Source organism: Tetrao urogallus, assembly GCF_951394365.1.
Source record: "Tetrao urogallus genome assembly, chromosome: 5".
In the NCBI taxonomy this organism is placed as follows: domain Eukaryota; kingdom Metazoa; phylum Chordata; class Aves; order Galliformes; family Phasianidae; genus Tetrao; species Tetrao urogallus.
This window is the reverse complement of record NC_136818.1, coordinates 49833469-49902514: the sequence shown is the minus strand read 5'-3', so window position 1 is coordinate 49902514 and position 69046 is coordinate 49833469. Positions and strand designations below refer to the sequence as shown.

General features: G+C 36.8%; 3 protein-coding genes across 3 annotated transcripts in view; 1 reads left to right on the top strand and 2 right to left on the bottom strand.

The window, feature by feature from the left end:
• The window catches only part of RBP4 (retinol binding protein 4), a gene marked incomplete at its 3' end in the record, with an annotated part of 3175 nt that extends 811 nt beyond the window's left edge, over positions 1 to 2364 (bottom strand). The window contains exons 1-3 of the mRNA XM_079535918.1: positions 2236 to 2364; positions 1489 to 1625; positions 1216 to 1322 (exon numbers count right to left, since the gene is read on the bottom strand). Of these exons, the coding sequence (XP_079392044.1) occupies positions 1216 to 1322; positions 1489 to 1625; positions 2236 to 2355 (364 nt within the window). The 5' untranslated portion in view covers positions 2356 to 2364. The remainder of the gene's footprint in view (positions 1 to 1215; positions 1323 to 1488; positions 1626 to 2235) is intronic.
• An 11263-nt stretch (positions 2365 to 13627) lies between these two features.
• PDE6C (phosphodiesterase 6C) lies at positions 13628 to 41209 on the top strand (the record flags this gene model as incomplete). Its single annotated transcript, XM_079536569.1, has 22 exons — positions 13628 to 14107; positions 22592 to 22744; positions 22860 to 22949; positions 23193 to 23333; positions 23899 to 23973; positions 24062 to 24126; positions 24239 to 24305; positions 25136 to 25183; positions 25387 to 25536; positions 26347 to 26490; positions 26568 to 26636; positions 29207 to 29353; positions 29672 to 29779; positions 29865 to 29974; positions 32521 to 32608; positions 34209 to 34309; positions 35412 to 35519; positions 35814 to 35877; positions 37219 to 37293; positions 37438 to 37521; positions 38389 to 38542; positions 41145 to 41209. The coding sequence occupies 22 exons, from the start codon at positions 13628 to 13630 to the stop codon at positions 41207 to 41209; spliced, it is 2586 nt and encodes an 861-aa protein (XP_079392695.1).
• Positions 41210 to 44303: 3094 nt separating this feature from the next.
• LOC306946949 (protein FRA10AC1) lies at positions 44304 to 66672 on the bottom strand (the record flags this gene model as incomplete). The annotated part of the gene is made up of 14 exons (XM_079536094.1): positions 44304 to 44346; positions 44782 to 44866; positions 46114 to 46152; positions 46765 to 46889; positions 47884 to 47926; positions 48916 to 49029; positions 50776 to 50821; positions 56420 to 56504; positions 56987 to 57070; positions 57710 to 57786; positions 60014 to 60059; positions 60145 to 60237; positions 62529 to 62605; positions 66640 to 66672. 14 exons carry the CDS (start codon positions 66670 to 66672, stop codon positions 44304 to 44306), a joined length of 990 nt encoding a protein of 329 aa, XP_079392220.1.
• Positions 66673 to 69046: the final 2374 nt, after the last annotated feature.

Here is a 69046-nt window from a genome sequence, read left to right as displayed (position 1 = left end):
TTCATCTTAAAAATAAGCATATGTTAGGGGCTATGATGAAGGGGAGAAGGAAGGATTGGCACTACTGCTTCTCCTCTAACTTTGGTACACAACAAGAGCGGCATGAGAAAAAGGTAGTAAACATCCTGTAAATCTATGCCTGAAAATTATTATAAAATAAGGCACCAAACACAAAAACAGAACCATATATGAACTACCATGAATATTAAAGTTATTTTAACCTCCTTTCCCCCCCCCCCCAAAAAAAAGGTATGATCAAAATAGTTAATAAAAAAAAGAAAAAAGTGCTCTTTGTTATACTAGTTGTGCTTCAAAATAGTCATAAATATTCCCTCCTATATAAATATACAACTTAAGTTATATATTTAAGGTGAAAGATTAATACAATTGCCATTTGAATGTAGTTCTTTTTCCCATTTCTCCTGTGGGTGGGGACCACAGTTTTTAAGAAGATAGAGTCCAAGGTCAGTCAGCTATCTGAAGTATCCATGAAAACATGATTCATCAGCACACTTTGAGGTAATTCAGCAACAATTCAAGAGCAGTTGGCAACAAAAGCATTCTTTTTAACTGAGTTTATGGAGAGAACGGAGCTTCAATCACTTCCAAATTCCATCTGCTGCTCTTGGAAACAATCCATATAAATGTCTTGAGCTGCAAGTAACTGAATGTCTACTTCATCAAAAAACTAATTTTGCATAGAGTGTGAAAGATGACAGGAAAATATGAATGTATATTTACTGTATGATATTTGTAAAAAGAGATAAATGTCTGCATTTGCTGATAATAGATTATGCAAAAGAATAGTCGTAAAATCCTCTTCCCTACTAGACCAAGTCTGACATTAGGCTTTTCATAGAGAGCAGGAGCATCCAGTAAATGAATTCTGAAATAAAATAAGGCATAATATACTACAAAAATAATACATTTATCTTTTATTTCTTCGGAATAGTCACTTTAGATTATATAATTGGGTAGCAATCAAAATAAATACAAAGATATACAAAGGCCTGGTCTTCTCTTTCTTAAAGAGAACCAGCCAGATGTCTCATAAAAAAATAGTGATCACCTTGTTCTCATTAAGACTTTGCTATTTTACAGTCATTGCACGGTTTAAGTGTTCAAGAAATCCAATGCTGCTCTTTTTCCCAGCATCAATATTCAACATAATCAGGCTCCCAATTAGCTCCACATCTTCTAGAGTTAATTACTCACTTCCTTTCTGCAGAAAAGAGGCAACACCCCAGTACTTCATCTTGAACTTGGCAGGATCCTCTGTGTCAGTGAAAGAGCCAATCATATCAGCACAGACATCCCAGTTACTGCAGTCAGGGAGAAAGAAAATATCATGTTCAAACCTGACAGCAGACTTGGTGAGACTGTGACTAGCACAAGGAGAGCAGGCTGGATTTGATTAAGATCAAGCAAAGCAGAAGGGTAGTGAAATAGAATATTCTATTTGCAATAGAGTGATTGCAAATAGCTTACTTGAAGAGTCTGACTCTGCCCTTTGCAGTGGCACTCATCTGTCCGTTCTCATCTACAGTGAACTGGGCAACCACATTGTCCTGCAGAAACAGCCCCTCAGGATCTTTTTTTGCCATGGCGTACCAGGTGCCACTGTACTGCAAGGAAAAGAAAAAGCCTGCAGTTAGACCTACAAGCACGGAAAATACTAGAAACAGACACTGCAAACTGGGGTAGGATGACAGAGGGGATGAAACATAGATCTTTGACACTGTGCCTTGAAGTTTATCTGTAAAATAAATCTAGTTGTACCAACAGCGTAAGACCACCAGTATGTCCTAGGGCAAACAGAAGAAAGACTGTTTTTCTGGCATCTTTTTTCTGTTTGTAGTTTTCTTGTACTGAGAAAAAAATTGATGGAAAGAGGATAGCTATTGGCAGATCTTGACAGATCTACATATAAATATGTCTTCCTTTATAATCATTCTGAAAATATCATGCATTTTTTGCAGAAAAAAAATTGAGTTACTCCACTCCTTTTCTATTTACATCACAAAAGTTGAGAGCAGTCTGCTAACCTCAGTTTTTGCAGTATTCTTGTATCAGTTGTTTCAGTATCCAGTACTGTGAAGGTACAGGCATCAATATGCGCTTCCACTCTTTTAGAGATTGCAGTCAGAGTGAAAACATAAACACACAATGCCAGATTTCGTAGCCCAGGAAGGACTACTAGGCAAGATATCAAAGACTTTGAAGAGAAAGATTTACCCTGTTCTTGTCAAAGTTTTCCTTGACTTTGAAGTTGCTCACACGGCAGTCCCTCTCTGCCATGCTGCTGCCCAGGAAGGCTAGCGCCAGCAGCAGCAGAGATCTCCTTGTGTAGGCCATTCTGTCCCTGCAGCAACAGCAAAGAGGCAAACAACATCAGAAATGGCCTCCATCAACTCTCAGGGAAGAGAGGAGAGCTGCCCCAACAAGTCCCCAGGACATTGTGCAGCTTTCCTGTTGCACCTGCAGGAAAGGTCCCCAGTTGCCCCCAGCCCACTCCAGCAGATCCCTTACAGACAGCACCCCTACCTGCAGCCTCAGGAGAGCTCTGTCTTGGTGGCAGTGGCCAGGACGTTCAGACAGGGAATGCTTTATGTAGTCCTGAGGCTTTCGCAACCCCCTGAGGAACAAAGCCAGCGTTGGAGGGGGAGCAGGGAGGCAGGTTGATGAAGGCTGCAGTCTGGGCCCCATTCACAATAGCCCCTTGCATAACATCCATGGGCTCCAGTGGTCTTTGACCCTTATCTTTAGCCAAGCATCTCTAGGATCAAAAGCGGCTCTGTTTTGACCTAACTCAAAAGGCAGAGCTCTCACTGTGGGGGTAGGGGTGTGCACATATGTGGCGAGGACAAAGGGAAGGAAAACCACCCCATCTTCTCACAGCAGGAGAGCCAGTTGCCTCCACCTTCTCTGCTATTGTACACACTGCTGTCCAAAGTCCTTCTTACCCAATATGCTCAACCCAGTCACAAGGTGCAGGCTTGTTTCCTCTATCTCCTCCCCAAATTCCTTTCCTCTCTTTCACTGATAAACATAGGAAAACATCATACTTGCAAGTTTCTGCTAACATCTTTGAAATCCTGCTCATTCCAGATTCACTTCAGATCCCCACAATGGGCTCCCTCATGTAACCAAAGGACAACCCAAAGCCACCTCATGCCCAGCTCTTCAGGACAGGAGCTGGAGCCCTGCAAAATATCTGGAAACCAGAACACTCTTATGTGGAGCCTTGAAGGTGATGGGACGTGTGTATTCTGCAAATATGTGAATGCATGTACACACATTTGGCCCTCTTGACAACAACTGTAAATCAGAGCTTCCAGAATTTCTATTTTGTTTTTGGCAAACTTGGTTGTATAAACCATTATATTTTTTCTCCAGTCCAAGCAAATTTTGCTGCCTCTCAGTCAATATTTGTACTATAGTTTCAACATCTGTAGGAAGCATTAGAGAAAACCTGTTAATTATTTTCTAGATATGTAACCAGAGCAGGAGAGGAATTATCGTTACCAAGAGAACTTATTACCTACTTTTTTCACCTCCAGTTTTGAAAGAATAAAGGCAGAATTCTACTAATTGAGGGTCTGTGTTCATTATTTTAAGAATTAATCAAAAATATAATTCAAATATGGAGACATCAATGAAGCATACAAATATTTCAATAGTAGCATCTATATAGAAATAAAGCAGTTTATTCAGCATAGTTCCCAAAAATGCTCCTTAAGCTTCTATTTGTCTTGCACATTCAAAAAATATCAAACTTTTTACTGTAACTGCCCTTACCAATTTTTTTCACATGTAATGAAAACAGTGGCACAGACTGCTTGGTTTATCTGTTATTCTTTCTTTTCCGCTTTGTACTGGAATTTTGTTGCACAGATAGCAATGCATTTCTGTTCACTTCCTCAAACATCAAATGTCTTTGGCTGCTCCAAAATTACTTTGAAGCCTTTAATTCCCTAAATATCAACAGACTCTTTATTATATGTAATATTACACTTCTTTTTGAACTAAAGACCAGATTTAACACAGGAAACATGGAAAAGTCAGTTGATATTGTCTTAAAACTTTCAAGAGTAGTCTTTCAAAAGGCCAATATTTCCATTTTTAAACTGAGATTTCAAGTTTGCTACTTTCCACTCAGACTGAGGAGCAACAGAAACCTACACCTTGAATGCAGCTTTCAAAACCTCACCCCAGCATCTATCAATGGCGATGCCATCTATCTAGAGAGATTTTTACAAAGCTTTCACAAAACATACAGTAGTTTTAATACATGCATTAATCCCATTTAGAAGATCAAAATCAATATAGATTTTCTTCTTTCAGTGTCACAGAACTGATAGTAAAAAAAAATAATTGATCACATTTAAATTTTCTTTCAAACCAAAGAAAAAAATTTTTCTTAATTCCCTGCCGATTTGGGAAATGTTCTTATTTCTCTTAATTTTGTTCTCTTCAAAACCTGTACACAGCGTTATATTCCCAAAAAGGTTCCTTCAGGATTACATCTATACCCAAAAAGCTTTGTCAATAACACAATTAGTCATGAAAAATCTATGGTAAATGTTTTCAAAGGACTCTATTGTCCCATACCCAAAAGAATTAAAATTGGAAGAAATTTGGCTGCATCTGAAAAATCTAGGTCACTAGTCTTATGATACTTACTGCATGTTGTTGGAAACAGACAGGACACCAACCCAAATTTCACCAAAATAAAAATTAGCTTCTGCCAGTAATTTTTAATAAGATCAATTCATGTGTGTGAGAGACATCACAGTCTCTTAAATTAGTCTGAGGTCTTCGACAAAAGTAAATCAGAAGCATAGTGTTTTGTGTTAGGCATGGCACAGCATTTTTTTTTAATCTGTGTACCTCCAGTGACCTCTGTAATATTTGGCAACTCATCTTGTAATTGTAATTATAACTTAGCTATACTTCCATCTCTGCCCGGTTGAGACTGCTTATATTAATGAAGTCTTTTTGGAGCTACAGCTAAAGCACTTAGCTGGTTCAACGAGACAAGAGTTTTAGGCAATAAGGCTCCTCTGCTAAGTCAATTATACCCCAATCAGGAGAGTAATGCAGGAAGGATGGAAGGTTGCTCGCAGACTAACATCATTATGGCAATTCAAGGGTGAATTTTTTCTCAGTCCTAACAGAGGTAGCTATGCCAGCACAACTATGTAAACAGCTTAAACCTTGCCTTGGTTAATAATCATGTGGATCAACTTGGGAAATGAGTTTGGTTTAGAAATGATGCCAGCAAGCGATCCTCATCCACATCTGTGGAAGCCTGATACAGGTCTTGCAGATTTGTACTTCTCATGTAAACAGAAAGGAACAGAATTTGGGCAAGAATTTCAATTGATTCTGAAATCAACGTGCATAGATCAAATCAGTGACGCCAAATGATTGCTGGGTTCTGTGAAATCAGAGACAATTAAATTTAAAAAATTAAAATATCAGTAACTCATAAACATGAGAATAGCCTCTAATGTAAAGTATATTGTGCTAAGCTGCCAGGCTTGATAAACATCATATATGACTTCCCATTCTGATGTTTGAAACTGGCAGCATATTTTGAATATTTCAGGAAGATTTTTAAAATCAGGTGTGTACTTATTGGAACTGTACTCTATTGAAGAGGGAAGAAACCTTCTACCTTTGAATTTTCCAAGAGGCCAGCAAAGGGGTTAGCTTGTGACAGTGATTTTGCAGCTAAAGTTTTTTTTCTACATTAATAGGCTGTGAATTTCTGTAACATTTTCCATTAGGAATAGCAACAGAAAATGCACAGAAAAGCTGAGATTTTCAACAGAAATGGCAGAAAAAAGCTTTTATTGTAGGAGCTATCTTAGTTTAATCTATGACTGCATAATAAAAAGTAGTATGAGTCAAATTATTATTTAAAACATTTTTTCAACTCCGCAACGCTGAAGCTTTTAATGTTTAGAGAACTAGAATTTTAGTTGTGGTCACAAGGATAAATCGGTTTTAAGGAAAAAGCCAACTCAGTCAACTGGTAGTAAGCAACGGAGTAGCCATTTCCAACCAGACTGTGCACCAGTTGCTTCCTGCTGTCTTCCTATGGTTGTTTATTTATAGAGCACAATCCACAAACATGGGTATCCAACAATTTGCAGGGGAATGAATAAGCGCTCTATGCAGTGAATTCAAGTGCAGACACAGCATTGTGGAACTAAGCTTACATAAACAAATGACAACAAATGGTGTGAGCTGAGCCAAGGAGCTCAGTGTACTTTGTAGGGACAGCTATGTACACTGTCACCATCACAGTTTTTCCCCTTGGTGGCAGTCTGAGTACAGAGGTCAAGGACAGAATCAAATTGAAAATACTGGTCTTTGTACTATAATAGACTGTGTGCTACATGTTTTTGTAATTTAGTGATGTGATACTCTGCTTGAAGGAGTATATTTACACTGGACTCTTTATAAACAGTATTTAAGCAAACCTAGTTCAAAGTAGTAGCTTTATTCTCCTCACCAAACCTTTGCAGGGATTGTGATTCTGAAATATATTTTTTAAAAATATTTTTCTAGATGTAGTACTAAGATGAAAATAAACTTGAAACAAAGATGCCCAGATATCTCTGCCAGCATGCTGGCCAAGTGATGTGGGAAGGGATGACACCAATAATCCAGAGAGGTGGGTGGACTGATGGTAAGAAAGTGCCATAGGATGGATTGGAGAGCCTCGAAATCAGATACAAGATTAAAATCAAAGTGTATGCTCAGAAATAAAGGAATGCCTACAGGACACTGTTGTGGAGGAGCTCTCAGATCTCTGTGAAATCAGCATGACTGAGCACCTCTCTTACCTACTTGTACACTGACGCATGCAGCACATGGAGCAGGCAGAAGGAATGAGGAATGTTGCAAGGTTGCTCACACAGCTGGAGTGATGGCTGCAAGCTCTGAAGGAAGGCCAGGCCATTGTGGCAAGGAGGGTGACTTATTATTCACGTGAGGAAGCAGTGGGGATGGATGTAGCTCTGTCCTGGAACAGATGATGAGCCAGCTGAAAGCCTCTGTATTAGGTTTAGAGGGCAGGCCAACATGAGTTACATGCTGGGTGTCTACCACAGACATTTTCTTCCAACTGCTGTAAGAAGGCTCACTTTTGTTGGCACTGGTCCTCACTGAGAAGGATCACTGATCAATGACTGATTTCTGTTGGAAGGATAACACAGCAAGGCACAAGCAATCCAGGGCAGGGGGGCTGAAGTGTGTTGACTATCATCTCCTGACACACATGACTAAAGAAACAATGAGAGTAAACACTCTGCTGGACCTGATCATTACAAATAAGGAAGAATTGGTTGTTGATGTGAAGTCTGGGGGCAGCTCTGGCAGTGAACATGAGGTGCTGGAGTCTAGGTCCCTGTGAATGCAGAACAGATAGCAGGATAAGAACCCTGGGTATCAGGAGGACAGACTTAAGCCTACTCAGAAATTTACTTGGAAGGAGACAAAATCAAGTTAATATCACACAGCAACAAGGGAAGATGCTGCCATTTTAGAACTGTCTTTTGTATGATCCTGTTGTTAGCAATCTTCAGAGACACCACAAAAACAAATTTAAAAAAATTCAAAAATCTGTATCCTTGCTTATTTAGATGCGAATCCATGTTAGACATGGATTCATGAATACACTGTGTTATGATACAAGACTAGTGGAATTTTTGGAGAGAAGAATCTAGAGATTAAATTAAGTAGGTCCTATTTGGTTTGAATTGGAATTACAAAATCATAGAAGATGTCTGCTCAATAAGGCTTAATTGCTAAGGACACTGCTCTGTCTGAGGCAAATGAACCCTCCTAGACTTAATGAACGCTGTCCTGCAGTGACGATGTAAATGCAAGCCCTGTTCACGTGTCTTTAAAGAGCTTAGAGGAGAGCACAGATATAAAGAGAAGGGTATTAATCCCCAGTGCGCTGGCCAGCTTTCAGGCTGGGGAACTACATGCCAGCAGCTATGTTTTCCTTGTCATTTTGATTACTCTTAACTTTCTGCTCCAAATATTTTACAGTGTAAATACATGCCTGGTGCCAGCAGTAGGTACATCTAGCTTTGGAAGCAGGTGCCTGTCAACAGTAGCAAACCAGGATATTTAATAGTTTTTAGCATATAGTTGCAGCCATGCTTGCTTGTGAAAGCATTGTGGAATTATCAGAGGGATAGAGGAAGATGTCTTCTCAGAGGGAAAGGGAAATATTTGGCTGCTGTTTGTGACCGTTCAATAAAGAGTGTAAAACACCAAAAGCTCCCATACAAGTTAAATCTGGGTTTGAGCAGGTTTACTGTCATTAAGCTACACATGGCTTATCTATGACGCAGACCACAGGGATGGCACATGGTGGGTAAACCCTGTATTTGGTGTTTCTTTCTGATGAGTGGAAAAGCAGCTGTTCAGGGAATGGAGCTGGTAATTAGCATGCAAAGTGTGGGAAACCTCTCAATCAGGTCTCTAATTTTATTTTTATTATTTTTATCATTTATTATTAATCTTTAAATTAATGTGAGCACTGTGCTCTACAAATGTTACACATAGGAAGTAATTGTGGCATAGCACCATAACCTACAGTGTAATTATAATGATTGAATTCTTTTCAGGAGCTTTAGGATGATACTGACTATAATAAACAATTTGTGTTTATACAGGAGATAATAACCAAAAGCAACTCACAGTCAACATTAAATACCAAAAAAAAAATAATAATAAAATGATAATTAAGGATCAACTGTTCCCCAATTATCCAGTTTGTTTTCCTGCCTTCAGTTAAATTCTATAATGGACAACCAGGAAAGCATTCACTGGGAGGTTATTGTCCAGAGTACTGAATAACAAAAAATGATTCAGAGAACTGCCTTCAGATAACATTTTCTGGGCAATAGAGAGAAATGGTTTATCAATTAAATACCTCTCTTTTTAATACATCATAGTAGCTCTGTTTTCTTGTAAGACTTCTTCACAGTGAAAGCTTTGCAATTGTTTATCCAATAGCTGCCTACCTTTGATGCTATTTTGAGCAAATCAGTATCTGTGGTATTTGTGCCTGTAAGAGCAGTAAGAAAAAAAAGTGAGATTTTCTCATACTGCCTTTAAAATTATTATATCACCTCATAGCTCTTCAGGATTGAGATTTATTATATGTTCAAATACTTCTTAGATAAATGAACATACAACTTACATGCTAAGAGAGGAAAGGAAAGCATTAAATAGGAAAAATGAATATAATTCCTCTGCAAAATATTTTAACTCCTTTTTGATATAGTCTTTAGTCGTCAGCTGTCAGAATTGTTTGTTCTTGCAAAACTCTCAGACACCCCATAGAACTTTAACAATGATGTACTGATGATACAAAAAATAATTGAATGAATACCTTTGAGAACACTTCTGTATGCATAACAGTTTCCTAAGCCTTCCCCACAAGTAGGCCAATTATCTGCTGCAGCATTGCTGTAACTGTACACAAACTGATTCCATTTCACAGGTGAGAAACAAATTTAAAATTGGTCAGGTAATCTGAGATCACCGAGGAAAAAGTGCAAAAGTGGATGAAATGAAGATCAAAAGGCTGTCCTTTGCTTAGTCCATACATTCAAATTCAAGCCAAGCTAGCAGGGAACCCACCATGGTCAAATCTAGAGGGCATCCAGCAGACCAAGCTAACTCCTTCATGCTAGACTGGACTCCATGAACTCCCCTGAGAGGCTGCAAATCCCTGTTGACTATTTTTGTAATGAAACATGAAAGCTAATTCTTGATTGCTTTAAGGCATCGTGAAAACCTGCAGTCAATACAGAAAAAGCAGATAATTTACTATTTTTACTGTTTGAATTTTTAATATTACTTTTTCACTTAGAGAATTATTTTAAAGGAAACATAAAAATTGATATTGTTTTGTACCAGATCAGTGATACCAAACCATTTTAGTGCCAAAAACTGTCTTCGTTAGGGGCACACAGTACTGACTGTAAATACCTATAGGATAGGTAGCTATTGGATAAATAACCCAGTCATTTAGAAACAATATTTCTGAACTATATTTTCTCCTGTATGCCAATAGTGGCACAAAATCATCCACACAGAAATCCATGCAACTGAAATAAGCACATCTGATCTGTATTTCTTCTGAAACTGAATTAACCATAGTAACTGCTATAAAGACAGATAGATACACTGAGATGCAAACACTGAGCTGGAAACCTTATAAATACCTTAGACTTTTACGTGCTACTTGCTTCTATTTAAATAACATGTCTCCCAGTTATCCTTCTTAGGAGTTTCCATGTATCACAAGGGCTCAGCAATGGTCTACAACTAAGAACTATTCCATAAATAGTTTTGATTTCTGTAGTGAATGTGAACATCAAAGGAAAATGTATGCACCACATATATTAAAATCACAACGTACATATGCTTTCAGTATTCTCTACAACTAAAACAATTTGCAAAAATACAACACCATTATGTTTTTAAACTGAAACCACCTCAGCATGGACGAAGATAAAGGCCAAACGTATATTAGCTTTGCCTTGAAAAGTTCAGTGAAAATGATAATGCAAGATTAGCTGCCAACGTTAAACATCTATGCATAAAACAGACCCTAAATTAAAATGCATTTCCTTAAAAGCTTGTATTATTGACCTTAGTGCAAGAAATCATACCAAACATATTTTCAAAATAATCTTAAATACAAGTGTGAACCTGCATTACTAAAAACCTAATATTCAATATTGTGGAATATGAGAATAGAGAAGCTGGAACAGAAAACAAATGCCTTATTCCTGCACAGTCTTAATATTCAGGATTAATCAATACGTACATAGAGTTCAGTATGAAACATATCATGACTCAATTTAACAATTACTGAAAAAAGCCAACTTAGCCCTCTTCCAAACATAAACTTCATTAAGAACTTCTACCAGATTCTAATACTTCTTTACATGACATTTCACAACCACTTAACAGAATAAGAGTGCAATTCTAAGAGTGAGTCTTAATTAAGAGGAAAAAATAAAGAGATGATTATTTAAGAAAGATTACATAATTCTGGTACATCTGAAATACTTTTTTTACAAAGGAAGTTTATCAGCTCATATACAGAAAAGGCTAATTAAAATACAGGCTTCGCTTGTCAACTCAAAGTACAAATAGAGTAATTTATCATCAGTTGTGATTTAGATGTAGTGGAATCACGATAAGCAGTCTAATGTGTTCTATATTTTAAAAGATGAGCACACACGATAATGAAATTGCTAGATAGCTTACTAAAGGTTGACTTTTACAGAACCAGAAAAGAAATCAATACAAATGTTTTTAAAACTATAATACTTATGTGTTTGTGTTATTGTGCGTACACACCATTTCATAACACAAAGAAACCATATTTGTGCCCTGGTTAAGCTGAAACAAAGAAACAAAATTCAGAAATCTTCTAGTTAACAAAAGGATGACAAAAAAATCCACGTGGCTTGAGGCAGAACCAGAAGATAACATGAATCTGCACTTTTAAGGATCTAAGTGAAACAACACATACAATGCACAATGCATTTTTAATCAAATGTATAATTATGTAACTCCTTAAAAATCTCCAGTTTCTAGAGTACTGTGAAGGTACCCATACTGAAACTATGCCTGATGCAGCTAATAGACCAACTATTGTGAGATACATTGTCAATCGGAAGATGAATTATGAAGGAGTTTCTAATGAAGACTACTATTGTTGTGAAATATTTGTGACATGCCATTGTATGCACAAAAATGGTAATATCACAGATAACATTAAGATAAAGTTGTATCTTGATAATTACTCCTCTCAAATTAAGAATTGCCAAAAAACATATGATCTATTTTTCTTTTACCAAGAATCTCTTTTTGCTCTTCTTGATCAACGTAGATACCAGAAAAAAACAAACAAACAAAAAAGATAAACCAAGATGAATTATATTGCAGCTCTGCTGGTATCTGTATCTGCTCCAGCGGATGTTAGCCCTTAAAATCAACTACAATTTTCAACATTCCTTTCCATTTACAAAATGGTTTATGCTGAAAGGTACCTCTATCCAAGCATTCTGTTTAATTTGAATATGTCCAAGGAGGGAGACTCCAAATCCTCACCGGGCAACCTGCCACATCAATTCATAGACTCAGAAACACCAAGGTTGGAAAAGACCTCCAGGCTCATCTAGTCCAACCATTCACCTACCATCAATATTCCCCTGCAAAACCATGTCTCCTAGTACCACATCTAAACATTTCTTGGACACCTCCAGGGACAGTTACTCAACCACCTCCCTGAGCAGCCTGTTCCAGCACCTGACTGCTCTTTCAGAGAAGAAATTTTTCCTAATATCCAACCTGAGCCTTCCCTGGTGATTGTTACCTCCACAGTGAAAGAAGTGTTTCCAAATATACTGACGGAACATTGGTTTTTGTCCTGTCACTGGGCCCCACTAGAAAGAGCCTGCCTGCATCTTCTTTGCACCTCCCCTTTACAGAAAATCCACATGAGCAATTACAAACTCCCAATGGTAGGAAACTTCAAACATACCATAAAACTACAACCAATCTCAAGGTTCCCTATCCACACAGTACCTGTCAGTTATTACCATTTTTTCTGCCAATTAAGAGAGCAGAGATCACCCATTTTTTCTGAAGAAAGAACAAAAGAAACCGCATTGCTTGAAGAACCCTATTTAGTCATTTGTGCTTATAGACAAAGAATTTTGTTGGATTCTGAACTCAATCTTGTATTCAAGCCATTTTCTGATTTCACAATTTCATTTAGATTAATAATTTTTGAAAAAAAAACCCAAACATTTACATAGAAATCATATCTGTTTGTGCTTAAGCATATCCTCATTCCTTTATTTCATCTTTACCCATGTAAATGACATGGCCAAGCTCAGACTGTTTAAAGTCGTTAGGATTTCATGCATTTTATGCACATATAACTTGGTAGTTATTCACTTTTAGTAATATAAATTCAATCATCTCTTGACTTAATGAAGGAAAAACAAATTTTACAATTAAAAAAAATGTGTAACATTCTGTTTTTCTCTCTTTAAGCACCTCTCACAAATACACGTGTACATGTCTGTGCACATGTACAATGTAGGATAAGTATCTAAGTGGAGTTCCTGGAATTAAGTTTCAATGGAAAATGTTGGGTGTATAGTTGAATTTACCCACTGCAAGTGAATGAGAAAACTTACAAGACTACATCTACACCTCAGTCAGTTGGATAAGGTCTAAGAATTCATTGGTTAGTTTCAAATACTAAAATGACTCCTTTGGGATTTATGAGCTAAGAATGCTTAGGGGTTTAGTGTCCTGACATCTCTTTAATTAGCAGTCTCCAAGATCTCACACTAAGAAGACACTAAGCCAGTGCCTTCTGTCATATCTCAAGAGTTTCAGAAGGCTTGGAAGTCACAGAGGAAGGTGAATGTACTATGCCTTTGTACAGTATGTACGAAGTACTGTTTTCTTACTAGTACCAAGTTAGTACTTCTTGCTACCACTTCTGCTTTGATGGTGATGAAGTTCTGAAAGAAATCCTAAGAACAATCCAGCAAACATGGGTGAGGTAAATAAAGATGCTGTTGAAAAATACTTGGAGAACAATCCCCAGTTTGCCAAGGAATATTTTGACCGCAAAATGAGGGCAGAAGTGCTGGGAAGTATCTTTCAAGTGAGCCCTGGAGATGTGAAGGAAGGAGTAAGCTTCAAAGACATGTCTCGCCTGGAGGAGTGTAACATACTTTTTGAGCTGCTGACAGAAATCCAGGATGAAGCAGGCTCTATGGAAAAGATTGTGCACAAAACCCTGCAGAGGCTGTCACAGCTGCTGGCAGCCGATCGGTGTAGCATGTTTATTTGTCGTTCCCGAAATGGTATTCCAGAAGTAGCTACCAGGCTTCTCAATGTCACTCCAACTTCCAAATTTGAGGAGAATTTGGTGAATCCAGACAACGAGACTGTTTTCCCTTTGGACATCGGGATAGCGGGATGGGTTGCTCATACCAAGAAGTTTTTTAATATACCTGATGTGAAAAAGGTGAGTGATTTTCCCTGGGGGATGGGTTTCTGTGCATTTGCTTACTCAGCTTTCTTTCTGCAAAGGGCTTGAGGGTTTGGAGTCATTCTTTAGAGACATCCCCAAGACAGCAATCCAGATATAAGCAAGAGAAAAGCAACAGAAGATAATGCTTAAAACCCAGTATCACATCATGTAGCCTAGTGAAGTAGTTCTAGTATCCTCGCACAATAATCAAAACCTGATTTACTGTAATAACGAAGGAGAATATCAGATATATATTAGAGTATATCAGATATATATCAGAATATATTAATAGACCAGTAAGTACTTGTGTTTCTTTTGAACAAGGCAGGGGACTCCTATTGTTTTCTCCAGTATAGGTTTGCTAGGTCCCTTATCATTTGATAGTGCTATACACTCGTCTCTGAATATAATGTATTTGTAGCTTTCTTAATTAGAGTGCTTCCTTACAGTGTAAATGAACCCAGATGAAGATGGTGTCAACATACGTCTGGCTTCATGACTCTCTATGAATTTAAAGTAGTTTCAAATTATGAGTATGTCCAGATCCAGCATGTGTTCAGCACCATCTGTGGAAGAAGAGCTGCTCCGCTGTTTTCAAAGTTCTTGTTGAATTTGCACATAATTACCTAGTTTATTTAATGTGCAGATAGGAGTTATAACAAATGTTACATGGAAATTATATTGAATAATCAGACAGAAATGCATGAATAAGAATTGCTTTATAAATGGCTTTGAAATACATAGGGAAAGACAAAAATGCTTTGATTGTTGTAGATTTCTTTAAAGGCAACCAACCTTCTGGCATAACATGGCAGCAGCTTCACCTCTTTTTAGTCTTCTGTGGAAAAGCTCAGTGTAATCAAATGGTGGTAAAGATGACTATATCAGAAAAATATCTGGTTTTCCATATTTCCTATAATGACAATTTAAAATTCTAGAGGATTTTAGAGACCAAAACCACCTCAGTGTCTGAATGCCTACATAAACTGCAATTTTCTATTTTTTTGCAGGAGGTAAACAAAAAGTAACACATTTTGTCATGTTAAAAGTTGGCAGGCATAAAGGAAGGAAGTACTACTCTTAAAGATCAAAAACAATCAATAATCTGCATGTGTGTGAAAAGAACATTCCATTATATAGTAAACTAAGATATAAGTAGGAAGCATGAAAATAAACAGAAAAATGATTGATTTGAGAAAGCAAATCAGTTGACTTTTAACCACTGGGTGGCTTTCTTTGGTGGCTTCTGCTCTGACAAGAAGCATATGACTGCCTTTTACCACCACATTAGGAGATTGGAAGATAATCCTTCTAAATTCATAAGGCTGATTACATGAGAAAAGATCAGGAGGATCAAGAAAGATGTACCTTTTATCAGACACTGCATAGCTCCTAAATATCATTATGTGAGGGGCACCCAGAGAAGGGCTACTCAAATATTTCTGTGCTTTCAGTACGACTTGTTCAAAATTTTGTGAGAAATATAATGGAAACAAGAGAATCTCTTTGTCTATCTTTGTCTATCTAGCACTGCTAAATATTCATTTTGCATGCATAAATTAATTAATGCTTCATCTATTATTCAACCACTGTGAAGCCATCTTCAGCATTCATTTACTCTCTCAGGATTACTGACAGAGTGGCCATTAGGCCACACTTAAAAAATACAACCAAACCATAGAGCCATTAATCCACATTTAGTAACTGAATGCCACTGAAGCGTTAACATTTTACAAGGTAATTACGAAACTCAAAGGGATTTTTCTGGAACCAATATTTGTTATGTAAAAATTAACATGAAGGTCTTATTACTATCAGCATTTTCATTCAATTAGAAAAAATATCCAGTGTCCAAATCCACACACTGCACAGGCAAAGCTCCTACTAATGTCATCAGAATCTTTATCTTTGTAAAAATCACAGAAGTGCAAATTTAGCCAGTAAGATTTAAGGAATACAGTCAGTCCATGGCAAAAGAAAGTCAGCCACTGAAGCCTTTATCATTTTGAAACAAGCATTAATTTTCAAATCACTTTGATTGCACCTCTGTTAAACTAGATTGTCTACTACCTAAATCCTGAGCAAAAAAAAAAGACAAGTGGAGTTAAATCTGAGAGAAATTTTGCCTCAATGTCTTGTTAGAATACAAAACGCACAACAAATACAAAACGCAGAATGAATGATGGCTACGGTGCTGTAAGGATGTCATGCCTAACCACTTTCTATTTCTGACACAATCCATATCCAAACAGCATAACAGCATTGCCTTTTTTTTTTTTTCTTTTTTTTTTCCCCTTTAAGTCTTAAGCTCCTGATAACACTGTCAAACCCACAGCGAGACACTGTGGTGCTTTAATCACCACCACTTTATAAGAGGAGGGAACAGAACAAAAGATCACAACTGCAATCAATCTTTGAAAAAACATGGGACTTCACTTTTAGCGCCTGGTAGCCAGTTCTTGAGAGATTACCTCCTTCAGCTTGGAAAAGTACCAACAAACGTGAGGAAGTTCCTCATCCTGACTAATGCTACAGAAAAGAAAAGCAGGAGGAAAAGATACAGACCTTTCATAATTAACTTAGTAGCAAGAACAGACTCCCCCCCACAAGATTAAAGACTTGTTGACAGCAAGAGCTAATAGTATTTAATCCAGGATTTAACAGCAGTGAGAAATAGGAGGCGGGCAGGACCACTGCTGTGATGATTGGCCTCACATTGTTCCCAAGGCCTAGCAGAATAGAGTATGCTACTTAAACATTCCAAAATAAAATAACAAGCTGCATAAAATCTGATAGGCCCATTAGTATCCTATAAAAATTATCTGATAACACTGACAAAACGATAAAGATTTTATGTTACATCTTTTCCTAGGATATCATTTCCAGATAGAACTAAGATGTAAGACAAGAACTGAGGAATTAAAATCCCACATTCTCAGCCTGTAAAAAGCCAACATATATAGTACATATATTTGCTTTTATCCACTGTGTATTTGAATTATGAATGAATAAACAACAGAGCACTGAGAAATTCAATGCTTCCATCTCAGATTGAACAGCCAGCGCACTGATCATTGTGGCACCTAATTTAACCACAGGGAACCTGCAGAACAATCTTAAAAACATCTTCAAGTGATAAGTTTCTGCATCAACTCTTGGTAAATTGAGCTAGCTTCCATTTGCATGATTCTTTTCTTCTGGAGCTCTATTTCTCTTCAGTTAAAAAGTGGGAGATGTTTTCATATTGAGACTTTCTGAAGTGACAGGATTTTCAGAGTCATGGGAATGCATCAAACTCTGGAGCATGGAATGAAGAAGAAACACTCCATCCCCTTTCTAGAATTTACACAGCATTGTAAAAATAACTTAAAGATTATCTGAAGACAGAAGAGAGGAAGTGGAAGCATGATGTAGCAGCTCAGTGCTATGAACACTCACACTGCAGTGAGGAGGTCTGGACACCAAGCCGTTGTCCAGCTGCTGGGCATACAGTCATTCTGTTAAAGTACAGCAGTAGTCCTGGGACCTGGCATTGATCTTAGACTGCATCCTAGGGCAAGAACAGATCGATGGAATTGTGCTCATCCACGTCAGAAATACAAAGCACTGGGGAAGCCCAGGAGAGTGCAAGATGGTAAATGACACAACTCACTGACCTGACAATGGTAGTGGGAAGGGATTAGGGAGGAAGAAGGAAGAGTGGGAGTCACTTTGTGATTAAGCTGGGTAGCAGGCCTGCCATTTTGTAATGAGATGTCTCAGTTCTCATCCCCTAGGAATGTGGTCTTGAAGAAGAAACCCAAATATTCAACATATTGATGAAACACAGTAAGTTTAATAAGGTTTAATAAGCCAGTTAGATTGTTAAAACAACTTTGAAGGGAAATTCTTGAGAAACAAACTCAAAATTCTTAGGATTAGAAGAAATTAGAAGAGCATCTTATTTCTGTCCATCTTTAGTCAGTGCTTCAGAAGTATTGCCTTCCTGAATGCTTCCCAGCATAAACTAAACATAAGGAAAAAACAGAGGGATAGATTTTTACCTGCCTAGAACTTGCACTGTGTCTACATGTTAATATTTGCACCTCTATTTCACCTTTGCCATCTTGATACTAAAAACATTGTCATAAACTCATAATTAAAATAGCAAATATTAAATGGGAAAATGGAAATCTGTTACAATCTATTATAAAGATAAAGTTTCATTCAAGAAAATATTTTAATACAGGAACCAATTTCTACTAATCATGTTTTCCGGCTTGGGGGGAGGGATGGAATTCATATCTTTCCTTCTTTCCCTGAATTAACTTGTGTTCAAAGAGGAAAGCTGCCAAAATGAAAACATAAAAATTAAATACTAAAGTGAAAAATTCCTCTTTAGGCTTATTTTCTTGTTTAATGTGAACAAAATTGCTCAAAGAAATGTAATAAAAACTCATTTTCATAAAGAAGCAAGACATCTGCTACTTTTGGCAATAAAAAGCAGGAATGTCAGTGACATGACTGAAAATGTTTAATCCTCAAATGCTCATAAATCCTTATCTATTTTTATTTGCTTTCATTTTCAAAACTCTTGAGATCTTTAAGATATCAAATTCAATTTGTTCTGTAACACTAGCAAGTTACACGTTAAACTATAGCTGTCCTACATCCCTGATAAAAAATTTTTGAATATGGCCCAGTGAATGACCAAATAATTTAACTAATTGTTTTTTTGTCTTGAATCAGACTGATGATATTGTCCTATCTGATGGTAGACACCTTTTATATTCCATTTATAATTAAGTGCATCATTATAAAACAAACACATTTGTTTTATCTTAATTTGAAATTAAGATAAGCAGAAATGTGAGGTGCAGCAATATAACACACCAATTCCCTACAACTCAGCAGTAAAAATGTTTTTTAAGGAATTTGAGCCCATGGAAGAGAATCAGTGGAAGAACAAAATATCAGGAACAGGAAAAAATACAGCAAGCCTACCACAAAGAAAAGCAGAAACGTAAAGATGGTGCAAAGAAAAGCGTAATAAAGATGACAGTGTGACACTGGCTCCTAATGACAGAAGTTCCTGTAATTTTTCTGCTCCACTACTTGTCTAGTGGTCGGTGACCCTGCCCACAGCACGGTGATCGAAACTAGGTGATCTTTGAGGTCCTTTTCAACCCAGGCCACTCTGTGATTCTGTGATATTGCTCCAGACCCATTCCTTGTCATCCATGTATTTTGCCACTCTGAAGTCACCTATGCAACCCAGAACCTCCAGTCCACAATGAGCATAGTAACAAATTAGTCATAACTGCATGGGCTCCCAGAAGGATGGAGGAAAATAGGCATTGGCTGTCTTGGCACTACCACCTCAGCTGTAGGATTAAGTCTTTCCATTTCTCCTCCACTGTGGTGTTAGAGGCAATTTGCCAAACTTAAAATGGGGAAGTGGCTGCACAGTAAGTTATTGATGCATCACTGAGGCTACACAGTAAGACAGAAACTGGAAGAGTTTTTTGAATGGGAGTTGATGTGCAAACCAAGGTGTAAATGTTGCCTGTGAAACACAAACAACATTACATCATATTGCTTCCAAGCAGGGCTCCAGTCAAGGAAGCAAAGTTCATGAAAAAGTCTCATTTCCTAATAGGCAAATCACACGTGTAATGAAGATGTTGAAGATGGACCAGATAATAAGCAATCAAAAGGGAAAAAGTACACTGAAAATGTGAAAAACCTCATTTATCGGCAACTTTGAACTGCTGTTCCTCTTGCCTCAGATGAACAAACATAATCAGCCTTCACCCTGACTGACCAAATAGGGAAGAAGGATCCATATTCCTTTATGCTTTCAACTGATTTTCTTCTCAAATGTCTCCCTTTCTCTTTCTTTCCAAATTAACAAGGATCACACCCATTACTTAGAATAATTTTGTATGTTTCTGATCAAATTTACACTCACTAATTTATGCTGTGGAGTTTGATATGGAGGTTCCCAGTAGTGTCAAGCTCAGTTGACTCAGGCTGCATTTTGTCATTCAGAAATGCTTAAGACAGTGCAGTGTTATGGAACAGAGTGTTGCAAATCCTAAGATAATGTTGTGAACTGAGAGATGCAGTTCCATCATTAAATACCATATGATGGTTGAACAAACATTAGAACAATGGTCTTCATTATGCTTTTAAATTTGGCACAGAATAAAGCCTGTGAAAAATTCTGGAGAACTCTTTTTTTTTTTTTTTATATAGTTTGCTTAAGGAACCAGCCAGTGAGGCAGAATTCATCAGGAAAGAAATAGCAAAAGGGTACATAGATGAACATCTCTCTCCTAAGAAAGAAATCAAGATCTGCAGGGAGAACCATGAACTAAAAGAGAGACAAGATGGTTTCTTCTTCTAGATGGTCCATCAATAATAACTTTCCAGAACCAATACAGTAACACTGATTTTTGAAAACAAAACAGTGTGATCTATGTAATTGAAAATTATTATCTAAATTATTATTATCTGAAAACTAACTTTCTTTTTGTAATACCCCTGCTTCCCAGAGAAGTGACTTTTTTCTCCATTGGACCTTATTACCGACACAAACTTACAGCTGTGTAGCTACAGTTCACAGTCAGCTGTGTCTCAGCAGGCAAGCTTATTAGTAAACACCATCTAAGGAAAATAAAAAATATTTTTAGAAATAACTGGTTTTCCCTTTCACAGATGTATAATCACACTCTTCACAGCAGTGAATTACTTTTTTGTAAATTCCACTGCTACCATTTAAATAGAACATAAAGAAATAAAAGTTATCTAAAGTTACCTAAATCAAGCAAACATAGAGCATCGTGTTTGTAACTCATTGGAAAAGGTTTATCATAATAATGTAGCATATGTAAGTTGTAGTATATGTAAGTTACAATGAGATAAAGCTGGTGTCCTGGTGTAGAGAATGAAGAAAAATGAATTAGTCATTTCAAGTAAACTGGCTAGAATAACGGTCAGCTGTCAGACCCCTTTCCAATCATCTTTTTAATCATCTGTAACAGAAAGATAAACACAGAGAGGGGTCCTGATTTTCCTCTCATGTAAGTGGTCCTAGATTAGTGCAAGTCCAGGATGCGTTGCACAGCTTAGCAGGTATCTACAGGGTACTGTGGTACAGTCAGAGGCTACGTATCTTAGCTTCAACAGGAGATAGTAGAAAACACTTGCAAACGTAGAGAATTATGAACAAACCTCCTTTCCCCCATCTTTTTTAGTCTGTTTTATGATTTAGCTGAAAGCTGAAAGTTCACAACAGCACTCAAAGATGGCTCCACTTATAAGGTCAGGCTCAAATAAATTGTCTACCTTATAATCGGAGCAGAAAGTAGGAGTAGCAATAGGAGCAGAAAGACATTATTTTGGCTCTGATGCTAAAAGATTATTTGATTATGAACAGGATTTTCCAGACATTATGAAAAGTGATTTTCTTCAAAGCCAAAGGAGCTTATGTTCGCAAGAGACAATATGTTAAAATCTTGACTGGGAACAAACTACTACCAATTATGAGCAAAATTTTCAATATTGAAAGGTCCAAATCAATACACAAAATTTTGCTTGCATACAAAAATCATATGATTCAAATCTTTGTATATGCTGTGAAAGAGTCATCAGAGTATTATGAGGTATTTTTACCTATCTGCACTGAACTATCCAGGCACAGTTCAGGTTGCTTATGGTTACAGATCTTTTTGTTTATTGACATAGACTTGCATCCTTTAAAATTTTCCTGCCATCTCTAAAAATCTTGTGACCATAGTGCTTCTTCCCAAGCACCACTTCTTGTACCTTCAGTTAAAGAAATTAAGACTCAGCTGCTATGTCCAGATGATTCCACTCACTTCGTGTATACAGGTCCCTTTTAAATATTAAGAGATCAGGAATTCAGTTAAGTGTGACATCCCCATAGCTTTCTCCTAGAAAAAGAGAAAGCAACAACACATGGCTAAGTCAGGTGTGCACCCGCTGGGGATGCCTCCCTGACAGATGCATTTTCAGCCACAAAGACTGTAAAGAGTTTCACACATAGTTTTTAATACCATGCGATGGGATAGTATCATTCATTTTATCTACAGAAATAAATGAATAATAATAAATATTAATGCAGTTATGAAGTAAACCTCTTACATGCACACCACATACATTAGACTATTAGGTACCCACAAATTCATATTATTCTCCGCTTTATTTGAGCTTTTAATTCCTCAAATCTGTCTTGAACTTGGTTGCGGTATCCACATTCACAACCAATTCTTAAAAATGTATTTACATGCAACCTTGTGACACTGTATTAAATAATGATAATCATTTGGGCAGTATCAGCTTACTGCACCGTGAAATTGTGCTTACATCATTGCAAATATAAATTATGAAATAAAATAACCATTTATTTTTGGTATAATAATTGACTAATAAGTAAAGTATTTAAACTGTGTTTTCGATATTTTTTTCTTCCAGAATAACCATTTTTCAGACTTTCTGGACAAAAAAACTGGTTATACAACTGTCAATATGTTGGCAATCCCAATCATGCAGGGTAAAGAGGTGCTTGCTGTTGTCATGGCTCTCAACAAATTAAACGCCAGTGAGTTCTCAAAAGAGGATGAAGAGGTAATAATCTCCTATTATACAACAGCACAGTCACTAGTTCACCAGACAGTTTGAATGAATCTACCTCTTGATTTGAAAATGTCTTATTCTTGGCTTTCTGTTTTGTCATTTTTAGGTCTTCAAAAAATACCTCAATTTTATATCTTTGGTCCTAAGAAACCATCATACCTCATATCTCTACAACATTGAATCCCGAAGAAGTCAGGTATAGAAGAATTTGTAAATGATGATACTTTGTTTTTGCATGAAACCATTATTCTCACTGTCCAACAGTCTCACATGCTTATTAGAGTAAGAAAAGCATCTTATTTATTTATTTCTCTGATAACAGTAATTCAACTTATTGCTTTATTTTGGGATGCCTGTCATTCCTATGCGTATGGTTTGTTTGTTCCATTCAAATGCATTTTACTGTTGACTCACTCTCTTTCTCTTTTGTTGTAAATAGATGCTGTTGTGGTCTGCCAACAAAGTGTTTGAAGAGCTAACAGACATAGAACGTCAGTTTCACAAAGCACTGTATACTATTCGAATGTATTTAAACTGTGAAAGATATTCTGTTGGTCTGCTGGACATGACTAAAGAGAAGGTAACATTCATTTTGCTTACCTGCCAGAAAAGTGTTACTCCTAACTGTAAGTTATAAAATCTGTCCTTCTAACTCACTGGTTCTGCCTATTTCTAGTGTCTGCATATTTCTAGATCGCCCCAAGACATAAAGATACAATCCTTTCTAACCCTTTGAGATAATTTATACAAAATCTAATCGAGTTACAACAATCAGATGCAAAATAAGAATGGGAAAGCACGCAACCATGATAAACATTATAAAATCATTTTTTGAATTTATCATACAATCCTGAGTAAAGAAAGAAGAGAGAAATGTAGTCTGATTACTGCTTTAAAAAATTGCTATTTACTAATACAACTGAAGTGTACAAGTGAAGAGACAAGCTTCATATTAGTCTGAAATTTACTGGTTACCATTTCTTGCCTGGAATATACTTTGTGGTTTGTTTGTTTGTTTTCCTGAAATGTGTCCATAAAACTCTTGTGGAGAGAGAAAAATAAGACTGTTATCCATAAATCTCATGTTATCTCTGAACACTGAACAGATTTTTAATTTTGCTAACATCTGTGTATTATTTTGTCAGGAGTTCTATGATGAATGGCCCATTCGGCTGGGGGAGGCAGAGCCTTACAAAGGTCCCAAGACACCTGATGGAAGAGTGAGGATATTAATTTTTCTTTTAACGAATCTTAACTTTGACATTGAGGTTGTACAGGTAACTTAGATGTTCTTCTCTTTTTGTTTAGGAAGTCAACTTTTATAAGATTATTGACTACATCTTGCATGGGAAAGAAGAAATCAAAGTCATTCCGTGAGTATTCCTGGGCAGCCTGTTAATGTGTGGCAATTAGATTTATTGCTGAGATAGAATACTAGCATGTCTGTATCTGCAAAAATCATCTAATTTCATTCTCTCTCTAAAGGTCACCTCCAGCAGATCACTGGTGTCTTATCAGTGGATTGCCAACATATGTTGCAGAAAATGGATTTGTAAGTTCATACCAAAAGTAAAAACTACATGTCTTAATATGTGAAGTTCTTCTGATTGAACAAAAAAAAAGAAAAAATACTTCCCATACCCAAATTATCTAAAAATACTGCACCGCTTCCAAAGTTATGTGAGTCAGTAGCCTGTATGGAGACAAACCCAAAGCACTAATATCCAAAATACCAAGAAAATTTCCCTCCAATTATGGTAACATTAGAGGAATAAATTTGCATGGTGCATGTTTCTTTCCAAATGTGTGAACTATTACTCACAGTAAGTGTCTAAATATACACCATTAAAAGTTTTTTCTTTCCTTTTCTCATGTCTTCTACGTAGCAGTAAGTTGGAAAACGTGGGCTGGGCCAAATCAGCCAGAAAGTTTGTGCAGCTCCATACTGGTACAACACTGGTTTAGCATGGCACACAGCGTAGCCAAGATATGCAATTCAAAGTCATTGTGAATGACAGCTATTACTAACTCTATGTCATTTTTAATAGCAATAAATACCTAGCCTTTTGAGGTAGTATTCAATTTACTTCTGCAATTCCCCAGGTCACTGAAAACTGGCACAGAAGTTTTCTTAACATTTATGCTTGTGCATTGTGAGGTTCCATACATGAGGCACTTTGGTGTAAATGCTCCAAAATGATATGTAAGAATACCCACAACTAAATTAATAGGAACAGTTTTACTCTTTGTAGCTAGCTAGGATGCTCACTGCTTTTAGCTTAAAATATATATCCTTTAAAAAAAAAAAAAAAAAAAGACAGGCCAAGTCATGAGGCATGCTATATTTTCTTTGAATAATGTCTCCTTTTTTTTATATTGCAGATTTGTAACATGATGAATGCACCAGCTGATGAATATTTCACATTTCAGGTAATTCAACTAATATATATAGTTATAAACATAGTGGAAAAATGTGCTATATCCTTCCACAAATTAGTTATATGATTGAGTACATGAAAATTTTCTCCTTTCTTTGTGATTCATGGGACTAGTGTTACAGAACCTATATTAATAGCTGTATTACTACTTTCAAAGAAACATGCAACATTTCTTCCTCTCTGCCTTTTCTATAGAAAGGACCCGTGGATGAGACAGGATGGGTTATCAAAAATGTCCTTTCATTGCCTATTGTCAACAAAAAAGAAGAAATCGTGGGAGTTGCAACATTCTACAACAGGAAAGATGGAAAACCTTTTGATGAGTACGATGAACAGATAATTGAAGTAAGTATAATAGGATTACAGACCCTAAGGAGCCATATGATGCTAACTTAGCAATTTTTTAGCAGGCTATATTAACATCTGACCAAAAGACTATCTTCCTCACCACAGTTTCTTAAGAATGAGAGATTTTTTTTCTCTGTTTATAAAACTGAAAAATTATGAGATCATTTACATTCCAATAATGAACCAAAGTCAGATATTTTTAAGTCATTTGAGTCTTTAATGATGGTCAACGTTCATAATTAATGTGAGTGGGTTAAAAATGGGATGGAATGGAACAGTTCAGATGCAAGGAACTTTTGAAGATCTTCCAGTCAAACTGCCTGACCACCGCAAGGCTAGCCAAAAGTTGAAGCATAATATTAAGGACAATGTCCAAATGCCAAATATTAGCAGGCATGGCATGCTGCTTACCAACGGACATGCCTGCAATCATGAACTCTATGAGAGATCATGTACTTTGGAAAGATATGATATTACACATTGTGTTCAAGTCCCCCAAGCTAACCTAAACTTTATAATCCTCAAACTCCTGCATATAAGATGGGAATATGGGCAATTATAATATATAAGATAGGAATATGGGCACGAGTTGAAACAAACAACATCCTTAAAAGCTGCAAAGGTCAAATGGCACCGGTTGATGGGAAGGTAAAGTCTTGTAACAGGTCAAATTGAGTGTTGATTTTCAAAGAGCAGGACCAGAATGTAAATTTTAAGAATTTAATTTAAGAATTAAATTTAAGTTTAAATTGACAGTTCAATTTTATTGTCATGCTGTCACCTAACCTTTGCTTTGTTTTGTTCCAGACTCTTACACAGTTCCTGGGGTGGTCTGTTTTAAATACTGACACTTATGATAAAATGAACAAGCTTGAAAATAGAAAAGACATTGCTCAGGAAATGCTTATGTACCAGACAAAGGCTACTCCTACTGAAGTTGAATCTATACTGGTGAGTTTCTATCCACAAAATTGAAGTAGGAAATTTGCTATACAAAACCTGAAAGTATTGTTCATTTTCATTTTCAGAAATACAAAGAGAAATTAAATGTAAAGAGTATAGAAGAATGTGATGAAAAAGATCTTATCAGGATTTTGGTAAGTCAATAAATGAAAATTTGACTTCCAGAAGAATGTTGATATCAAATAGCAATGGCTCTTATTCAAAAAGCTGTATATAGATAAATTCTGCTTAATACCACTGATACTAGCTATCAATTCCACAACTAGATGGAGCTAATTTAATAGTATATCTTCGACTTCTTCAGTTTCTTCATGTACAGACTCCACTGTTACCTACAAGGAAGCACTGTCTCCGATATATGTTTTAATAGACCTGGATAGCCAGAGTTATATAGAAAGATTTATACCAATTAACATTTAAAGTGGTGAATGCTACATGAACAGTGCTACACATTTATTTCATTCTGAAAATAACAGAAGGTATAATGATGCAAGGTCACTTCCATTTTGAGTAAGAGAACACATACAGGAGTTTCCAATAGAACTAATCTACTTTCCCATGAACTATCCTGCGTCTCTCTAAGTGAAGTCCAAATGCAGCAGTAAGATACTCTGCAGCGCTGAAACAAATTTGACCTACGCAATCTCTCCTTCTGCTAAAACAAAAACGAGCCATTTTCCTTCTAGACTGTGTACACATCTGCCTTGGTACTTCAGCCCAGAAGGGAATGCCTTCTTGAAGCAAAACACCTTTTGTGCCCACTTACTGCACTTTGTTTTTCCTTGCAGAACAGTCCTGAAGCATACATGGTCTAACTGAAATAAAACCAAAACGTGTGCTTCAGGAAAGTAATGAAGTTCTACTGTAAATGTATCAATACAGAACCAGACCAAAAAAGAAATATCAGATACATGCAAGACGGTTGACTTCTACTACCGGCCACACATATTTCCTCCTACTATACCATATTTGCTAACGTAGTCATAGCCATAGGGAACAGGTCTCATGAAGCTACTGCTAGTTAAGGTATATGCCAGAGTGCAATGGTGTTGAAGTTTCACTGGCTCCCACAGAAAAGATGTTCATGCAGCTTGTATGTAGTGAAACCAAAAACACATCAATGCTTCACAAACTTGCTAAAGTAAACATCAATAAACTTTACCAAATCTTTCTACTTGTATAGCAACAAGTAATTAGGATAATGCAGGCTTCCAAAGGTAATAATATTGTATGAATTTTTAAATTCCAGAAAGCAAGTAGAATGAGTTCTTTCAACAGAGTGGTGTCACAAATCAAAAGGTCTAGTATATTCTGTACTGCCAAGGCTACATGCAAGTGCTTTATCCTATTATAAGGCCTGGAATCCCAGATTGCTAATGAGATAAAGCAGGTGTTTCTAGATCTGATGATTCACAAAGTAATGGGTCTTAAAACACCACTGTTACATGTTTCCTTGCCCTTGACCTCAGATCAGAGTAAATTTAAAGAGAAATTCAACAAAGGGAGAAATAAATACAGTTCTATAGTTGCTCAGCCTCATTTGTTGAAATACATTGTCCAGGGGCAAACAGATTTTGTTATAACTTTCCTTATCTGTGTAAGGGAGATCATTTATTGACTATGTGATGGAAGAAAATCACTGTGATCATATAATCTATTTTTGGGTTGTATCAGACTTCCCTGAATTAATTTTTTAATTTTTTAAGGCATTTATTTTCAAATATTCTGCTGTTCTCCTTAGGTTTTTGGGATATATAAATGAAAACTGCTACAGAACAGTTTGCCAATACCGCTATCACCAGTGAGGCTATTTAATGTGAATCTATAAAATGTATACAAAATAGGCACTTTGAAATTTAGTACAAGCTTCTCAACCTTTTGATCCCTTGACTTTTAGAATTCTTTTCGAAAGCTCTTCGCTTCATGAGAGAGCTGACATAAGCTCTGTATCTGCCCTTCAGGGAGAGAAATATCCCTGCATGTCGTCTAGCCAGTTTCCCCTAGAATGTGTAGGATAAGATTATGAACTTACACTGTCCACTACTTCTGAAATGAGCTTTCATTTTCATCAAGGAGCACAATTATTCAGAACAGGCTGTTGTAAATTACAGAAGACAACTGTAATTTACCACCAACCACAGCAGTAAAAAAGGGCTCTAAGGGATATGAAGTAAACAATAACAAATTTGAATTCTACAAGCTTTGTACATTTTCGCCTTGAATTTTCAGTTTGAGATCATTCAAAAGCAAAGCAGTCAAGAATCTACTGCAGGCAGACAAAATGTAAGATTATTCACAATTTAGACTATTAATTGTGAAGAGAAGTGCTTGTTGAATAATTTTGGTTGTGAAAGAGAACTGCAACTCTGAGACCAGGCTAAAGCAGAGAAATTACAAGATTTTATACCAGGAAGGAAGAACCCCAAGACCTGAGATTTCCTCATTGAGGAAATGCTGAGATGGTCCCAACCAATTGTGTTGAAATCAAGAGCAGGAAGAAAAACCATCTAGGCAACATTCTTACCCATCCTCTTGGAAGAGAAGACTAGTATCACCATTGTGCTTCAAAATGTAATACATATTAGGTTTTGAAGATACAGTAAGCATATTGTCCTTATGCAGTGTTCCCAATGAAGTAAGAAAACAGTTTGTTCAACTTTGTACTTGCCATAAAAATCCTTCTGCTTTCGACTCTTCCTAACAGAAAGAAGAACTACCCGATCCCAAAGACTTAGAACTATATGAATTTCGCTTCAGTGACTTTCCCGTTACAGAACACGGCTTGATAACTTGTGGAATACGACTGTTCTTTGAGATAAATGTTGTTGAAAAGTTCAAAGTCCCAGCAGAGGTTTGATTTATTTTGTCATTTGTATTTCTTTTAACATAGCAGACTGATTGTAGGTTCTTTAATACAGGAGTAAGCTATACTAAAGCATGAGAGGTATGAATAACAACATTCTTAATATTTGCACAATTGTTATAAAGACTTAAATTGATCCTGAACTTGCTTGACCTCTTAAGGAATTAAATCAATATGTATTTACATAATGCATAGTTTAATTATTTTCATTTTAAAAAAAGCATATTATTCCAGTAATTTTACGGAACATTCCATTAATTTCATTTCAGTGAACAGCACAGTCTCAATCACTTTTATTCATACTAGGTCCTTACAAGATGGATGTACACAGTCAGGAAGGGTTATCGAGATATCACTTACCACAACTGGCGACATGGATTCAACGTGGGACAAACAATGTTTACTTTGCTGATGGTAATGTCGCCAATATCAACCTTACATTCATTACTTAGCTTTCCTTTCAAGGAAGGTGCACAGTAAGAATTGTTTTCCTTTACAGACAGGTAGAATAAAGAAATACTACACTGATCTAGAAGCCTTTGCCATGGTTGCTGCTGCTTTCTGCCATGACATTGATCACAGAGGGACCAATAACTTATATCAAATGAAGTAAGTAAAATTAACAGATTTGGTAAATGCAAATATATGGCTATGCAGTACTTTGAGTGGCAAAAGGAAGAACATGTTAACACATGCAAAAATATACTGTAGGTATTCCATGAACATCTAGCATGAAGGGACTTGAAAGGCTGAGGGAGCTGGGCTTGTTTAGCTTGGAGAAGAGAAGGCGCTGGTGAGACATCATTGTGGCCTTCCCATACTTGAAGGAAGCTTGAAAGTAGGAGGGAGACCAACTCTTTACATGATCTGATTATGATAGTACAAGGGGAATGGCTTTAAACTTAAAAGAGGGGAAATTTAGGTTAGATATTAGGCAGAATTTTTTTTTACTCAGAGGCACTGGCACAGGCTGCCCAGAGAAGCTGTGGATGCCCCATCCGTGGAGGCACATAAATCCAGGTCAGATCAGATCCTGGGCAGCCAGATCTAGTGAGTGGCAACCCTGCCCATGGCAGGAGAGTTGGAATTAGATAATCCTCAAGGTCCCCTCCAACCTAAGCCATTGACTGATATTCATCATACAGAAGATTTCTGCCTCTGAGAATTTGTCATGGCAACTGAAACAATGAGAAACCTCAAAAGCAGAATCTTAGAAGGATCTGCTGGAGCTGCAATTCATTTTTAAGTTAGTTGGTTGTTTTAACTATCACAAGAAGCAAAAAGGAATTTTTAGGATTTTAAAAAGAAAGCATCATCAATCTCTATAGACGATCTAAGCATATGGCAGATGAACTTCTATTACTTATCTGACTGCCTTAGTCAGGAAGTTCCAAAATTAAACTTCAGTGCTCTGTCTTGTTACACTAGTGATAAGTCAAAATTAGCTTCAATAAAAAGAGTAGAAAGTACTTAACTGGAGTTTTTTATTTACCTTTCAAGATAGAGTAAAGGCATTTTTCTGGAGAGAGATTCAGGATCTGGAATATTCGAAGGCCAGCTTAAAGACAGGAATTTAGGTGCATTCTTTTCTCAGTGTTCTACTGGCTGATTCACCTCGTTTTTTTGCTCCCTCCAGTGAGTTCACTGATTGACAAAGGTCCTTTTTTGAGATACAATCTCCTCACATTATGTACAATGCAAAACTACGAGCTTGGTTTCCGCCACAGGGGTCACATACCAGCAAGTTATATACCACAAGGTTAAGCTTTGCAATTCACGTTCCTTTGTGTTCTAAATGTACAAAAAGGCTTGCTTGTGATCTTTCTCTAGTTCTTAGTAAATTATCATAATGAAACAATATAAATCCATATTATTTTAAATTTACCTGTTTATTACAGCTTTACAAATCATGGTGAGGCCCACTGTTGAAGAGTGAGCAACCTACTGTTTAGTTTTTTCAGTGATTTGGTAGTTCTTCTGTGTGCTAGCCACTAGAGAACACAGGATTCTCAGAATATTGTGTGGGCCAGGAGATTCAAACCATAATTTTCTGAGAGTACTATTTCCACTAAATGCATCTCCAGAATGATTCATCCTCCTCCTCTGTCCCTGGACACACTCAGCCCAGGAAAGGAGTTTCAGACGACATGCTGGAGCAGTGACGTTAGGGGATCTTCTGATTATTCTCTGGGATTCTCCAAGTGACGTAGGAGAGAGAGTATGACAGATGCTGATTCTTATTCAGCTGACTGCCTCTCATCCAAATAAGTTTAAGGGGTTTTTAAATCTTCCTAGTATGGTCTTCCCTAGCTGAAAGCCCTCTACTTGAGGTCATACACAGTAAAGCTATTTATAAAACCCATCTGCTTTAGCACTACAGCCTGGAACTTGACCTCATCTACAAAGGCAGAAATCACAGGTAGCCTATACCAATGCACCTTGGTTTATCTCAGGAAACAATTTTTTAGCCAAGAGAAGGAGGAAAATACACTTCTCGGTGTGGAGAACAACCTGGAGCATAGATAGGATATTTCTCCCTTCCTCCCACTGCTGTAGTCTGAACCAGAATTACCTTGAAGATTAGCCCAAGGTCAGAGGGATTCTTTGAGCTCTGTGATAAGACTAAAGACATCTGAGCAGTCAGGACTTGCACAGTTCATAAATCAGTGATTCTGGGGGAAGGGAGGAGCCAAAGCGATAAAGGAATTAAATTCCATTATATTATTACTTTAGATTCAACTTACATTAAGTTAAAATCACGGGGGACATGCTCCACAGTAATTACAGATAAAAGTCACACCACACAATAAATACTAAACAACGGCTTAAGATTATTTTTAAAATACGCAGAAATCATGTAGATCAAACAAACAGTAGAATGGAATATACAAGATAAATACAAGATAAATAGAGAGATTTTCAAAGTACAGCTGATTTTCAGCAGGCACTGAAATCTCTTAAATCTGTCTTTACCATCACAGGAGCGAAGACAGAAAAAACATACTTCTTGCTCTGCCTCATATTAGTGCTTAAGATATATTTTAAGCTACTGAATAAACAGATCAATAGCAGAAGTATTTTAATCCCCCAAATCTGAATTCTGAATCACAGATATTGCCTCAAAATACCGTAAACAATTATGTATTTTTTAACAGATCAGCTGCTCCACTAGCAAAGCTTCATGGCTCTTCCATTTTAGAAAGACATCACCTGGAGTACAGTAAAACCCTACTGCAAGATGAGGTATGTTTGCATGAATCTTCTGCTTACAGCAATCAACACAAAAGATCCAAATAAACCACAAATTATTTACAGGTCTTATTCATTTCTCTAATTCCAGATTAAGAAATTGTGCTCAAATTCAGAAGTTTAAACCAAATTCTCACTCACTGCCCACTTGTAGAGAAAAGCAGCTTGTCCTGTAGGCCTCACTCGCATGCCTCTCACAAACAGCTGAAGTTGGTGTAGAAAACACAAGGTACTGCAATTAAACAGCTGCAGGTTAGGTCTGAGTTTAGTTCCTCTGGCTTTTTGCTGCCACATTTCAGAGTTCTGCTCCGCTCTGTGGGTGGGCACAGGTGTTCCCACAGGGCTATGGTGGCACCATCTTGCTTCCCTCATGCTCAACAAAATGTCGGCCCTGCAGAGTCCTGTACCTCCTGCATAGGACAGCCATTCCTCCCTCAGCAGAGCCTGGCTCTGTCCTAGCTACGGGCAAAAAGTCTATTTAAAACTACTTACTAGATATTTTTTTTTTCAGGGAAATAATAAAAATATATAATTGTGTACACCTGAAATCTCAAGGATCTTCCATCCCACTTGTTTGCAGCAAGCAGTATGGAAGGCACTCACTTCTGCATCTGAGAAAAACATCTGAGAACACAAAACAGATCTGTTACTTTAAAAAAAAAAACAAAACCTTTATTGATGGAGATGGGGCACTTTTTCAATTGTGAGATGCTGGGGAGCAACCATTGATTTTTGGTGGTCAGTATTTTGAGGGTGCTGAACACCCTCAAAACCACGACGCCCCTGCTCACCTGAGTTAAGAAAAGAAGGAAAACCGGGGTGCGGTGCTTACATTCCCTTTGCTTGGGAAAAAGGACACTGCACTTTACAGAAGCAGGGCCCTAATAACCCACAGGCAATTGTGCTAAGCCAGCCTAACAGGAAGAAGAGGTCTGGAAAAACTCTCAGGTCCATGGATGTGACTGGCAAAGAAACAAGGAAAAGCAGCCATTTCTTGATGAATTATATAGAATATATGTGATTTTATTTGATTTTAATTTAAACTTAACAATAGCAGACCAAGTCAATATGAATTTAGTTATTTGTGCAGCCTCTGGAGGCAGGAATTTGGATCTCCCTACACAGTATTTAGCCATTTATTCTGATCCCGTCCAACCTTAATGATTCCATGCAGTCCCAATGCAATTCCTTCTAGTTCTCTCTCCCAGCTTCTATGCCAGCTGATCCTGCTTTTCTTTTTCCAAAAGCATTTTTCACTTTTCCATCTTTCCTCTTAAAAGGTGGTAAAGATTTGGTTAGTATATATGAGATGGTTGTGAAAAATATACACCAGGATGTGCATATTTGTATCTCATTCTCAGACGTTTCTGCAGCTGTAACTGATAGAAATAACAGTATTTAAAAGCTTAAGAACTACTCCTGAATGAGTAGGCCACCTCTGGAGAACTTTTCATTTGTAGTGTTATTTTGATTTAGAGCGTATAGTTGAACATACATACAGTTTTGATATACTGTCCTATGGGGCAGCCTATAGAGTACAAAGCAAAGACAGTTTTATAAGAGGAATTGAATTTGTAAACTTTCCATCTTGCAGAGTTTAAACATCTTCCAGAACCTAAATAAGCGCCAGTTTGAAACCGTTCTACACTTATTTGAAGTTGCAATAATAGCAACTGACTTGGCTTTGTATTTCAAGTAAGTACTAAATTCTGTGTAACTTCCTACTGAAAAAATGTCAGTCCTATGCTATTTACAGCTGTAGTTTTTGCTTGTTATATGCAGAGTACAGAGCTGTATTTTAGTAAGTCTAATTCTCATTTAAAAAAAAACAAGACATTCTTATCTTCATTATAATCTTTCAAATTTCAAAACATGTCTATAATACTTTGTATGCATCTAGCAGTTAATTCAAATATGCATTAAATTACAGCAGATATATTTCAGAATTGTAAATTATGTAGCCTAATGATAAAGTTGTCTGCATGTGTGATAGTTAGTGTACCATACTGTGATTACTCATATTGAACAGGAGTATGCTTATGAAAAAGAAATCGAGATTCTGGGTTAAAAACAGACATCAACTGATCCCAATGCTAAATATGCCAAAGACCTCAAATAAAAAAATATTCACCCAACTTTATTATCTTGTTTTTGCAAAGGTTAGTGAGACTATTGTTTGTTGGTTGGTTGGTTGGCTGGTCCAGATGCCTCATGAGTGGGATGATTTAAAACTAGGAACAGGAAACAATTCAGTTAGATGTTCAGTGGCCGTTACTAAATTTCAATAAAAACTAACCCCATTATTTCTTTCATTTGAAATGCAAATTAAGAGATTCATTAAGCAGTAATAAGACAAATTTTTCAGAGTACCTCTCAGTCAAGTTTCAAGGATTTTTTAGAATATTTGAGGGGACAGTTGTTAGTATTTGCTTCTCTTTTCCCGATTCATTACATTGCTGGAAGGAATATTGTGAAGGAAAACATAATACTAAAGAAACATTAATGTTACTTTGAACAGTTTAATAAGCAGAGTCAGGAAACTTGTTAGGAAGGTTGAATCTTTGTCAGAAACTTTGAAATAGTGCTTCATACATCAGGGGTATACAGCAAAATATAAATGTGTTACGTTAACTGGAAACTTGGAGTTCAGGGGGAAGAAGGTATCACTTTGAGACTACTATGACTAGGATGCAACTTTGGAAAAGCATGTGTATGAGAAATATGGGATTTATTTTGTTTTATTCATAATGCAGGATTTTTGTTTACTAATATATGGTTTATCTGTGTGTTTTCACAGGAAAAGGACTATGTTTCAAAAGATTGTGGATGCAATTGAAAAAATGGAAACAGAAGAGGAGGCAATTAAATATATATCTATTGATCCAACCAAAAAAGAAGTCATCATGTAGGTGGTTAATATATTGCTCTTTATTCAATCAGTTAACTACAAACAGATTTCAAAAGTATTTGGGCATCTAGATATGCAAATTGAGATTTGTTGTTATCATCTGATGATGAGCATAACCATGAATTTAAATGTCTTCTCAAAAAGTGCATCTAACTGCATCTTGTGTATCTAAATTGCTTAAAATATGGATCTTTTGCTGGTGGCTTTTTTTTAATTGCTGTTGTTGCTTTTTGTTTGTTTGTTTGTTTTTTCTTTCATCATTCTAATTATTTTTACTCCTTGCTTTTAAAGGGCTATGATGATGACCGGATGTGACTTGTCTGCTATAACCAAGCCTTGGGAGGTACAAAGTAAGGTAAGTACTTTTCAAGCCAAAAATCCCATTTGCTATGTTTTGTTGCCCACTTGTGCCTGATGTCATGACCCAAACATAATACTTATTATAATTTGATAGATATATAACTATTTGCACCCAACTGCCCTTCTAAAAATCAACCTCTGTGCTTCTGTCACTGAGAGTGCAAGGGCTATCTCCTCTTTTCTACTTGTCAGTCAGCTAAAACTGCCCGTTCTAAATCTGTCAGCTGTTCTAGCTATCCTTAAATGTTACTACACTACATTAGTGTAATCCAACTTTTGCTATTTTTCAGGTGTATCTAAGGTACAGATTTCACAACAGAAAAAAATTGAATAAAATTGCCTATTCTGTAGATCTTAGTGTTTCAAAGTAGCTTGATCATGCTAAGAATAAATTCAGTAATACAATGTGACACTGCCTAGCAGTTAAGTACTTCAAATACTTCAGTACTTACTGACCGTCACGCTCAAACTCATCCATTAATTTTACAGGTATAGGTTTTAGCACTGCATAATCAAAACACAAGATGGTTATGGAGTCTTCTAAGTAATTTCTAAGAAGGGAAACCTTTTATTCAGAGGGTGGTGAGTTACTGAAACAGACTGCCTAGGAAAGCTGTGGATGCCCCATCAATGGAAGCGTTCAAGGCCAGGTTGGATGGGGCCCTGGACAGCCTGATCTAGTGGGTGGCGACCCTGCCAGTGGAGGGGGTTTGGAATTGAATGGGCTTTAAGGTCCCTTCCAACCCAAGCCATTCAATGATTTCAAGATTTTATGCATCACAGGAACTAACAGATTCTGTTGTGTTGCTAATATTGTCATGGTACTGCTGATGATGATAATCATAAAAACATAGAATCATAGATTGACTTGGGTTTGTCCCTTGGAGATCATCTAATTTCAACTCCCAAATCTATCTTTTAAATAGTGTGCACCAGCATGTAAAAATGGAAGATAATCATTTTCTGCAGAAAACCTTAAATACACCAGAAAGTGTACACAATTCCTGACAGAAGTGCTCAACTCTCTCAAGGATTAAATGGTAGAATTCTATTGTCTTTGACTAAAACTCTGTATTTCTGGAGAACTTTTTAAGCTACTCAGAAATAACACAGCTAGCAAGAAATATATCCTCTTCAGTGGATGTGAAGTTAGTAATAATAGTTTAGTGGTAAATTGACAATATGTTTATTTAAACAGTAATATGTCAGTTCTGAGAAAACCAACATTATTATTATTATTTTTTCTGGAAAGCCTTGTTCTTGCCTTCCTTCATTTGTTTATTCATTCAGATCTATTGTTGATAGCTTACATTTCCTTTGAATTATGATTTTTCAGGTTGCCCTCATGGTTGCAAATGAATTTTGGGAGCAAGGTGACCTGGAACGAACTGTACTACAGCAACAACCAATTGTAAGCACTAAATAATTTAACTGTGTTAAACAATATTGTCTATTATTTAAATACTGAACAGATAATGGTCAACAATTATTATTAGTTCATTATAACCAAAAGCACGATCTCTGCATGATCTAAATTACTGCTATTCTGTTCCAGCCCATGATGGACAGAAACAAAGGTGATGAATTACCTAAGCTTCAAGTTGGTTTCATAGATTTTGTGTGCACTTTTGTGTACAAGGTAAGAACATTTTTTTTTGGTTTGTTTTCCCACTGAAGCAGTTCTGATGGAACAACTAATGACCAACAATTGCGCTAAAAAATTTTAGACAGTTGCAGGAGTCCCACTTAATATAAATATGTGACATGTAGATGATTACAGAAATCAGTTAATGGCACACTTAAATGAACAGAAAATTCACAATGTTCTGTACGAACAGCCATTGTATATTTTCTGGAAAGCACCTTAATGCCAACTTTCTTAATCTGCATGTAGCTTTTAACATGATCTCAAAATATTACTCAGAAGAGTATCATGCAATATTTCAATATAATTAGGTACACCCTAATCTGCCTAGAATATACTACAAAATACTGGACTTTCTGTATATCCTGATATTGATAAACATATCAGGAAATATCAGGTATCAAAGTTATAATTGTATTATATTAACCAGACTTTCAAATGTGAATTTAGGGAAGATACTAAAATGTGCAACACATAATTCAGATATATTCTAACAGTATGGGTGCAATATGTCATTATTATCCCAACACAATCTTTTCAATAATATGCCACCATGGCTTGGCCAAAAATACACTCACAAACATGCACTGGCAGACAGTGGCATTATTATAAAACTTCTTTTCAATTCTATAGAAAACCAGCTAATAGAAATGGAACAAGTAGTTGCAAAACAAACAAACAAACAAGTCAAAACCACAAACTATCAATTAATTTATACAGCATACAAACAGAAATAATAATTTTTAATAGAAAAATTAAAGCAAATGCTTTCTCCACAAAGCAGCATTTCCAGAAATTCGTACTTTACAAATCAACAGTGTTTTCATATTTCTAATTCATTAAATTCAATTGCTTGCATAGGAATTCTCAAGATTTCACAAGGAAATTACACCCATGTTTGACGGTCTTCAGAACAACAGGGTTGAATGGAAAACTAGAGCTGATGAATATGAAGAGAAGATGAAAGTTATTGAGGAACAAAAGAAAAAGGAAGAAGAAGCAGCTGCCAAAAAAGGTTAAATAACTTCTGATTTTTTCATTCATATATTCATATAGGTAGTTCTTCTCTCTGTAATTCACACATATGGTAAAATTTACAATATTCTTTACACTAACAGTATTTGAGTTATGACTTAGCCGGATTAGCTTTGTCTTTAGTTGGAAGAGGAGTTACCTTTCAAAATTACACAAATCCAATACACTGACCTTATTTTCTAAGCTGTACAATTACAGAAAACACGACCATCACAGAAGTGAAGTGACTGTAAAATTTATTTTGTCTTAAGACATAAAACTGAACATAATTAACCACCTCTATTTATCTGTGAATGCTACAATCATCTGAAATATGAATTGTATTGAAATTCTGCATGGTATCAGCTCTCAAACGTATTCTGGTGCTTTGTTTAAGCTGAAAATAAAAATACAAGGATAGGAGATGAGAATGGAGTATGCACTTGGAACAACACAAGCCCCACTACTCTTCCAAATTTGAGATCAAGCTTTTGGCTCTAGTTTCTTACCATCGGTTTCTTGGCTAAAATATGTTCTCTCATGGTGCAAATGTAACGCTAATCTTTCTAAGACCTAAAATTGAAAGTATGGTTTTGCATATGATGACCCAAATGACAATCCAAGTTTTATATAAACTGAAAACCTCAATTGTAACTCAAATGTAAGAGTGAAATTAGTTATTTTTTTAGTTCTGTATTGCATTTGAAATATCAGCTTTAATAATCAGCTGAAATGAAAAGATTCAGAGATTAAAAGAAAAACGTGATTTTTAGAGAATGATTTACTGTCAGTTAGTTTAAAGAAAAAAGTTAGTTTGTTCTAATAGTGTATTTTAGGTCTTTAAAACATAAAACAGTACACAATTATTTGTTAATCAGTATCTGTGGGAAATAGGTGAGTATTATCCAGATTTCACCTTAAAAGAGAGGTTATTCAAGGCTATGTATCAAGTTATTGTCAGAATTTGAAGTATAACTGGAAAATAATTAGCTCATGAAATCAGTGCTACTATGCTAAAATTCAAACAAACATTGTTGCATCACTTACAGTTTCAGAGGAATTAGGCCCATCCCATTCTCCCCCAGATTTATTTTAAAATACACTCTTTTTTTTTGGCCAATAAATCTCATCATCTGCTCAACAACTAGCTGGTTCTGGATAAGAACACTGGAACATAAGCATCTGAATTTTGCAGAAGTGCCAACAGAAACCAAACTAATCCAGGACCTGCACAGAAACCTCCTTACATATTTGCATTTTTTGCAAAGGGAATAGTTATTGAAATCTTATCCTATGCCCTTAAGCATAAGGTTCTTCTGAGCTAAAAATAAAATAATGATTTACAAACTTAGGACTTGACTCCCACTACTTCCACTTGAAGTTCAGACTTTCTCACATCATTGGTATTCTGGAGTCCTTACATCACTGATTTAGAGAAATAAGTATTTTCCCCACAAGGCACCTCACATAGGCTAACAAAAACAGACTGATTTACAGGAGCTAAGGATCTGGACTTCTTTGCTTATCATAGTTGGCATCAAAAAAGTGTAAGTGAATTATTTTGTCTCTTTTTAAATGTACACTGGAATGAGACCATGCATATTTGTGAAGAACAGATCTGACACTGTCAAAATCAAGGCCATGTAAATATATACCTTTGTTAAAGTCAGTTCATACAAACAGTAATATGATGCATGCTGAACCACGGTCATCTCTAGATCACACTGACCTGGCTATTCTGAGCCATTCAGTAGGCAGAAAACAAAATAAACATATTTGCTGAACCACTACAGTGGAAAGTTCAGAACAGAAAGCAGAATACAGTATTGAACTATGAAATTGAAATACATTTTTAGTAACGTAGTGTTGATTATATCCACAAATTACAGAGGGTAGGACACTGATTATGTGACATGTTTCAATGCAGGTGGAAAGGGTCGAAAATGACCTAAGTAACATGGTGATCCACAGCTTTCAAATGTAAGTTTTAATTCTAATATTGGTATCTTACCTTAAATGAATCTGGAAACGCAACTTATTACATTGAAACAACCTTAACTATGACCAATAAACATCTGTGGAATCATTTGAGAGAGACATTAACAAAATCAGTTGCTATAAAGTATTAAAAAACAGTCTCTCTGTCTTAATTGATTGTTACCAAGGGATTCATGTAGGGTTGGATAAGAGTTTATACAACTAGGTCAAATTAAAGCTTTTGTATCATCTTCAAAAATAGTTTCCAAGATGATATTAATTCAAGACTTTTTTTTTTCTTTAGCATGGCTTGCATACCTCAGTTTTGAATGTGTGGGACAGACTTACATAAAGTACTGAAACTTTCCAGTAAGAGTGGTTCAGTGTGTTTGGTCCATTGAGAAATGTTGGTATCAATTGCTACATCATATATGTATAGGTATATATAACATGTATAGTTGTTGCATGCTCTAATTTCCCAAACAAGTAGTGAAAACATGTTCCATTTTCAGAAAGTCAAACATACATAATGTCCTTATCACAAAAGCAGTGCTTTTAAAACAAGAAGTTAAAGCAACTGAAAGCAACAGAAAGTACTCACTTTACTTTTCTTTTCTGTTTTTTAGCTGAAAATGCAGCTGGAGGTGGAAGTGGAGAGGATGGAAAATCCAAAACATGTATAATTTTGTAATTCTTTGTCTCAAAGACACTGTTTCTGCTACAGAAAAGACATCTAGAAAGAACTTCAAGGAGCCCAGTGGATTTCTGCTTCGCATAGAATAGTCTAGATCAATCTCTTAACAACCCTCTTAAACACTTGCCATTTGTTGGAAATAATTTTTACTGGAATAAAAAAAAAGTTATAATTAAAAACTGAAAAAGCAAAAGACAGAAGAAAAAATAAGCAATAGTGCAAAATACATAAATGTCCACTCTAGAACTTTTTCATGTCACTCAACTTATATACAGTATTTTTATTAAAATAAGTAACTTCTGCACTGTCCAGAAAAAAAAAAAAATTGATAGATCTTACATGAAATTACTGAATGAAATCTAACATGCACAATTCAATCAAAAAAAAATCAGTTTTAATAACTTGTATATTTAGATTTTTATATTACGTGTACTTACTCAATCTGGAATTCTGTCCTCTTCCATCACACTTCATACTAAGTACAGCTTTGGGGCAAAAGTTTCCTTTACTTTAGGAGAGCTAAACACAATTCCCTATCGTATATGTATAAAAAGCAGGTCCATGATGCACAGACTTTTTTCAAAACTACCATGGATAAATCTGCAAATTACAGTCATCACTTGGAGAAGCCACTCCTTAACCCACGATGTCTCTGCCCACAGTTCTCAAATTGAGTACTTTTTATTTTACAAATCTAAAAAGATACACTACAAACATTGTGCATCTATGTAGCTACATCTACAGCAGGTTCCCCATTCAAATGCGTTACACCCAATGCACCTCCTTTAAAATGCAGTAAAATGGACAGAATTTTCTAGTATCTGAAAACCAATGAATGGCACAAATTCAGTCTGGGGAGGCAGAGAATAGCACAAGTAGAGCACATCAAAATTCACATTTCCACAACTAAGACAGACTGCACACAAATTAGTCTTTCGTAAACAACAGTCTCCCTACAAAAACCATCAGCTGTTAAAGCGTGACAGAGATCGCTCCATTCCTTCTATTCAGGTCCCATGAGGTCACCTCCTACTCCAGATAAGGAAGGAAAATAGCTACTATATCACACATGTATCTGAACATTCAGTGGAACCAATTCCAAACCTAAGAGAATCCGGAGGTCAGAAATGACTCCTGTAACAAACAAGTTTTACAAGGAGACCCAATCCTAACACTTTTCTCCCCACTTTAAACAAAGCAGAATCATACACTTTCATTTTTTTCCTCTGAAGAGCCCTCAGCATCAAGAGAAGGGAGGACTGAAAAATTAATTATATTATATACCTTTCTAAGAATGCAATGAAGATAGATACATGCATATCACTCAAAATTAAAAGGAATCCACACAGTTTCCCACTGATTACGTCCTTCTTTACAAATGGGCCAAGTATTTTATGCAAACTTGGTTATGACATAAAACTGGATATCGTGTATTATTTCCTGTATTTCATGTAGATACAAAAGAAAGCTATTCCAAAGTCGTTTGATCATGTAACTTTATTCATACTGTATTAAATGATGTATTTAATATGTATTCTGTACCACTTTATAAACATATTCTGAAGACTCAAAGCAGAGCTAGTTAACCCAGAACACACACTTAATATACAATACTTACAGCAACTTTCAACAAAACTCGTTAAGGCAAGTTGCATACATGTAAGCAGATTGCTGCAGATTGGATTTGGCTCTCAACCAAGCTTGCAAGATGACAGAGAATTAACCTTTAAATCCACCTTCTTACCTAAAGAAGCCTTCATGCAAGGCTACATTTATTTGTTGCTCAAGGACATCCTAAATATGTCCTTGTACTGTCATCTATTATGTAAGCACAAACTGCTTAAAATTAATTATGTTAATAAATACTTGTAAATAAAGCTCTCTACTCATTGAGTACATGTAAAATATTCGTAATTACACTGCAACTGTCCCTGTTGTTACATTACCAAAAAAATAATTATAAATACATTCTATAAATGTATCTACAGTAGAAAGCATTTATAAAGATATATTTTCTACATTAACTTTCCTCAGCTTGTTTTACATGAACACTTAATTCAAAAAAGTTTGTCCTTTATATCCAAAGTAATTTTAATCTGAAAATGTCTGCCATACCTATACATAAGCAGAATATTTCTTTAGAAACATACAGTAAAGAATGTTTTGTATTGTGCTGCATTTGAAAATGAAGATGAATCCAGTAAGTTTCTCAAACACTATACATTCTTTACTTGTATGTTCAGGATTACACGTTAAAGAAGGATTAGCATTCAGTCAATGCTAAGGAGATCAGAAACCACAGATAACATACAAGCCACGTGTACATGTCTAGTGGCAAGCCACATTATTTATTTATTAAATCAAAGATGTCAACAACATTGAGAACAATTCAGATTTTTATTAATGAGTGGAATTATCAGTCACAACATATCATAACTGAAATTTAAACCATGGTCATAATGAACGTAGCTTTTTAAGGAAGACCAGAGACATTTCAGATATGGTTTACTTAAATTCCAAGCAAAATACATGCTTGACTAAAGTGAACTTCTCTAACAGTATCTGCAACCACACAGATTCATATCTTAATATTAAAGTCTACACAACTAATACATTTAAAGCTATTAACTATAGTTCAATAAATTATAAGTACAAGTATTTTGAAGTATATGTTTTTAAACTAATAATATAATCATCTGAAATAATCTGGCAGTAGCTGAAATTTGGGATAGAATAAAGAACAGCCATCTCCTGTGGTGCACTGAGAATAAAGTATGTTCTTATTTTTCTATATTCTTCCTACTTTTATGTTACCTTGTCACATACCTTTAGCTTGTACTTCCTGAGTACATTTCTTGTATTGCATGAGCATACAGGCCTACCCCCCAAAAACAAAGGAAAAAAAGAAAACTTTCAGCCCTGAAGCCTTCTGCAGAGACAATTCACTCAGACGGTCCATATGGAGTGACTGTAGAAAAGGCATGCTGTTGGGAAGAGGTCTCTGGTCCCTACTTACAACTGGATTTCCAAACACTTATCTTGACAATTCACAGCAATAACAACAAAAATCAAACCCCATCAATGTCAAGTTTCAGAGAAACAAGTCCTGAAAATATTCATCAAACTCTTCCTCTCTGTAAAAAAAAAAAATAGAAATATGTCAAGGAGATAACAAAATTTAGCAGATTTCTGGTTAAAGTATGTACCTGGTATACATAAGTTTTACTTATTCACTACATTCGCATGCCCATCACATTTCTTTTTTTGTGCAACAGAATGAGTTGACTGTTAAGATTTACTGGTTAATAGGATGCAAGCACAGGATAAGACAGAGATGGTAAGATAGCTGCTTGATAAAGGTTTCTCCTCTGGTATTGTATATATGTCCAGTTAAAAAAAAAAACAAACCAAAAAACATAACAATATTCTTAGGTTCATATATAGGAGATTTAAAGCAACTTTAGATGTTAGACTATCATTAAAATACTCAGGAAAAGCCTCTGCCTTTGCAGTTCTGAATGGTCACAATATGTCTACAAGTCAAAAGCTTACTGGTTGTTCAAACTAACCGTGATTTTTCATCTGTTTCTTGCAGAGGACCTTTCCAAAAATCAGCATCTGAAGGACCATCTTGTGCATCACTGTTATCTGAATCTGTTAAAAAAATTCAGAGTGCTTAACTAATATATTTTGAAAGAATTCAGCAATTTTTTTTTTAATAGTTGTTGGCTAGGAGAAACATTTCATTGTAATCCTGATGATAAATAACATGATTAATATTGCATGATGCAAAAACTAAAACATTTGCCAATCTTACTCAATACAACATCAAGAAGACTTTTAGACACCATTAAACTGATACTTTGGCCAAACATAGCAACAATCATGTCAGAATGCTGATCTTGACACAGAGGCTGCACTGCACTTTGTTCATAAAATTAAAGCTTCATAATCACAAACCCAGAATTACAATATATTTGTATTACAATATAGAAACTCGTGATGTTCAATGAATCAGTGACTTTACTTTCTACTTGAAGAACAACTTTCATCAACCTTAGCTTATCAGTGAAATTGCAACAAACCATCAATTAGTGCCTAACTGTTCCATACAACTATAGAGAAGGGTAGAAAAGAAAATTAAAATCTCATTATTAGAAATCTCTTGACTTAAAAAACTAAAAACTTTCTATACAGAATTTGGGCATGACTTGAGTCAGCAGAAAACTGATTTGGGTCTTCCTGCATCTGTACAGGCCATTCTCAAAAGTATATGACACAACAGAGCATCAACAGAAACACTCAGATCTTTCCAAAGAGTCTGCAACAAAAATTAAGATGTCCAAAAGATGAGGCTTATTTCATCTTAAAAAGAAGTAGGGACTGGAATTACTGAGATATAGGCAAGATAACCACTGCCTACAGAGTCACTGAGACTCAGCACATCTATCTGCAATGGGTCTCTGAGACAGTAATAGTGGTAGCTGCAAAAGACTCAGGCTAAAGCCTAGAATTTATTTGGCATAGTTTCTTCTCCCAGTGCTCTCCTATTAACATTTTGAGTTGAACACTTATTTGTGTTGTTCAGTAAAAGTAATAGTAGTAGTTACTAATTAGAAAAGTTCTTTACATAGCACATATTTGTGTACCATATAGTTGCACCGTCTACTCTTTCCTGGAACAACCTAGACCCTTATTTTTATGAGTATTTTCATTTTATTATCCACCCACAATTTTCTTCCTTGCTTAAATTTAAAACATTTTCTTCTCAAAGTCCATTAGTTTTCCTCCAAGACTTCAAAGTAATTATGCTGACCCATCTATTTCTGCTTGTTTTCAACATAGTTTTCTTACCACCTTATCAAATATAACAAGATTCAGAAGATATTCAAACACTTTACCTTTATCAGAAGTATCTGAATCTTCTGAAGAAACCTCATCTAGAAATAAACAGCATTTAAAAAACAGTGAGCTTATCTTGGTTTTATCTTTTATCTTACAGTGTTTATCTTACAGTGTTTACAAAGGATACATCTATCACAATAAATTACACATAAACATGTTGCACATGCATACACACACCATACATTCAAAAAAAGAAAGTAAACACTGAAGCAAAAACATTTTTTTTTCATGAGTTGAAAGGTCACCTGTTTGAGCTCAAATAAGTTATCCAAAGATCTGTAGTGCAAAAAGGTTATCTTACATTTCCAAAAGGTTTTCAACTCCAAAGTCTTAAGGAATTCCAATACTTCAGAACTGTTCACAGTATACAACTTCCAATCCTTGGACAATGTACAATCTAATGAAATGCCCAAGACTTGGACAATTTTTTGTTGCAATAAATGTTTTTCACATGGCTATTGCTCTCTATAAAATGTAAGAGATTTATCTTTTCTTAGGTTAAAAAAAAATTACCTTTTTGACCACCTACATTATACAGTGTGGAAACAGCTACATATTTACATATGTTATCTACATATGGTAAAATTAATATTCAACTAACTTTTTTGGAATATTTTCAAAATTCAAGGTTTAAAATTTGTGTTTACCTCCATGTGTCTTTTTTTTTGACTTCTTTTTTCTTGAATGAGACAATTTTGCCTTCTTAATTTTTGGTTGTTCAGAGTTCCGTACAGGTGTGCCTCTTTTCTTGCTTGCTTTGACTTCTTTCCTCCTTAAAAAAAAAAAAAAAAAAAAAAAAAAAAAAAGCTACATTTCTGAAACTTAAATTCTTAAACTTGTCACTATTTAAATTTTTAAGCTAAAAATGAAAACTGCTATAGCAGTATTAGAGCTCCACAGCTGAACATAAAGGACAGGAAATACTAAAGCTGTTAAAGCAACTCTGATGTAGACAAGGAAAACAGTGAATTGGCAGTCAAGCAATAAAGCAAATAATCATATAAGGTGCTAAATTTATATTGATTGTTTTTTATGTAACAAGTGATCTTGTATATATGAAATGAGCAAAACAGAAGTAATATGGATTTTTTATTTTTTTCTTAATATTTAGTAGCAATAAAAACTGAGGAAGGAGAATCTCAAGGCTAAGAACATGCTACAAACCGAGAACACATGTATTTTTATTTTCAACTTACAAACGTAGGCTTACTCTATGAACCTAAGCCACTTTTTCCTGTTTGCTTACATAAAAGTCAGGAAAACTATTTCTATGTTAAGCTTTGAAGCTGACAAAGAGAAAATATGCTTAATTATGTTTGTTCTGAATTCAAGAGGTTTTGTTATCTTAGTTCCAAAGAGAAGCAAGATAAACAAATCTCCGTTATTTAATACATACCTGCACAGCACTACTATGAAATTGAGTACAAATTACTATTTAAAATAGATTAACTTTCAGAGACATACACATCTAGACACGCCATCCTATTGTTTAGGAAAGGAAAAGCTTTCCAGCTCTTAAACAGAGTAAGACAGAAAATGAAAAATTACAATGCTTTGCAAAAACTTTCAGAAAAGAAAAATAACCATTGGGATGAAAGTAACCCAAGGAAACTTATTTGGAGGATTCCTCTTGTTTGGTGAGTTTCATAATTTTATTAGCACAAAAATACCTAACTCTCAATGGTGACAGGATAATGCCTTCATACGTACTCCAAAACAGAGCCTATTAATAATTAAACCCTCATATTTCCAAAATACTTCATTACCTGTGATGAAAGTTTAGTTTATAAGAACACTCTGGACATAGTCCTGAAAAAGAGAGAATGAGAACATCACAGTCACGTGTCTGATGAGCACAACTAACAAAACTTGACAGTAAACACATAAAACTAGATACAACACTATTTTCCAATCTGAGTAGATTTTCCTACAAAACTGAATTCCAATGTAATTGTAGGCATGGTTAAGAAAAATAGCACAATAAATATTTACAGTACAACCCTAGATTTTACTGAACCTGGAGAAAGATTACAGGTTTAGCACTGACAATTCTTTTAAAAAAATATCAGTGCTTCTCATGTACAGACATCAAATTCCATGGATCTTCGTGGACAGATCAAATTGTTCTACACTTACACTGAAGATCCACAAATCTCTGAGAGCTTCGCCAGCAACCAAGTGCTGCCACCTTGGAGTGTTTTGTGCACAAAAGCCTCTTTTTCACAGAAAAACCGTGTAAATTGTTGTAAGTTTAATTACCTGATGAACATTGTAAAATATACTGAATAAGAAAATCCCACTCAAGAAGCATTAATAAAAAAAGAAGTAATTTATCAAAATTTCCTCCAAAAGCTAAACTTTTGGAAGAAAACATAACAATGAAAAATAAAATCAGTTGAGCTGAAGATGTGCATAAACTTTACTATTCCTAAGCCCCAAAAACTTCTAAGCCACATAATTGATTAAACAATGAATATGATTAAACTTTCCTTGCAATTCATTATTGTCCATTAAAATTGGACATGCTTGTATACAACACAGTTTATCATGTTATTCTAATTTTACCACATCAAGAACGATACATGATGAGGTGCTCAACTACTCTGTTATAAATAACAATAGTAGCCAATCTTGCTAAGTCAAGACCACTATAATATACTACTTCTCACTAAATGATCGCTACTCTGAAGCTTATTTTCCACTTTGCATGAACTGTTCTCATCAAAACTGGGTCTAATTCCACAGCTTTTCAAGATATTTGTCTTCTTTTAAGGATATGTAAACTTTTTCAGACTTACTCAGTTTCACAAGTGCATTCCTCTTTTCACCATGTTCAACGTAACCAAAATTCACCTCCCAGCTTTTCAGGCCTTCTTTGCCATCACAGTGTTTATTTCCACAAGAAAACTGACCTTTTATAAAGATTAAAAAAAAACAAACATGGTTCAGTGATTAATGTGAATAAGTTTAGGATTTCTGGTTTTGCTCAGCTTTTGCTTCTTACTTTTTTTCAAAGAAAAAAGTCCAGAGCTAAAATTAAATCTGAAGACACAATAACTGATACAAAGTGACAAAACAATCATGCTCATCCAATATTGCATCCTTGCAAAGAAGTTGCAATTTAGACACAGATTTCTAGTGACATCAAACCATTTGATGCACAAAGATGCCCATACTTTTATTAACCTACAAGTTAACCTAGCAACTTGTATTCTACTGACTTTCCATAAACATTTTACTTTTAGGAAGAGGAAATACAATACTTAAAAAAAGAAAGCCAAGTCTGTGAAAAAGCATGCAATAGCTTGAAATACTTTCTTGGGTTTATTATATTAAACACAACACTAGTTTTAAAACAATATACACACAGTCAATGTTGTTTACATCACCGAATTCCCCACACTGCATTAATAGAGATTCATACATTCACTTTGCAGAAGACTAATTTGTCTGCAGAGCGCGCAATAAGGATCTACATTAATAGGCTCACAAGCAGGACCGTGTGAAACGATTAACCTGGGAACATTCTCCTTAAGCTTCTAACTAATGGACTGCCAGTGTCCTCAGATATTTCAGTTCTGCAACACAAAACCACTTGCACTGTAACACTTGAACCAAATAAAACAACACTCACACTGTAAGCTTCGAATTCATAAACATTAAATACGTTTGACACTGTGGAAGGTGTGGTTATCAGGAACCTATACCATCTGCAATCATTTATACATGACTTTACATGTCATGCTTACACAGCTTACATACTATGGAAAGCAAAGTAATCAAACATACACAACCATACACTGCCTTCAAACTATAACCCAGAGGTTCTCAGCACCACTATTACTGTCCCAGCTAAATTTAGCACACACATTCCTTTTTTAAAATGTGAATCACCATCCATTCACAGCCGATCAGATTAAGGCAAGGTATTAAAGTTTTGCTACACTTCAATTAAAGCAATTTCTATTACTCGTTTATTGGAGGGAAGAGCACAGGAAGGCATTAGCCACGTCCTTCCAAAGTGACCGCTTCAACTGGCACGCCAGGCAGCGCGAGGCTCTTGTGCCCCCCCGTGGCGGGAGGCAACGCCGCTCAGTGCTGCGACCCACAGCAAGCGGCAGCTTCCCATGACCAGTTCATTAGTTCACTGATCTTTTCCAATCCACAGGGTCACAGCATTCATTTTTCTCACACGTGCATACATGACTGCCGAAAACTGCACAAGTGTACGAGCATCCTACCACAGGAACAGCACTATATTCGTATAATTTACTTGCTTGTTCAGTTACTTGAAAGTTTGTGCCCCACAGCACTGAAATGGGGACCACTGAAATGAGCTCCCTTAGAGAATCAGCAAGAATAAGTCACTGATTTAGAGATGGGACTGGAAGACATGATAACAATTCTCACTGAAGCTTTCAGAACCAGTTTACTCTGAAAGTTATCATTTTTCTTGATGTAGAATTTTTCTTTATGTAGATCAGTATGCTTGCTAGAGCTACGGAGAACAGAGAAGTTAAAAGCTACATTGATTTATTACCATTTGATACACTTATTAGTATAAATTGTCGAATACAGTCAAACAAAATTATGCTGAAAAGAAGCAATAAAAGCAATAGCCACAGTGAAATTTAATATAAAATGAAAGGGAGGATTACCTTTTCCTGAAATTACTTCCTTCTCATGTCTCCATCTAAATCCAAACTGTTAAGGTAAGAATGAAAATTAGTTGTGAATAGTCAACAATTTCAGTAATATAAAGACTAATTTCAGTAACTGATATTCTGCATGTGCTTCATTCATTAAATTGTGCTTATTAAAATTTCATTTATCTGTTAATTAAAAGTATCTCTCTGCTTCTGCTTGCAGAAGGATCTAAACTTACTCATATAACTGACATTCCAGTAGATGCTGTTTAATTCTGAACAACTTTCTAAAAGACTTCGTAGCACGTAGAAGAACAAATAGGAAATTGGGACAGGCTGGATGGCTTTACCAGATACTTCATTGCAATTCTGTGCACACTAAAAAATAAGACCATCACTAGAATACTGAAAAGACACACGACTACAAATCCATGGGTCACACTTCACATCCTAAGACTACAACAAAAGCAAAAATTAACTTACATATCCTTCTACATTGCAAAAAACTTCACCTGAAGAAAACCCAGCTACTATTTTTGCTTTCCAGTAGAATCTGCTTCATTCTCTCTCTAAGTGCCACATAATCCAGTGAGAAGATCAAAGACAAAAGGGAGCGAGAACAGCCTCAAAAAAACAAGTCTCTTTTCACTAACAAGTAAAGAAAGGACAAAACTCAGTGCCGTGCAGCTCATCCAAAAAGGCTTATCTGGTATTTCATTTAAAAGTCATACACTTGGAGTATATCAAGTCAGAAATAAAATTCCTGCTCTCCTGATCTGTAAGCAAGGCATGGAAGATTCTGAACTTCATGTTAAAACTTGGAAGGAGGCAAACTGTGGGGAGAAGGTTTCTAAAATTAGAGAGGTATACACATGGCCATAAAGACCTTTGAACCTGTGTTCCAAGTTGCTGTTTGGAATATGATGCTGCTCTTGAGGCACTCAAAGACTGAACCCACACAAATGTGCATTTTCCTAGATGCTATGGCATGCATTCTGTAATATAATTGCTTGATTTTATGTTTTTTTTTAAATATCTAATTAAGTCCAGACATCTATTGATCTATGTAGTTTTTTTGTTTGTTTTTTTTTGTTTTGTTTTTAAATAAACCATAATAATTCTTCATCTGTAGGGCAGCAGTACGGAGTTCTCATGTGAGAAGTAGTACATGTTTCAAAGAACACTGGAAAAATGGAGTAAGAATTGTTCTGGCTCTTAAGAATATGGCTGATAAGTGATAACTAAAATTGAAGAACTGAGCAGAAAGGCAAAATAAGGTACGGTATTACGCAGCTATGTTTAAGAAAGCTAAAAATACAAGCACCAATCATTATTTGCCTCTTGAAATCTGTCCACTAATTTCAGAATTGGTTTTAGGAGTATAAACTTTCATAGTTCCTAGTTTCACATAACAAAACAAACGAAACAGAGGAGACGATCAGGTACTGCTGTCATATTGTGATAATGTCCATTTGCTACGGCTGGATCAGGCTGTGCTTGTACTGCTCTACAATCTGCAGTGTGTTCTAAAGTACCAGTTAAACCACTCGCACTTCAGTCAAACAAAAATTAATCAATTTTAAGGAAAAAGAACTGTGCTGAACAATTTGATGAAAAAACAATGCAAAGTACAATTGTAAATATAGAATTTATGACGAAAAACAGGTTTAACACTTGGTCTATAGTGATTAAGGGTACTGCAATTCTGAAAAGCTTGTGCTGCATTTAAAAATATTGCACATTTAAGCATCAGCAATACTTGGGCACCAATTTTGCATGTGTGTGCTGCAGTATATAAAAAGTAAAATGTTTTCTCATTGTTCCTCTGCCACTTCCCCATTTACACAGATAGTTATCTATACACACTTTAGCTACTGAAGCAGACTTTCCTCACAGTCCCAACATGACCCATTATGACATATATCTGCTGATATCCTTACAGAGTATTTCTGCAATAGTATCAAGAAAAAAAAAGAAAAAGAAAAAGAAAAAAAAAGGAGAGGTTGCAATATAAGAAAGGAGGGAGCCAGAATCACCTGTGCTACCAGAAACCCAGCATATATACACGGCCAGGATGAAACATGTCCTCATCTGCTATTTAGTGTTTGCCTATCATTCTTTCATCAATTAATGGAAAATGACAGAGGGAAAAAGACTGAAAAAAAAAAAAAAGAAATTAAAAAAATCAATGAAATCAGAACTATGCAACAAGCATAACCCTCCAGGCTAAAATACCAGAAACAGATTAAATTAATATAGGAAAATTAAAGATAGGTTCTTGAATAGTCAGCCTGTAAAACAAAGGAAAACAGAACCATCATCAGCAGTCATGTTGCCTATTCTTTGATAAATGCATTCAACAAAATTTAAAATGAGCTATTCCTCTAAAAAGAAGAAGACTAAGTAGACTAACTCCAAAATGGATTTTGGATTTTACAGGACTATCAAATGACTAACTTAAAAAGTAGATAGTTTCTAAAGATGTGAAAGATCTTTTAATATCCATGAACAGTAAATTTCTCAAATTAATTATGGACTGCTTGCATAATATTTATTGTTTATTTATTGTTAGTTGTAAACAACTAACATGTCCAGAGTCACCTCTTTTAGAAAAGAAGAAAGGTATAAATTTAAACAAAATGGTGGAAAAACATCATAGACATTTTAAGTATTTTTCTTTTCCCATAAAAGCTTTCCTTGCTGACAGGGACAAAAGTGAGTGTATTACCAAATGGAAGACAAGTTGGCCTAGAAATCTGAAAATGATCAGGAAAAAAACCAACATAAAAGAATAAACTATTCTGTCTAACGACTGGGTGTCAGGTTGATCTCATTTCTTATCAAATGGCAGACATTTCAATCTGTCGATCTATAAAACAAAGCACAAACACAGCGAATAAGATTCCTTTTGGGAAAATAAGGCTAAGAGAAAGAACATTTCTAGCCTAATGCCTAACGAAGTCAAACTTACATGCTGAGCACTCTCCCTTACTGCATAGCAAAACTGTCAACAGAGCTAAAATATCTGACAATACAGATGGTCATTTATCAGCATCAAAGCTTGCAGACAAGAAGCTCAAAGGTACAAACAAATCTTGACCTTAAGTAACTTGCATCCAGGGAAAATACAAGGAGTAACAAGCACACCAACACAAGAGTTGTCAGAGCATACTCTTCCAGCATCTACAGGTAGCCTCATACCAGAAGACCATCTTGGCATTGCTCATTAAAAGTGAAGATGAAGATGACACACACACACACAAAAAAATGAGACACGGCAGAGGATTTATTATGGGATATTTAGGGGAGGAACCAAAGGCAGGGATGAATTTATAAGATCTGGGGAAGAAAGAGTGTAGGATAACATAAGGATAAGCAGCAGAATGACACTGCTCACACGAATGCTTTTCTGTGTCTTGACCTGTGTGGCTGATTCTGTATGCATATTATACACATATAATAATACATTATTATTACACATATACGTCTGTGCTCTGTGTGTGCACCTAACAGGAATATGTTTTCAGCCTCATTACTGCTGGAACCTGAGTGCATGTGCTGCAGAGGTCTCCCCATCTCAGGCTATTGAACCCAGCATGATATAGCTTCCTTTAACAAAGGGTTTCAGTTTTATGAAGTCCTACACAGAAGATGAGGGCTTTTTCATTGTCTGCTTTTGAGCTTCTGATTTTGAAAACACGCAAGTGCTGATTTCTCAGACCTCAGCAGTGTGCTATGGAACTGGCTCTTATTATCCACTATTTAGGAAAACTGAATTGGTTTTCTCAGATGGAAAGTTCTAAATGAGATCTTAACTACAATCTTAACATGTAAGTCGGAGAAGAATTAGGCAGCTATAAGATTTTGGGTAGTAGCAAATAATTATTGTGAAAAGACAGATGGAATAGGTGGGCCAGTTTCAATCTCTGTCTTTTGATAAGAGCTTTTTATAGATGGATAAAAAACACACACGTTAAAAAAAACCAAAACAAACCCTTATCTTCAACTTTACTTTACCTTTATCTAACAGGATATAAAGCATCATCAACTATGACATGAGAAGTTGACCAGCTGAGAAGCTTGCTACCCAGCCTGCACCTCTCACCACCAACACTGCAAAACTGAAAGTATGAGCAGCTAAAGATAGCTGACTTCAATTTCTAGAAAAGACAAAAAAAGAATCAAGGCAGAAAAAAATCTGAAAGCACAGCCTGCATTCCACTGGTGTGAATGGGAACCGATCAGCAGCCTATTTCTGACTTCCAAGAAATAAGCCTGCTTTGGCATTCCTCTGTACCAAACAGGGGCATGGATAAATCAACAAAAGAGAATGATCTGGAGAAAAGACTCCAGTGTGATCACAACATATTTGATGACAGAAAGCATAACAGAAAGTAACAGAATGAATTACATGATATATCAGAGTTATGCTGAAATAAAAATTCCAAGACTGTTGAATAATGACTTTTTAGCATACACAGATATTCAGAGCGACCTCACAGTTAGGACAGTCCCATCTGAAGTCTGACAAAGGAATACTATTCACACAAAATAGGAAACTAGGGCAAAACAGTTTCCCACAGAAGACAGTGAACATATGGAAACTTGGCAAAGCAAGGAAAGAAACAAAATCTGTAAGCAAGCTCAAGGGAATCTCAGGTTAGGAGTGGTGTAAACACTGAGGGATATGAGACAAGTACAGGAAAATAAAATGAAGTTTACTTGTTAAAAAAAAAAAGGAAGGAAGGCATCTGCAGCATTATTACTTTCTCATTTTTATTAATCTTCATTTGATATTTGCATTTCTTCCGTTCAACTTTTTTTCAGAGGGCTGTGATTTTTTTGGCCTAATATTATAGTTTAAACTCAGCCCTTGCAAATATTTACGAGCAAATGTAATTTTCTATACTATAAATAGTCTCAAAGAGCTTTACCTAGACACCATTTGCAGGGCTTGGCTGTTACTATGTGTTAACAACACCAATATGCACTTGAGTTCAGAAGTAGTTCGTAAATTCACAATACAAAATGCATATACTCCTTTTGACTAAGACATTAGCTAAAAAATTAGAAACAATAATGGCTGCTTTGGTTAAGAAGAAAAAAGGGTCTTGGAAATCATCTGTTTCTCTTCAGAAATTCTATTTACTTACAAAGAAAATACAAATCCTGTTTCCATAAACAGAAAAAGACAAGCAGCAAGAGACACTGCCTTAGAACACACATATGCAAAACTGTTTAAGACAGCATTCAAGTACAGAACTCTCTTTTTAGAATTTAAAAAAAAACAAACCACAACAACAGCAAGAAAAACAGTAACACTATGGGGTTTTTTTAGGCTTTCTTGAACTCTTCTCTCTAGCCAAACCTCTCTTGCCTTCTCTCCCTAACCCCTCATTTTCTGCCTTGCTTACACACAATGTATCTCTTCACAAAAAACTGTTATACAGAAATGCTTCTATTCCCACAAAAGCACATTTCTGGGGCAGTGACAATGCTCAGATTCAAAACTGCTGCTGCTTATTAAGTAACTTCACAGTTTCTCACAACTCTCTTTCTAGGGAAAGGGTACTAAAATTCTGGTTTCACAACATACAGTGTTGTAGGAAAAAAAAAAGCAGGCTTAAAAACTACGATTTACAATAATCAAATGTACCTTGTTCTCTTTGTATCTACTGAGATCTGCTATACAGTATTCTTTGAATAATTTATCATAATACTTCTTTGCAAGCCTCTTCTCCCTGTAAAAAGTTTGGGTTTTTTAAAATTAAATATAGAATACAATTCATTTTACATTTTGATGACTTTAAGCAAGAAAAATACATATGGTTTCATCTGAAGAACACAAGTTGCAGAGCTAGAAATGCAAAAGAAATATACTCTTTGACAAAAGAAGAAATTTCACAACAGTGGAAAAATGCATCCAAAATACATCCACAGCCCAGATTAAATTACTTTTTTTCAAAGAGGCTTCCTTCAGGATACTCAGAAGAGTCATTTGGCCCTCAGAGAATGCACAAATAATTTTCAGTTCTTTCTGTCATCAACTAATTTCGTCACTGATTGATACTACTATGTCTCCTAAAGTTCTTCCATTTTTAAGTGCATTAAAGATCAAAGGACGATCACTAAGTATGCACAGCAATCCCTAATTAACAGAAGACACTACAAACTTGGTACAAAGTGATCTAAAATTACTGTTTTATGTAATAGCTCCAGGTACCAATTCATGTCTGCTTCATCATCTTCTCTCCACAGGAATCTATGGTTTTCTCTTATAACATCGAGATCCGTCTTGTCATTCTCGCTGTAAAAGAACATTATTTCAGTACAACATACCAATGAAAAGTTAGCCACATACTAATTTGGTAAATACCAGTATCTCGTATTTTTTATCTCCATCTCACAGCATACGTGAATGCATTGCTGTGGAATAAAACTATTAAACAATTCGTTTTTCCCAAATGGAAACTTCCCGGTGGCAAATGGCCACGGAAACTGCAGATGGCATGATCCTGTCTGACGATACTTTTCTTTTAAGACAGTTATGTCAGAAGGCAGTTACAGGCAGCTCTACAGAAGGACATCACTATAGTGGACAACTGACAGCAATTTAGCACATTTCAAAAATACTCCACACTGATAACTTGAAAATACTGCCAGATATTTCTCAATGTACCTTCAACTAATGTTCACCTGTCATCTTTCTGTTTACATAACAAAACAAGAATAATTCAGCTTATGGTTAAGTTCTTACATAAAAATAATGATACAAAGTGAAACAAAGCAGTTCTGCGCTCTGGATATTTGCAAGGAATGTAGTTACTACTTGGGACCAAACAAATTAGTAATTTGAGACACACATTTCTTATCTCCCTCAAAGTTATAATTTAACTGCTTTGCATATCAGAGGGACCCTGAGGACATGAGGGGAAATACTGCTTACCCAGAACGTCGGAAATCCTCCATTTTCCCACCATAGTACAAAATGTAGTCATTCACTAACTTTCTATGTCTCGAATACTGAATAAAGCAATTAAGGAATCTGTTTCAGTACTTACATTCTTTTACTTCACTATCAGTTTGCAACTAAATGAACAATTAAAACTTTCAATATTCTGAACAGAAAGCATTTTTTTGTTCCCCAAAAACTGTTCGGTAATTTCCAGAAACAAGAGAATTAATTAGCAATTTTCACCCAATAACCTCTTACAGGAGCTACTTTCCAAATGCAGGACTTTAAGGCAATTTCCTCTGTAAAACCTTAGTCAGCTGCCAGAACTTTATAAAACTGTTCTCCAAAGATGCTCTATGAGCATGTGCATAGAAGCTGGTTTCAATCTTCAGCTGCGATTTGCACATAACTTCTTAGTACTGCGGTTTCAATTTTAATACAAGCTTGTACTTTGTATTATAAACATGAGTAGGGTAGAATTTATTTTATACCATAAAATACAAATAAAAGCTATTTACTTTAGTTTTTCAGATGAGAACCACAGGAAACTTTTTTTTTTTTTTTTTTTTAACCTGGGCCTCAGAAACATGATTTGAAACCTATTTTGTACCTATTCTGCACCATGACATGAGCAAAAATACATAACTATTTATTTGGAAAATAAGCATCTTCACATTAGAGATGGCTATTCAAAAATATTTTCTTCTATATTCTATTCTTCCACTACTATAAAGTTTCTGAAACAAAAAGTTACAAAACGCATTACCTCCTTGTACACAGGCAGGCAAATATTACATTGTGTGAAAAAAACCAATTAGTATCAACCTACTGTTTTCCCATATATACTTCAGTGGAGAAAACATCTTATTTTCCAAAGGCCTTAAAAATGTTAATTTAACTTCAGTATGCATGTTTTCTTTTTCCTTTCCTCCACAACCAAAAGGAATTTGTTCCTTAAACAAGTAGAAAAGGTGTTCTTCTGCAAAAAACCACATTAAATACAACATACTATTTTGTGTGCTTATATGAGTTACCAGGAGTTAAAAGAAAAAAAACAGTAAAGGTCTTAGATAGGAAACACTCAAAAACATAAGCAGAACCTTTTAAGAGTTTCTACACAATTAGCTTTATAGTGAACTCCAGGAAACATGGGCTTCTCTGTGATTAATGGCTAGCTACAGTGCCAGGTGGACTGATTGGGATACGTCTGTGACACTAGACGGCTTGGTTTATGCAGCCCCTGGTCACATAAAAATGGAGGGCTAACATTATTTTCCTATTATTGACTTTTGTCATTGGAGAGTAGCTATTTAAAACAAGCAAGGAATGGACAGCATTTGAAATATGGTCAGTCAAAACATAACGACAGCAACCCAAGATAAGTAAAATGTATTTCATATTTAATTGTTGTAAAAGATAGGCAGATACAATGGTTGTGTGCTCAAGCTAAGAGATTTTTTTAAAAGCCTATGTGGGAACAGTAATGCAAAACTGTCAACAACATTTAAATTAAGTACTTTCACTATTTGATAAAGCCGTTCATATCACTTGCTTCGATTAAATTTGACAGAAACTAAGTATGCCTTGTGTAAGGTAAATATCAAACACTTGATCAAAACATGAATCTGAAAGCTACACAACTTCTTTTAAGGAGTACAGCACGTCATGCCTTTTGTACACACATTGTAATTATTTTAATATGTGCCCCAGGTGAAAGCTAAATAAAAAGAGAAAGGTTATAATCTAAATGAAGCAGTAGCTTTAAAAATGCATAAATAGTCGCATGAAATATGATTAAGAGATTAAAAAAACTAAAATAGAAGTAGACATTATATTAAACAAGCTTACATTAGGGCATCTGTAGAATCTGCCTGAGACTATGCTATTTTGCACAGACTTCTGAATTTGTTGATGCAATTTTTGGACTTCCAGTGGAAATGTATTTGCCCATAGATGTCGGCAGCCTCATACAGAATTATACTCTGTATTAACTCAACTGAAAGAGCAAAAGTGCATTTGTGTTGATCTAAGTAAAATAACAACTTAGTCTCAAACAAGGTAACTTAGCATATCGAAACTGTAGAAATACTGAGTTCTCCGAGTAGTCTACTGAGTAAAGGCATTCTCAGAGAGATCTCAGTAACAAAAATAAGCTAATTTGAATAACTTAAGCTTATTTGAGTAACTTAACTACTTAGTATCTGGTGCTGCACTTGCAACTATAAAAACTGACAAATTCAACTATTTTGACAAAACAGATTTTCAAACTCGAAGAAAAATTAAATGAAAGGATACTGCATCCATCGATATCAGGTGAAATCTTCTCTTCCTTGCTTCTTCTCTGTTAATAATAACAAATACATTTCAGCGAAAGTTACCTTTACATGAAGGAAAAAAGCCTCACCAGTGCAATAGATAAAAAATACCTGTCCCATTCTTCAGCAGCAAATTGCCTGTGAGCAACCTTGACCTGTTTTGGTTTTTGGAATGGCTTTACCAGAAGGCTATCTTCTTTCGTGCTAAAGATAGAGAGGGAAAAGGAAAGAAAGTTCAGTCACAACCTGTCAAAAGAAATAGCATACCATATAGAAAACTTGAGCAACTTGAGTAACAAAAGCTACTATGTTCATTTCTACATGAATAAAACGAGACCTCAGAATCAACATCAGATTAGACTTTACTTCATTTGGAGAACAAAGATGCAAAGGCATTTGCTTACAGTTAAAAGAAAATCATCAACAATTCGTACTTTATCAACATTATTACCATAGAACTACAACAAAACAAGATTTTTTTAAATTTCACTCTACGTTTCAAGCCCTGTATAAATCTAGGTTGCAGAGCTAAGTAGAAAAAGGAAGAAAAATATGCTTGTTGATTAAGACTGAACATTAGTAACCCTATCCCATCCTTTCATGCATCTCAGCACTTCATTAAACTTCTCTGCTTCTCTTAAGACATCATGAGAATCTCTGATTTAAAACTTAAGTAAGTACCATGTTGTGAACCATACTTATCAGTGAGCACTTAAAAATATTTTCAAAATTCAAGAAAATAATAAAAAGTTTAAATGTAAAGAGATGCACTTTTAGCTTAGTAGGAGGTATATTTAGTTTCTTTCCTCAGAAGAGGTGAAGAAAAAAGATTTTTCCATTATTAGCAGATGGCAGAAAGAAAGGAAGTCAGAAACCTGTAGACAGTGAGCCAGAGAATTTCTATTTCAAACTACGGGATATAAGACTCCAGGAGCTAAGGATTTCATTTGCTCAAAAGGACCTATAGGTACAAAAATCCCGTAAGGAGTCTCCATAAAACAGCAATTCAAAGAAAACTTAAGACTATCGTTTTCTTCCAAGTGAAAAATAATGTCATCATAGAGCAAGAAAAAGACGCACACATAGCAGCGAACACACGAGAGCCCTACTGGGAATCAGCAGTAGAGTGCCACAATGAGGGTAATGATGGTATGTTTGAAAGGCTCCTGATGGTAAGTTAATATTCCACTTAGGCAGTGGAACGGTAACGAAAACCAAAGCTGAAAAAAAACCAACCAGTCACTGTTTCTGTTCTATGATTCTAACGACTAAAACACCGATATTTTCCCCCCACAAATGCAGTCAAACACTACAAAAAAGACTCTTTCAATTTTACTATAACGGAAAACACTCAAGAGTTCTAGGAAAGTTTCCAGAAAGCCTTCTTAAATAAAGTTCAATAAACAAAGCAAGAACAAGACAAAAAAGGGGATAAAAAATATATTTGTAAAATTCAGACAGAATGTTCAGAAGGGTGCGGAAAATGTCAAAGGATTATGGTGCCAAAGTAAAATAAACACAGAAATAAAAATCTGCTCACACTGTTGCTCACTTCTATCCAAAGTGGAGGAAAGAATAGGAAAGGTAAAAGTGAGAAAACGCAGAAATTGAGATAAAGGCTGTTTAACAGGTGAGGCAAAAGGTACATATGTAAAGAGATCGAGATAAGGAATTCATTCATTGCTTCCTATTGGTAGTCAGATTTTAGCCATTTCCAAGAAAGCAATACTCCATCATTCACAATGGTTACTTAGGAAGACATATCAGACTGCAGAACATCCTCCCTTCCTCCTTTTTTCCCCAGCTTTTGATACTGAGCATGGTGCCATATGGTACTGGACATCCCTTCGGTCAGCTGGGGCCAGCTGTCCTGACTGTGTCCCCTTCCAGCACCTCGTGCCCCCCCAGTCCCTCACTGGCAGGACTGTATGAGAAGCAGAGAAGTCCATGACTCAATGCAAGCACCACTTTGCAACAACTAAAACATCAGTGTGTTTTCAGCACTATTTTCATCACAAATCCAAAATACAGCACCGTACGAACAACTAAGAAGAAAATAAAATCTATCCCAACCCCAAAACAAATGCCATCAGTTCTTTACTTCCTCCAAGTTGGTGCTTTCTATCTACAATGCCTGCTGCCAATTGGCCTTTTTGCCTTGCTCTCCCAACAGCTTCACGTTTCCTGATGGATCTGCAGCAAAATGAAAGAAGAAGCCAAACACCAGCAGTCGATACTAATGCTCAGAAAATGAAACACAGCGCTCCAAGAACTGAAAGGCATACAGACACCAGATGGACACGACAGAACAGATCTTAATCATTTGTCCAAGGGAGACAACGTACTCTGGCAAGCATGGCATGAGCAGATGCACAAATCTGAGACTGATTTCTCAAAAATCATTTCAACACCAGACTTTACATACCACAGCATTATCTCCTATACAGTAACAGCTCATTAGTACAAAATAAAGCATTAACTTCATTTTACATTACCTTTTAGTCTTTTGCACAGACTTCTCTCCATTCTCCTCATCACTAAAATCAGAATCATAGCCGCCATGGCCACGTGCCTGTCAACAAATAAATGGCAATGCAGTCAAAACACCTGGTAGAGCAGTATGGATGCAGCATAACTAGAGATCAGTACTGCATATCACACATGAATAAGAGAAAGACATGCAGTACACAAGTGCAAATTTGCATGTATATCTACACCAAATCAAATCCAACATATAAGGCAGAACAAATGGTGTAGGACAAAGGAACTATGGTTTCTCACGGTCAGTCAGTCGGTCAAAAAATCACTTTACAAATAATTAATATGCATGTATTTCCATACTTAATCTTCACAGATGCAGATAATAAAATGATAATAGAACATTCCTGGTCTTTACTTTCAAACCACCTCCCTTGTACACAAATAGGTGAGTTTTTTCCTCCAAAAACTACTTTTTTCAGAGGGCTAGATGACAGAAAATGATGTGCCCACATTAATAAACAAAGATGAAAAATAAGGGTTCTTGGGTTGTGGTACAATAATTTAGATCATTAGTTCTTACACAAAAAACTGGAAAGCTGATTGAAATAATCAAAAAACAAAACAAGATGCTTGCAAAAATGTACAGCTTAATAGGCAAAACATTCAAACCATGGAATAAAATGTCTTCTATATATTTTTGAACTATTACTAGTTAGTATGTTTATATGTATATATACAGATACATATAATACACACGCACATACACCATATTTTAATGCCATCAAGTGAATAAGCACTGGCTAAAGCCCAGATCTGTCATCTCTGCTTTTCAGCATACAGCTACACACCCAATTATTTCAGGAAACAATGGATTAAGCCACTTCCTTCCAGTTGCCCAGCTGCAGAAGGTTGTGTCCAGACTCTTTTCAGCAGTGTGTGGAGACAGGACAAGGGGAAACAGCCAGAAACTGCAGCATAGGAAGTTCTGCACAAATGTGCGCAAGAACTTCTTTACGGTGAGGGTGACGGAGCACTGGAACAGGCTGCCCAGGGGGGTTGTGGAGTCTCCTTCTCTGGAGATGTTCAAGACCTGCCTGGACACCTACTTGTGTGACCTGGTGTAGGGAACCTGCTTTGGCAGGGGGGTTGGACTCGATGATCTCTGGAGGTCCCTTCCAACCCCTACAATTCTGTGATTCTGTGAAACCACCCATGAGCCAGACCAAACCACTCACCCAAGTCACAAATTATCCTACCCCCAGAAACCAGTGTCAATTCCTACTCTACCTATAATCACATTCCTCCCTAGACAAAAGCCTGACAAAAATAAAACCTGTAAAAACAAACCCTTAAGGATGGGTTTGATGAGGTGTCGTTTCTGGAGGCAAATGCCTCCCTCTGATGCCATTCTGGAGTCTCAACCGTATCCTCTACTGACAGCAACAACTGGTCTCTATGGCGCAGAGTATGTAGAACACTGCCTTTTCACACCACTGGTTGTTCAGTAATTTTTAAGATTTTTTAAAAAATTTTTTATTAATATCACATTCAGCCACACTCACTTGCCTGTGTACAATAGGTGCAGTAGTTGTCTGCAATATGCTGCTGTTGCCAGGACTAATGCACTGGAAACAGAGCAGCAAAGGCTGGTAAGTTCTCCCAGCAGTGCCACAACAAGCTGCAGCCCAGGAGCAGCTCCCACAGCTGAGGCTGCTTCTAACAGCAACCCTTCACTAATGAAAGCACTACTTCACTAATAAAGCTTATGTGGCCTCTAAAAAGGCTGACTTTACATTGTGAGTTTGCTGAAATGTACGTACAGCAAATACTTTTAAGCCTGGGCTCTAAATCTTAAAAACAGCACAGTAATCCAGGAGTGTTTTAAACAGCAAATGTAATGCTTCCCAGATGAAAACAGAGAGCTTCCCTTGCACTTTGAACAGGAGAAAGTTAAAGCCAACACAAAGTGAATGGAAGTCAACATGAGATAGACGATGTATAAAAACAGGCAAGATGAGAAAAGCTCAAATAAAAGGGGATATTTGCAGTGGTTGCCCTTGGATGACTGGCTGCTGGAAAGAAGCAGATGTACTCAGTAATCAGCTCCCAGCTGATTTCAGGAATGAATCAAATTTATAAAAAAAAAAGGTAGCTTCAACGGAATCATGATGAGAGGAGCTCTTGAGCTGCTGGCTGCCTTGGGAAGCTGTGATTGCCAACGTAAGTACAGGTATGGCTGGGTCCTCAGAAGCTGTTCTTTCAACAGAAAACCCCCTCACAGCTTCAGCCATTCCTCCATATCACTCCAACAGTTTAATACAAATTCAGGGTGAAAAAAAAACAACCACCCATGACTGATCTCCCAATACTTATGGACTGCTCAGTCCTTGAAGGCAATAGTAGAGCAGGCAGTTGCTGAGCTGAGGCTGGTTTGCATATCAGCACCTCCAGCAGCACTGAGGCCACTTGTGGTGACCCAACCGAACAATGAGGGAGCCCTGTCAACCTCAGGATGGTCTCCAGATAATCTGAATATTAGGTAAAACATAGAAATGGAATGAATGAAAACATAAAAGTCCTCAGAGAATCTCATCCAGACATGACTCCTGCTTTGGAAGGAGAGGGTAAACAGACAACTGCTTGACATGAAATTTCAAGTCTGTTTTCTCTCTTACTTCAAAAAAAACAAACAACCCAACACCCAACAATCCAAGGTAAGTAAGACACATATCATAGTTAATTGTAGTAAAAGACAGGCAGATACCAAAGTTTTTGCTTAACCCAAGAGATTTTGAAAGGCATATGTAATTATGGTCATGCAAAACTGTCAACAAAACTTAAAATAACCACTTTTGCTATTTGATAAAACCTTTCTTATCACCTCTGCTTTGACGCAATTTGCCAGAAACTAATGATAGCTTTAGTAAAGAAGCAAGGTAAATACCAAACACTTCATCTAAAGATGAATCTGAATCTGAAATCTGAAAGCTACAGATTATTTTAATGTGCTTTATTTTTTGTTCTAACACTGGACCTTTTTTTTTTTTTTTTTCTTCCAAACAAGAAAAGCATATAAATCACAGACAATGAAGTAATTCCAACATCTTGGACTTATTAATAGTGAAATACCACGCCAACTAGATTAAGGCTCCTAAGAAACTAGCACCTTAAACAAGGTAAGTGTCCTAGCACTGCATACTGCTGGCATCAGGCAGGTGATGGCAAACGCTGGACACTGCAGACTCCCCAGTAGCACATCTGCAGAAGGCATTTGCGTGCAGGAAAGGATGCACTTTTCAAACCTCCCTTTTCATTGAAGTAAGAGCACACTGCCAAAAGGGACATAATGTAGAACCGTCATAATTGACTCCTGATCATGACACGCTGCTGAACTGAAAGTGGCACTATAAAAACGTAATTTAAAAAGGGTGTGTGGGAGGAGGGTGGCTGCCCATCTCAGCCCTGTGCACTGCTCCCAGCCCTAGGAGCTCGTCTTGGGGTACACAGACTACTGGAGGACACAGACTAGAGCCACACAAGCACGGGCTGTAGAACTGATCTGCAAGGAGCAGTCCCGGCTGCACACTGGGTACATGCAGGGGTGGGCCTGCTTCACAGCAAAGCACTCTGTGAGGACTTAAGGCCCCCAAAATACTAACAGTAAATTCAATTAGCTTCAAACCCACTCTTCCGTGTTAAAGCAATTACGAAATGTATTTGTATATAGTGTACAGTAAACACTCCTAACAACGAGGAAATCCACCCATAAAGTGCAGCCCCTTTGAAAAGTTTTTATTATTACTAGTGGTATTAAGGCTTTAGAACTATAAAAGGAGAAGTAAAACGTAAACAGCAGCAGCAGGGAGCTTTGCGTGCTTCCGTAGTGTAGAGGACGCTGAGGAAGGCCTGTGCTGGCCCGAACACCGCCACCCAAAGCTGTAGGCCCTGAAAGCCGCCCGGCCCAGCCCGGCACATCCCCGCAGTTGCCTCGCACACCGCTCGGCTCCGTCCCCGCAGAGGCGCAGCTGCCGCTATGGCGGCCTACAAAGCGAGGCCTGCCCGCCGCACCGCGCCGCCCGCCCCTCGCGTCCCTCCGTTCCGTCCCTCCCTCCCGGCCCCACTTACGGCCGCGGCGAGGCGCAGCTGGCCGGGCACCATGGCGGCGGCTGCCTGTGGCCGCGAGCCGCCTCCTACGTCTGCTGTGCCGAGCTCAGCTCGCGGGCCCCTACCGGAAACCCGGGGCAGAGGCGGAGCGGGGCCGCGCCGGGAGCAGCCGGGCGGAGGAGCGCGGAGAACCGGCGGAGCGCGGCGGGGCGGGGGAGGGCGAGCCGCGGCAACGGGGCGGGGAGGGGAAAGGCGCTCATCATGTATAGGGGCGAGGGGAGTCTCCCCGCCCGGGAACCCGGTGCGCGGCGCCGGCCTCGGCGGTCTCCGCCTCTGGGAAGGTAGGACGCGCGGAGCCCCGGCGCCGTGCCGCCCGGAGGAGCCGGGGGCGGGCGGGAACGGCTCGCGGCGCGATGCGGGGCGCGAGGAGCGGGGCGGCGGCCCGGAGGAAAGGGTCGCTTGGGGAGAGGCGACGGAGCCGGGGCAACGTCCTCGGCCGCGACGGGGAGTGTGAGGGAGGAACGGCCCGGCGGCAGAGCCGCCCGGCCGCAGGCGATGCGCTGCCCGGCGGAGCGACGCGGGGCGCAGGTGCCGCGCTGTGCCTCGCTGCCGCCTCTCGCAGCAGGGAAGGGCGGCTTCCGTGAAGGACGGCGGCGGAGCTGGGAAGTGTGGAGATTGCATGGGGAGAAGGAGCTGTATGAACTAAAAATTCTGATGAGCTGGCTGGGAGATGGCAGTCTCCACCGTTAAAGCATCAGATGCAGCAAGCAGCTGTCGGGGAGCTGGTGCTGTGCCACAGAGCGTTAGCACACACCGTACCTGAGCCAGCGTTCTGACTGCTGAGGTCAGGAACGCTTCAGTCCATCGCCGGTGCTTTGTGCTGGAATGGATCAGAATTTCCAACTGTGCTATTGATTCCCGGAGTCTTAATTCACTTCCCACAGGGAACTTATAAAAATTGAAGTACTCATTGTTACCAAAGAAAACAGCTGTTGTAGGGAGTTGCTGTTATGCACTCAGACTATCACACAGTGCAGAACTCCTCATGCCTCCTTATCTCCGCTACTGAATTTCAGTTTCAGAAGAAGTGTTTTCCATCTTACATTCCGATCACTCGCTGTGTTGTTTTAACACTGAAGGGGTTTAGAGGCGGTGTCCCCTGCAAAGGAGCAGAGTGCTTACATGCTTGTTGGAGTGCATGCCACAGTCTGCACAAGTCCCACAGAATGTGGCCCATTTCTTCTAAAGGGCAGAGACTCTCTGTTGCAAAAATGGAATTATCCTAGTTAATAATTTAAATATCTCAAAATAAATAATGTATACACACAAAGCTGTAATGGCAGGCATCTTCTTTTTGTTGTTCCTCTCTTTGGAAATGGCAGACTGCTTTAGTATGAATGAATCCCAACATGATTCTGGAAACTGGGCCAACTTGTCATTGATTATGCACTTTGAAGAAAAGAGGGAAAGGTAGAGAGATGATGTGCAATTCTTGAATCTGTCCTCGCTGTGCTGTGGCCACAAAAACCTGCATATAGAAAATATAAACTTTCTGGGGCAGAGGAAATTTCTGCAGTGATTCTCACTATAGCAACTGTTATAGATGCTGAAGTTACTTTATAATCAGTTTTGCTGGGAACAGCAGCTAGATAATTTCATTTTACAGTGTTACTTTTCTGATTTCTGATTGTTGCTTTAAAGCATCCCAACTCTGACTGCTTTTCCCATAAAGCCTGCAGCAAGCTCCTTTACAACCTACAGCTGGATAAGTGGATCAGAAATGACCTCCTAAATAAACTAGAAGTTGAATCCAAGCCTGCCCTTAGCCCTTCGTACGTGGATTATAGCTCCATCCTATGGGACTAAGTCCATACTTTAAATGTAGCATCAGTGTTCTTTGGCACCAAAAAGGATGATTCAACAGATTCCCATAGGACTGAAAGATGCAGGTGAAAAGGAAAAAAGATGGGCATCACTTCTTGCAGGGTGGGGTCACTGCATTTTTAATGTGGATTTCCATGACTGTGGTATATCAGCCCTTAGGAGCACAGTTTCCATTGTGGATGCATCAGTCTGTTGTCTGGCTCCTGCTGAAGAAGGCATTGCTTTTCTCACATTGATACTTGTGCTCATCTGACCACATCTGCTGAACCGTAGCATTTGATTTTCAGCCAGTCTAGCTCCTTTGATTTTTCTGCTGTGGCAGCTGATGAATAACAATGCTGGTGAAAAAAAAAAAAAAAAAAAAAAAAAGAAAAGAAAAGAAAAGGCCGGGAATGGAGGAATGGGACAGGAGGCAAGGTGAAGGTGAGCAACGAAGGTGGCCCTTTCAGCAGCAGCTCACACTTAAATCAGCTTAGCAGTAATGGGAAACCATACTCTTAAATGTAGCCCTGAACTTCATGGCCCATAAGGGAGGTAGTGTCAC